Source organism: Eubalaena glacialis, unplaced genomic scaffold (assembly GCF_028564815.1).
Source record: "Eubalaena glacialis isolate mEubGla1 unplaced genomic scaffold, mEubGla1.1.hap2.+ XY H_2, whole genome shotgun sequence".
Classification (NCBI taxonomy): domain Eukaryota; kingdom Metazoa; phylum Chordata; class Mammalia; order Artiodactyla; family Balaenidae; genus Eubalaena; species Eubalaena glacialis.
Window position 1 is genome coordinate 975,475 of NW_026871156.1, and position 72,089 is coordinate 1,047,563.

The 72,089-nt window shown below is 38.8% G+C and overlaps 1 protein-coding gene and 1 pseudogene across 1 annotated transcript in view; both read right to left on the bottom strand.

The window, feature by feature from the left end:
• Nucleotides 1-8,041: 8,041 nt before the first annotated feature.
• On the bottom strand, nt 8,042-49,319 carry LOC133082964 (heat shock transcription factor, Y-linked-like; annotated as a pseudogene).
• A 12,266-nt stretch (nt 49,320-61,585) lies between these two features.
• The window catches only part of LOC133082983 (acyl-CoA wax alcohol acyltransferase 2-like), a 16,492-nt gene continuing 5,988 nt past the window's right edge, over nt 61,586-72,089 (bottom strand). The window contains 7 exon segments of the mRNA XM_061179646.1: nt 61,586-62,437; nt 62,656-62,719; nt 62,722-62,857; nt 64,132-64,306; nt 64,537-64,741; nt 64,987-65,057; nt 65,423-65,533. Coding sequence (XP_061035629.1) covers nt 62,283-62,437; nt 62,656-62,719; nt 62,722-62,857; nt 64,132-64,306; nt 64,537-64,741; nt 64,987-65,057; nt 65,423-65,533 — 917 coding nt within the window. The 3' untranslated portion in view covers nt 61,586-62,282.

Here is a 72,089-nt window from a genome sequence, read left to right on the forward strand (position 1 = left end):
TCAATGAGAGGATGATATGATTTTAGTCTTCAATTTTTTTTATATGCTGTATCACACTGATTGATTTGCCTGTATTGAAGAATCCATGCATCCCTGGAAAAAATCCCATTTGTTCATGGTGTATGCTCTTTTTAATGTATTGTTGGATTTGGATTTCTAGTATTTTTTGAGAAGTTTTGCTGGTATGTTCATTTGAGATATTGGTCTTAATTTTCTTTTTCTGTCATATCTTTGTCTGGTTTTGGTATCAGGGTGTTGGTGACCTCATAGAATGGGCTTAAGAGTGTTCCTACCTCTGCAATTATTTGGAAGAGTTTGAGAAGGATTGATGTTAACTTCTCTATAAATGTTTGTTACAATTCACCTGTGAAGGCATCTGGTCCTTGTCTTTAGTTTGTTGGAAGATTTTTAATCACAGTTTCAACTTCATTACTTCTGATTTGTCTCTTCATATTTTCAGTTTATTCCTTGCTCAGTTTGGAAGGTTGTACCTTTCTAAGAGTTTGTACATTTGTTCCAGGTTGTCCATTTTATTGGCATATAGATACTTGCAATAGTCTCTTATGATCATTTGTATTTCTGCAGTGTTCATTATAACTTCTCCTTTTTAATTTCCAACTTCATTGATTTGACTCCTCTCCTTTATTTTGTGGATAAATCTGATGAAAGGTTTATTAATTTTCTTTATCTTCTCAAAGAACCAGTTTTTAGTTTTATTGATCTTTGCTATTACTTTCTTCATTTCTATTTCATTTAATTGTGCTCTGTTTTTTATGTTTTATTTCTTTCTACTAACTTCAGGTTTTGTTTGTTCTTCTTTCTCTAGGTGCTTTAGGTGTAATGTTAAGTTGTTTACTTGAGATTTTTCCTGTTTCTTCAGGTAAGATTTTATGGAAATAAACTTTCCTCTTAAAACTGCTTTTTCTGTATAGGCTTTCGGTCTTTGTGGTTTTTTGATTTCCTCTTTGATTTCTTCAGTGATCCATTGGCTATATAGTAGCATATTGTTTAGCTTCCCACTTTTGTGTTTTTCACATTTTTTGTTTTCCTGTAATTGATTTCTAATCTCATAGAATTGTGGTCAGAAGATACTTAATACAATTTCAATTTTCTTAAATTTACCAAGGATTGGTTTATTACCAAACATGTGATCTATCTTGGAGAATGTACCATGTGCACTTGAAAGGAAAGAGTATTCAGCTGCATTCAAATGTAATGTTCTGTAAATATCAATTACGTCCATTGTGTCAAATGTTTCACTTAAGGTTTTGTGTTTCCTTATTAATATTCTGTCTGGATGATACGTCCATTGATGTAAGTGGGGTGTTAAAGTCTCCTACTATTATTGTGTAACTGTTGATTTGCCTTTTATGGCTGTTAGCATTTGCCTTATATATTGAGGTGCTCCTATGTTGGGTGCATAATATTTACAATTTTTATATATTCTTCTTGGATTGATACCTTGATTATTATGTAGTGTCCATCCTTGTCTCTTATGACTGTCTTTATTTTGAAATCTATATTTTTCTGATATGAGTACTGCTACTTCACTTTTCTTTTCATTTCTCTTCACGTGGAATAACTTTTTCCATCTCCTCACTTTCATTCTGTGTGTCTCTATGTATGACGTGGATCTGTTGTAGACAACATATATACAGATCTGTTTTTGTATCCATCAGCCACTCTGTGTCTTTTGGTTGGAGCATTTAATCCATTTACATTTTAGGGAATTATGGATATGTATGCTTCTTTTACCATTTTATTAATAGTTTTGGGTTTGTTTTTGTATGTAATTTTCTCTCACTTCCAGCCTAGAGAAATTGTTTTATCATTTGTTGTACAGCTGGTTTGCTGGGGCTGAATTCTATTACCTTTGCTTGTCTGTATAGTGTTCAATTCTCTGTCAAATCTGAAAGAAATTCTTACTGGGTAGAGTAATCTTTGTTGTAGGTTTTTTGCTTTCATCATTTTAAATATATCATGTCACTCCCTTCAGGCTTGCAGAGTCTCTGTTGAAAAATTATCTGATAGCCTTATGGATATCCCCTTGTATGTTATTTGTTGCTTTTAATATTTATTCTTTTTATTTAATAGTTGTTAGTTTGATTACTATGTGTCTTGTTATGTTTCTCTTTGGGTTTATTCTGTATGGGACTCTCTGTGCTTCCTGGACTTGGGTGACTATTTCCTTTCCCATATTAAGGAAATTTTCAACCAAAAATCTCTTCATATGTTTTCTTAGATCCTTATTCTTTCTCTTCTTCTTTGGGACCCCTATAAGTTGAATGTTGGTATATTTAATGTTGTTTCAGAAGTCTCTGAGACTGTCTTCATTTCTTTTCTTTTTCTTTATTCTGTTCCATAGCAGTTATTTCTACCATGTGTCTTCCAAATCACCTATCCGTTTTTCTTCCTCAGTTTTTCTTTTCTATTGATGACTTCTAATGTATTTTTTATTTCAATTTTTGTGTTTCATCACTTTCTTTTTTATTTTTTCTAGGTTTTTGTTAAACATTTCTTGTATCTTCTCAATCTGTGCCTCTATTCATTTTCTGAGTTCTCTGAACATGTTTACTATCATCGTTCTGAATTCTTTTTCAGGTAGATTGCCTATTACCTCTTCATTTATTTGGTCTTATGGGTTTGTACCTTGCTCTTTTGTCTGAAATATATATCGTTGTCATTTCATTTTGTTTAATTGCTGTGTTTGTACTCTCCTTTTCACAGGCTCCAGGATCATAGTTCTACTTGCTTTTGTTTTCTGCCCGTCTTGGGTGAAATTTGTCGAGGGTTTTGTGTAGACTTCTTGGTGGGAGTGACTGGTACCTTTGCTCTCTTGGCTAGAGCTGTGTCTTGCCCCTCTGTAGGGCAGGATTGCATTGAGTGGTTGTTTTGGGGTGTCTCTGAGCTTAGTACATCTTGAGACAGCCTGTCTACTGATGCATTTGTCTGCATGCCTGTCTTGCCGGTTTTCTGGCCTGAGTCATTCAGACTTGGAGTCTTCAGGCAATTGGGTGGAACCAGGTATTGATGTTGAGATGGAGACCTCCAGGAGAGCACACAATGGTTAATATTCCCTGGGTTGAGGAATTATCTGGCTGTTCAGCATCCTGAATTCAGTGCTCCCACACTGGGATCTCAGATCCAACACCTGTTTGGGGATCCAAGACCCCACAAGCCACAGCCACAGGCAAAAAAAAAAAGAAAAACAAACAAAAAGAAACAAGCAAACCCCAAGACAAGTAGCAAGAACAAAGGGAAACAACACGAATAAAAAAAAATTTTAAAAGAAGAAAAAATTATTAAAAAAACAAAAACAAACAAAAAAAAAACAAAAAAGAGAACAGTGAAACAACAAAAGTACCCTCAAAAGGAAACAAACAATAAAAACAAACCAACAAAATCAAAAAACAAAAGCAACAAGCAAAGTAAAAAATGCAAAGAAAACATAAAAGAAACTCAAAAAAGTTGATAAAAAAAAAAGATAAAACATACTAAACAATAAAAAAACACAAACAACAAAATAGTAAAATAAACACTGAAAAATAAAAACTATATTTTAGATGTTAGTAAAGTAAAATAAAAATAAATGAATAAAATTTTTAAAGAAATAAAAAAAAAACTACAGAACAAAATGAAACAATGATAATTTTTCTTGGAGCCTCTGCTGTCAGTGTCCTTTCCCCTATACTGAGCCACAGCCAAATTTTGCCTCCCCAGTAGTCCTTCCAATACCTCTAGGTAGATCTCTGGACCTGCTCTGGGTACTGTGGGCACAGATGAGACTCTGACCTGGCCCAACTGCCACATGTACCTCCCCACAAATTACACAGCTGCTAAAGCTAGACTGGTCTCCATTGCGGGAACATTTATGGTCCATTCAGATATCCCACAGATGTAGGGTTTACCAAGCCAGTGACCAGGATTTAATCCATAGCTGATTCAGGTGTATAGACAGACTTCTCTTCCTTTTCCTTAGTTGCACAGACCTTGTAGCTCAGCTTTGGTTTTGGCCCCACCCCTGCATGTGAGCCACTCTCAGTCATCTGTTCCCCACCCAGGTGAGAGGGGGCAAAACCAGTGGCTGACTGGGGCACACGTGCTTGATTGGGCTGAGGAGGGTTAAGGTGGCCACAACTCTGGTGCACATGCAGTCCAATGGGATCCCCCTTTATTGCCTGCTTTTTCATTGGGAGTACTTCCTCTGCCTTTTAAAGTCATTTAAAGATTTATGTGTCTGTAAATTTAAGAGATAGTTATCTACTGTGGTCCTTTTGTAAAATATAAATATAGTTGATGTACAATATTATATGTTACAGTTGTACAACATAGAGATTCACAATTTTTAAAGATTATACTCCATGTATAGTTATTAGAAAATATTGACTATATTCCCTGAGTTGTACAATATATTTTTATAACTTATTTATTTGAAACATAATAGTTTGTACCTCTTAATCCCCTACTCCTATCTTGCCCCTTCCCTCCTTCCTCTCTTCACTGGTAACCATTTATTTGTTTTCTTTCTCTGTGACTCTTTCTTTTTTCTCATATTCACTAGTTTGTTTATGTAGTTTGGTCTTAAAAGTGTGTTTTTAATATGAGGGAATTTCTGTGTAGATTGTGTGTGTTCAGGGTCTTTAGTGTAAGTGTTGGTTTTGATATGGATGTCACCATGTCTTTCTTTGGGACATATTGGCTGACATCATCATTCTAGGGAATATGGTTCATGCTGGATTATCTAAATACTGTGCAGAATGTGATGCAGGGCCTTTTCTATTTTCCGTGGATGTTTCCACCCTGTCAGGGTGCGGTCTGCTGTGCAGCTGTTGGAGTAGAATCCCTGAGAGTGGAGCTCAATCAAATTCTGTTCCCCCTGAGTGTGTGCCCTACCCCAAAGGAGAGGAATGCTGAAGTAAGGTGAGAGTCATGTGTTCCCAAGAGCTGTGATGTGCTGCCTGGGTAGGCATCTAAAGCTTGGCTAAGACACAGCTCATGGTTGCTCCTTTCCCTTTTTGTGGTCATCCCAGATCTAGCACAGAGCTGTGGCATGGAATGGCAGAGTTGGAACATTAACTAGGATGGATTTGGAAGTCAAGGCATTGTGGGTTCACGTATTGAGACAGCTGCACTGCCAACAGTGATTTGGGCTGTCTCTGTGGCAGTTTTCTCTCAGGACCTGTCTGCCCCAGAGCGATAACCAAGTCATGGTGTGGAGTGCAGTTGAGGGTGGATATGGTGTGGGGGGGCGAGCATTCACTGGGCTGGAACACAAGCTACAGCACTTCTGTGACACTGCCCAGGTAAGCACCATCATTGGCCACTGCTGTCTCACCTGGACTACACCTCAGACCCTTTGGCCATCTCTGCATCCCAAAATCAAGTCTTCTCCCAGGGCTCTCTGCCCCAGATACAACACCCACCTGTGGTATTGAGAGGGTGGGGCCACAGCATTATACTTTGGGGGGAGCAGGGAATTAAGCATTTCGGTTCTCCATGCCAGTTGAGTAAGTGCTGACAATGGACACTGCCACCCCACTTGGACAAAAACCCATTCCCCTAGGTTCTTTCTGTGTATCTAGACTGAATCTTTTACCATGGCCAAGCTGGACAAGATCCTACACCAAGCTCTGATGAAGAATGTGAAGGGCTGTGATATTTATCATTTGAATTGGGGAGTGTAGCTAGGTAGAAGCCACCAGGGCAAAGCTCTCTTTGCACTGATTCTTGGCAGGCCAGCATCCACATACCCTTCCTGAGTACAGTTTAGGATTTTCCAGCCATTCAAGCTGTCACAGAAGTTCTGCCAGAAGCCAAGGGAGCTTGTCTCCTCCATGGTGGACCCCAGGATTGGGACACCCAGTGTGTGTCTCTACCCATTCCACTCCCCAGGGCAAGGCTCCACCCATGTGGACCATCCCTTCCTTTCAGAATCCTCCCAAGAGTGGAGGTCTGGACCCTATGCATTTTTTTTCTGTCCTTCCTAGTTACATGGAAATCTTTTTGCAGCTTTGGTTATATAGGAGTTCCTCTGTGAGTTTCTAGTTAGTTTTCCATGATAATTTTTCCATACATAGTTGTTTTTTCACTTTGTTTGGTGGGTAGGTTAGCTCCACGTCTTCCTACCACACTGTCTATTCTGACCCCATCCATGACATCATTTTATACAAACCCAGAGTAAATACAAAATTATAAACATAGAGCAGAGACACAAAACATTAAAAAAGAGAAGATTGAGTAACACTTTTTCAAGATATAGTGTTACCATTTCAATCTTATTAGCTGACCCCAGACACAGGATTGTGATCAGAAGCCTAAGTCCCCCTGGCATGACCAGCAGTGTTTACAGCATTCCAGAGTATTTACACTCTTACAATGCTGCACATTTCAACATAACTCAGTGGAATATGGTCAAAGTATTCATGAATATTCCATATTTCTAATCTAATATATATTTTCTCATATTTCACATACCACATATTTAGTATTGTACATTGGACAAATTTTTAATTCTATCACCCTCACCTTCTTCAAGTCCCCACATTTAAGTAATTTGGTTACTAAATACAACTGTCCCAAGTGAGGGGTTACTTCCTGGTTATAGGTTGGAAGTGATATAAGTTATGTGGGATATATAAATCTATTTTCACAATTTAAGATTCACACTGACATTTCTGGACAAAGTTCTGAGTGTAAGTAGAAAGATACTTGGAAAATAATAAAGTTATAAGTTATAGGAGTAAGAATCATTGATTTCATATGGGGGGTAGGTGATGAAGAGACAGTTAACAAGTCCAGCATATGAGAAAAGAATACCTTAGACGTCTGGAAATATGGGTTAAGGGTAAATAATTAATACTTTGTTTCCTAGACCTAGCACCACTGTATGACTCAGGAGAAATTAGCCCATAAGCTATGAAAACAGATTCTGCCTGGTGAAGAGTAAAGACCAGAAAGTAATAGCTTAAAAACCATGGGAGTTTTTTTTTCTTTTGGCAAATAGATTTTGCTTAGTTAAGTCAACATTTATTTATTTTTCATTAAATACTGAAAATATGTCATTTAGCAGGCATTATGCTAAATCTCTGCTGATATCCAAGAAGGACAAGTAAAAGGGGGTAGAGTGAAAATATTTGGAAGAGGTAATATCTGTGCTGGGATTGGTAAAGCAGCTGTCTAAGTAAGCAAAGAGAGGACATTCTAATCCTAAGAAAGAGCTGAGTCAAAACTTGTGAGATGGAAGTTGACAGGGCTGAAAATAGCTTTTCTGAATGTCGCTCCAGATACAGTGAAACAGAAAAATATGGTAAGGCAAATATATGCCAGATCTTTAAGGGACTGGTTAAACTATGCTGAGGTTCTACACTTAGAATCTAAAAGGTATTAAATGCCTGCCTAAGAAATTAAGCTTGTCTTTGGCTGGAACAAAAAAGCAACATAAACAAAGCAAACATAAAAGTGTACATTAGAAAATATAAAGGGTAGACTCATGATGGGAGGCAATAAAGGCACATACCGAAATATTTTGAGGACAAAAGATCAAAAAGAACCCTTAATAAACCATTTGTAAACTTCTACTACATGCTTACATGTCATATATGTCTATACCATGTGAACTTTATTAATCCAGTGATGACATAATAGAGACCATTGTTATTGATCAGATCGTTGTATCTCCTGCTGCACCCTGTCCTAATTTAACACATTTGATTTTTCTTAGGCTGATTCAGAAATCACTAATTACCTTTCTCTATTTCCATTTTTCTCTTTTTCCAATTGCTTCTATTTCCACTTCTTCCTTGTAAACAATTATTTAAATTTACTCATGAATGTTTATATAAAATGTTCCTGTTAATCAAGTCTATTTTTAAAAAATGTAAAGTATACTCCCATTTTACTCTTAACTCTATTTTTGAAAAGAAAGACAATAAAGGTACACATCTATGTTTATTGTTCAAATAAGAGAACTGCAGGTATTTTGTTATTTGCCACTGTCAGTTTTACTTTGTTATCCTGAATAACCTCATAGTCCTTTGGTGGCTCAGTTGTAATTAGGATAACTAGGACAATGTTCATATAATGAAGATGGCTGATGAGTTGACCTAGGAAGAGAGGCAGCAGATGGATTAGCTATCATGGGCATTGGGAACCATAGGGTGCCTGCTGGTTGCACATTAGAAAAACGAAGCTCACTGGCTGATAAATCAGTGTATCTAGTTGGAAGAGTAGAAGGTTCCACCATCAGTCCAAAATTACTGCTCTGTAAGAGAGATCCAATGCGGTACTGAGAAGTAGAAGTTGTTGTTGTAACAAAATTCACAATGCAGCCATTTGCTTGCATGTAGCTGTTATGTGACTGTGTATGAAAAGTGGTGCACTGATTTAAAATAGCATGTGGATCCGTTAAAATTTGTTTGGTGGCCTAACTGACATTGATGATACAGAAGAAAAATCACTTCTAATTGGTATACTTGTATGAACAATTATCTGACTGGTAGAAAGCTTCCCTATTAAAGGCACATTTAAATTTGTGGAGGGTGAAAATACAATTTCTCCACTAGTTTAAGCAACAATACCAGAATTATGATTATCCACATTACCTCCTTCTTTCAAGTGCTTCTTGAAATATTGAACTAATGAAGATACTGGAGAAGCATTTTTAATCCTGGCTTTTCTTTTAATCCTTACTAAAAGTTGGGGACAGCCTCATTTAAAATTTGGATTATGGTAGAACTGTAACTAAAACCAAAGGACATGTTGGTTACAGGAACTGTAACTAAAACCAAACTAAATGTTATTTAGTAACATTTTAAACCAAGTTATGAGACTACAATAAGGTTAACCTGTAAAATCTCAGATTTCAATTTTGTACAAAGATAATGTCATAAATATATGTACATTGCTCACTACTTTTTAATTACTTATTGTAAAAGACATTTAAATATTATTGTCCTCAAGTTTAAAATTATACATACAGTAACAGTGAATATTAGTTCTAAAGTGGTTTCAGTGCCTTTATTTAGAGTTCTGATAAGATTCAAATTTGCTAGCAAAATTTCTCACAACCTTGAATGTTTAATATCCAAATTGTCCTCATTATTTTGAAAAAAATAAATAATTTTAGCCTTAGTAGTTGCATTTATTTTCAAAATCTAGTTTTACATATATTACTATATATTCCTGATATACAAAATAAAATTATATATATATACATATATAAATAAACATTCATAAGTAGTAATTTTTTTAATACCTTGCTTAATATGGAGAATTCCTTTTCTCCTGTAAGAAAGTCAGCGAAAGAAGCAGATCTTTGAAAATTCTTTTGCACTTTACTAAACCCATAAAGGCTAAGCTGTCAAAGTAAACTTTTCATACTTCCAGTATCGAATATTCTGAAAGGGGCCTTTCTATCCAAAACTTCTTTCTTGAAGTGTTCTTCATTAATCACTATAGAAGTTCCATGTTTATCCCACCAAATGGACTTAAATTGATCACTTCCAACTATTTTCCAAAGTTTTCTGGGGAAGGTTAGAGAAAGAAAATCATTATCTTCGTTGGGTTAAGAGACACAAAATATGTAATGTGGTCTTTTAATCAAGGATCCTTCAGACAGAGCCTGAAAATCATTTTCTTCAATCATAGATCTCAAGACCGAGTTCCCAGTGAATGTGTGATGACACAATGGATATCTAATGGAGGTTTCTGAACCAGTTGGTACATCTCTAGGAGACACATCTTGAATTTCTGAAGAAATATGTGCCACCTCAAATAAAATTTTCTTCAGCTACTTTTCTCACCTTCATGGTTTTCAACGCTGCAGGTTCAAATGATGTTTCAGCAGACCTACACAGAAAAACTGTCTAGACCATCACAATCGTTCTCAACCTGAGTAGCTGTGACACCACAAGACGACAGGTCTCCTAGCAATTAAAGTGTAACATTCAGCCAGGGTTTACTTCTCATTTATTCATTTACAATATAAAGACTGATTATTTTTTATGGTGAAATATGCACAAGATCATTCTACAAAATCTTTTAAATAAAATAATTTCTTGGGTCCAGGAAATGAAAATTATTTCCTCCCTTTTACACAGAGATTTATAACAAATTGGTGAACATAGAATAATACCTGGCAAGCAATGCACAAAATTTTTCAAAAACATGTCATTTTAAAATTTTGGAACTTGAAACTAAAATTTGTATAAAACCTGTACAAAAAAGGCTTAGGTTTGTCATTATTATTTATGAATAAAATAAAGCATAATTAGATCCTAAAATAAATATGTTTATCTGTGCATTTTATATAAGTAGCTCTGCATTCAGAATATTTTTACAGTCATATTTGAGTGGAATAATATTATTTTATTTAGTATTTTTTTAAATAAATGGTAAATAGTGATAAAGTAAAATTTGATGTTAGAAGAAAGCAGATCTACTTTAAGGAAATCCCAAAGAGTGGGAAATTTTAAAATAACATTTATATTATGTTTTTATAAATAAAATAATGTCTTAATGTCCTACTTTAAATTTACACAAATAGAATATCTTCATTATATATTTATAACTAGATTTTTTGGTCTTCCTTTCAATTATAGATATGTCATTCTGAAGGAGGAATAAATTTGTTAGTCATTTTTATAATCCAGATTCTTGAGGTGTTTGTTATGTGTTCCAAGGCTGCGTTGATAAATATTAAATTTTAGGAGGAAAACTCTCTTTCATTCCTAGAAATGAGTGACATTGTAAGTATAGTGTTTTTTTTTTAACTTTGTAGTTTGTGCATAAACAGCAAATAATAGACATGCTCTGTATTAGTAAACTGTAGGAAATAGAATTCTACCTAAAGCATCTTTTTTTTATTGAATGAAAGGTGCTTTAAATTTTATAGTGGTTTACAATTTTCAAAAGTTTTACATACATGATTTCATTCAATCACATAATAACCAGTTTTCCCACTATGTCTGCATACCCACCTCCCTCTTCCTCTCCTCAGTGGTAATCCCTGGTTTGTTCTCTATATCAGTGAGTCTGGTTTTTGTTTGATACATTCACTTGTTTTTTGTATTGTTTAGATTCTACATATAAGTGATGTCAATGTTTGTCTTTCTCTGTCTACCTTATATCATTTAGCATAACGTCTTCCAATTCTATCCATGTTGCTGCAAATGGCATTTCATTCTTTTTTATCCATGAGTAATATACAGTTTTATATATACATATATACCACATCTTTTATATCAATTAGTGTATTGATGAGCAATTAGTTTGCTTTCATACCTTGGCAATTATAACAAGTGCTGCTATAAACATTGGGGTGCATGTATCTTTTCAAATTAGTGGTTTTGTTTTTTTTTTTTAGATATATACCAAGGAGTACAATGGCTGGGTCATATGGTAGTTCTATTTTTAGCGTTTTATATACCTCCATACTCTTTTCCATAGTGGTTTCAAAATTTACATTCCCAGCAAGAGTGTACTAGGGTTCCCATTTCTCCACATCCTCTCTAATACTTATCTGTATACTTTTGATAATAGCCATTTTGATTGGTATGAAGTGAAATCTCATTTGTAGTTTTGATGTGCATTTCCCTAATTATTAGTGATGTTGATTATCTTTTCATGTGCCTGTTGGCCATCTGCATGTCATCTTTGGAAAAGTTTCTTCAGTTCTTCTGCCTATTTTTAATTTAGGTTATTTGTTTATGTTGAGTTTTATGAGCTATTTATAGACGTTGGATATTAACCATCTGCACATATGGTATCAAAACCACCATATACCGATCTGAAGCAGACCTTGGTCCCAGGGCCAGACTATAGAGCAAGGTCCTGAATTGACCAAGGTGCACACCTGCCCAAGGCACTGGTAACAGGTCTGCCAGCAAACCTCACTGCAGACCCAGCAGCAGCCAACCCTTTTAGACTGCAATCCCAGCAGTAAAACCATTAGCCCAGGGACCCACAGGAGGTCCTTACCTCCAAAGTCAGACAATAAAAACTGAAAGAGGTGTCTGTTCCTTCAACTCCACCAACACCAACACAAGGTTACATGGATCATGAGGAGTCAGGCAGCCATGACACCACCAAAGAAAACTAACAAAACTCCATTAAACAATCCCAAAGAAATGAAGATCTATGAACTAACTGACAATGTAATCAAAAGAAGCTTGATGAGGTGGAAAAGAACACAGACAAGTAAATGAAACCAGCAAAACAATGCATGAAGAAAAATGAAAATTTAATAAAGAAATGTAAACCATACAAAATCAAACTTAAATCATTAAGTCACAACGTCATGGAGGCATAACACATCCCTCCCTATTATCCTCCTCTTAACAACTAAATATCAACATCCATTCATAAACAAAAATACTGTTCTGGGAGTTCAAAGATCCAGCACCATACACCAGAGAACCTAGAAGAAGTTTCACCCACCTATGCATTTTCAAATAAGGATACAGACATCAGTAAGAGCTGGGAAACCATCAGGGTCTTGCCAATTAGATTCTGTCCCTCTTGGTCGTGATCTGAGAAAACTGACCTCGACAGACACCCAGGAATGAAAGAGCCTTTGTAGAAGTCCTGGTTTCAAAAACAACTCCACCGCTCCCATGCAGCAAGGAAAAAAAAAAAAAAAAGCTGACAATGAATTCAATAAAGTGGACTTCACTAGCATCACCCCTACACCCCAGGGTCCAGCTAAGAGGTTGATGCAGCCAACAAAATGTACCATGGGGGAAAGCGAGACTGGTGAGTGAGTGACCAGCTTCCCCAGCTTCATGGGTCTCTGCTAAAGAAAACCATTTCTCTCCTACAGCACCTAAAGTATTAAATCATTACCACCATGGTAGGAGAGGAATGAGATCAGAAAAGAGGCAGATAAGAACACCATAGGGCATTAAAAGGACTTGTTTCACAGCTGACTGCATTCTGGTCTCCCACTGGATGACAATCCACAAGGTGCTAGGAAAACCTTACACACAGAAATAATCCCAAGTGGACTATGGACACCCCCAATGTCCTGAATTCCAAATTTACACATTCCCAGATTCTTCTGCATGCTCGTGAGCACAGAGGTAAAAAAGACTGGGTACAAAGTCAACATGTGGAGAAAATAAGCCACTTCTGTGGGAAAGGGACAAAGAACAATCTTCACCTATATTGACACCTTTGGGAAAATATAAATTGGGTTTCAGGCAGGTGGCTTGGTGCATTGTAAGATGGAGAAAAGACATACGATTTTAAGAAATCTTCCACAAGAAGAGGCAAAAATCATGGGCACTTATATTTAAAAGGGACAAAAAAAGCATCAGCATATACAGCACAACAACAGAAATGTATCTCTCAACTGAAGGTCACTGGAAAAGATTGGAGGAGGTGACTTCTACTTCAAATGTGGAACTGCAATATAAAACTCCAAAGAGCATGAAGAACCAAGGATACATGACATCACCAGGGATCAAGATAATCCCTCAGGAACCAAATACAAAGATAGAGAAAACTGTGATTTTTCAGATAAAGACACAAAACTGATAGAGAAACACAAGGAGCTACAAGAAAACACAAGACAAATTCAACAAAACCAGGAATATAATAAATGATCAAACTGAGAAAATTTTAAACAGGTAAAAATCATTGAAATACACCAGAACTAAAAATTAAATGAATGAAATGAAGAATACAATAGATAGCATCAACAACAAAATAGAGCAGACAGAAGATAGAATCAGTGAATTTGAGGGCAAAACCTTTGACAAAAGCCAGTCCAAGGAAAAAACAAAAGAAAAAAAAAGAAGAAAAAAGAACCAATAACAAAAAGAAAAAGAGAGAAGGAGGCCTACTTAATCCATGGCATGCCATAAAAAGAAAAAATATCAGAACCATGAGAGTACAGAGTGGAAGATATGGCAGAAAAAATTGTTTTAAAAATAATTTCTAAAAAATTCCCAAACCTTGGAAGTGGTAAACAAAAACAGTCCTCTAAAAGACACAGTAGGAGTGACTGTCAAAAATCAATGGCAGGGGAGGGGCAAGATGGCGGAAGAGTAAGACGCGGAGATCACCTTCCTCCCCACAGATACATGAGAAATACATCTACACGTGGAACTGCTCCTACAGAACACCTACTGAACGCTGGCAGAAGACGTCAGACCTCCCAAAAGGCAAGAAAATCCCCACGTACTTGGGTAGGGCAAAAGAAAAAAGAAATAACAGAGACAAAAGAATAGGGACGGGACCTGCACCAGTGGGAGGGAGCTGTGAAGGAGGAAAGGTTTCCACACACTAGGAAGCCCCTTCGTGGGCAGAGACTGCGGGTAGCGGAGGGGGGAAGCTTCGGAGCCACGGAGGAGAGCGCAGCCACATTGGTGCGGAGGGCAAAGCGGAGATTCCCGCACAGAGGAGCGGTGCCGACCAGCACTCACCAGCCCGAGAGGCTTGTCTGCTCAGCCGCCAGGGCGGGCGGGGCCTGGGAGCTGGGGCTCGGGCTTCGGTGCTAGCAGGGAGGGAGTCCGGGAAAAAGACTGCAGCTGCCAAAGAGGCAAGAGAATTTTTCTTGCCTCTTTGTTTCGCGGCGCGCAAGGAGAGGGGATTCAGAGCGCCACCTAAACGAGCTCCAGAGACGGGCACGAGCCGCGGCTATCAGCGCGGATCCCACAGCAACAGGGACGCAGAGGGAAAAACGGAGAGATTCCCGCACAGAGGCTCGGCGCCGAGCAGCACTCACCAGCCCGAGAGGCTTGTCTGCTCACCCGCCGGGGCGGGCGGGGGCTGGGAGCTGAGGCGCGGGCTTCGGTCGGATCCCAGGGAGAGGACTGGGGTTGGCTGCGTGAACACAGCCTGAAGGGTCTAGCGCACCACAACTAGCCGGGAGGGTGCACGAGAGAGGGTCTGCAGCTGCCGAGGAGGCGGGAGACTTTTTCTTGCCTCTTTGTTTCGCAGCGTGCAGGGAGAGGGGATTCAGGGCGCCACTTGGACGAACTCCAGAGACGGGCGCGAGCCGCGGCTGTCGGCGCGGACCCCAGAGACGGGCGTGGGACGCTGGGGCTGCTGCTGCCGCCAACGGGCAGCCTGTGGGCGAGCGCAGGTCATTCTCCGCACCGCCCCTCCCGGGGGCCTGTGCGGCCCGCCATGGCCAGGCTCCCGTAATCCGGGGACAACTTCCCCGGGAGAGCGCACGGCGCGCCTCAGGCTGCTGCAACGTCACGCCAGCTTCTGCCGCCGCAGGCTCGCCCCGCCTCCTCCATACCGCTCCCTCCCCCCGGCCTGACTGAGCCAGAGCCCCCGAATCAGCTGCTCCTTTAACCCCGTTCTGTCTGGGCGGGGAACAGACGCCCTCAGGGGACCTACATGCAGAGGCGGGTCCAAATCCAAAGCTGAACCCCGGGAGCTGTACGAACAAAGAAGAGAAAGGGAAATCTCTCCCAGCAGCCTCAGAAGCAGCGGATTAAAGCTCCACAAACAACTTGATGTGCCTGCATCTGTTGAATACCTGAATAGACAATGAATCATCCCAAATTCAGGAGGTGGACTTTGGGAGCAGGATATATTAACTTTTCCCCTTTTCCTTTTTTTTGTGAGTGTAGATGTGTATGCTTCTGGGTGAGATTTTGTCTGTATAGCTTTGCTCTCACCGTTAGTCCTAGGGTTAGGTCCGTCGGTTTTTTCTTTTTTTTTTTTTTTTTTTTTTTTTTGGCAAAAAAATTTTTTTTTCCCTAATAAATGTTTTCTTAATAATTTTTTCCTTATTTTCTATTTTAAAAAAAATTTTAATAAGTTTTTTCATATTTTTTATTTTAAAAAATTAAAAATTTTTTTTTCTTAATAAATTTTTTCTAAATAATTTTTTTCTTATTTTTAGTATAAAAAATTAATAAATCTCTTTTTAAAAATTAAAAAAAAATTTTTTTCTTAATAAATTTACTCTTAATAATTTTTTTTCTTATTTTTTATTATAATTGCTTTATTTTATTTTATTTTATCCTCTTTTTTTCTTTCTTTCCATTTATTCTCCCTTTTATTCTGAGCCGTGTGGATGAAAGGCTCTTGGTGCTCCAGCCAGGCATCAGGGCTGTGCCTCTGAGGTGGGAGAGCCAACTTCAGGACACTGGTCCACAAGAGACCTGCCAGCTCCACGTAATACCAAACGGCGAAAATCTCTCACAGCTCTCCATCTCAACATCAAGACCCAGCTTCACTCAACGACCAGCAAGCTACAGTGCTGGACACCCTATGCCAAACAACTAGCAAGACAGGAACACAGCCCCATCCATTAACAGAGAGGCTGCCTAAAATCATAATAAGGCCACAGACACCCCAAAACACACCACCAGACGTGGACGAACCCACCAGAAAGACAACATCCAGCCTCATCCACCAGAACACAGGCACTAGTTCCCTCCACCAGGAAACCTACACAACCCACTGAACCAACCTTAGCCACTGGGGACAGATACCAAAAACAACGGGAACTACGAACCTGCAGCCTGTGAAAAGGAGACCCCAAACACAGTAAGATAAGCAAAATGAGAAGACAGAAAAACACACAGCAGATGAAGGAGCAGGGTCAAAACACACCAGACCTAACAAATGAAGAGGAAATAGGTAGTCTACCTGAAAAAGAATTCAGAATAATGATAGTAAGGATGATCCAAAGTCTTGGAAATAGAATAGACAAAATGCAAGAAACATTTAACAAGGATGTAGAAGAACTAAAGAGGAACCAAGAAACGATGACAAGCACAATAAATGAAATTAAAAATACTCTAGATGGGATCAATAGCAGAATAACTGAGGCAGAAGAACGGATAAGTGACCTGGAAGATAAAATGGTGGAAATAACTACTGCAGACCAGAATAAAGAAAAAAGAATGAAAAGAACTGAGGACAGTCTCAGAGACCTCTGGGACAACATTAAACGCACCAACATTCGAATTATAGGGGTCCCAGAAGAAGAAGAGAAAAAGAAAGGGACTGAGAAAATATTTGAAGAGATTATAGTTGAAAACTTCCCTAATATGGGAAAGGAAATAGTTAATCAAGTCCAGGAAGCACAGAGAGTCCCATACAGGATAAATCCAAGGAGAAACACACCAAGACACATATTAATCAAACTATCAAAAATTAAATATAAAGAAAACATATTAAAAGCAGCAAGGGAAAAACAACAGATAACACACAAGGGCATCCCCATAAGGTTAACAGCTGATCTTTCAGCAGAAACGCTGCAAGCCAGAAGGGAGTGTCAGGGTATACTTAAAGTGATGAAGGAGAAAAACCTACAACCAAGATTACTCTACCCAGCAAGGATCTCATTCAGATTTGATGGAGAAATTAAAACCTTTACAGACAAGCAAAAGCTGAGAGAGTTCAGCACCACCAAACCAGCTTTACAACAAATGCTAAAGGAACTTCTCCAAGCAAGAAACACAAGAGAAGGAAAACACCTACAATAACAAACCTAAAACATTTAAGAAAATGGGAATAGGAACATACATATCGATAATTACCTTAAATGTAAATGGATTAAATGCTCCCACCAAAAGACACAGACTGGCTGAATGGATACAAAAACAAGACCCATATATATGCTGTCTACAAGAGACCCACTTCAGACCTAGAGACACATACAGACTGAAAGTGAGAGGATGGAAAAAGATATTCCATGCAAATGGAAATCAAAAGAAAGCTGGAGTAGCAATTCTCATATCAGACAAAATAGACTTTAAAATAAAGACAATTACAAGAGACAAAGACGGACACTATATAATGATCAAGGGATCGATCCAAGAGGAAGGTATAACAATTGTAAATATTTATGCACCCAACATAGGAGCACCTCAATACATAAGGCAAATACTAACAGCCATAAAAGGGGAAATCGACAGTAACACAATCATAGTAGGGGACTTTAACACCCCACTTTCACCAATGGACAGATCATCCAAAATGAAAATAAATAAGGAAACACAAGCTTTAAATGATACATTAAACAAGATGGACTTAATTGATATTTATAGGACATTCCACCCAAAAACAACAGAATACACATTTTTCTCAAGTGCTCATGGACCATTCTCCAGGATAGATCATATCTTGGGTCACAAATGAAGCCTTGGTAAATTAAAAAAAATTGAAATCGTATCAAGTATCTTTTCCGACCACAACGCTATGAGACTAGATATCAATTACAGGAAAAGATCTGTAAAAAATACAAACACATGGAGGCTACACAATACACCACTTAATAACGAAGTGATCACTGAAGAAATCAAAGGGGAAATCAAAAAATACCTAGAAACAAATGACAATGGAGACACGACGATCCAAAACCTATGGGATGCAGCAAAAGCAGTTCTAAGAGGGAAGTTTATAGCAATACAAGCCTACATCAAGAAACAGGAAACATCTCGAATAAACAACCTAACCTTGCACCTAAAGCAATTAGAGAAAGAAGAACAAAAAAACCCCAAAGCTAGCAGAAGGAAAGAAATCATAAAGATCAAATCAGAAATAAATGAAAAAGAAATGAAGGAAACAATAGCAAAAATCAATGAAACTAAAAGCTGGTTCTTTGAGAAGATAAACAAAATTGATAAACCATTAGCCAGACTCATCAAGAGAAAAAAGGAGAAGACTCAAATTAATAGAATTAGAAATGAAAAAGGAGAAGTAACCACTGACACTGCAGAAATACAAATGATCATAAGAGATTACTACAAGCAACTCTATGCTAATAAAATGGACAACCTGGAAGAAATGGACAGATTCTTAGAAATGCGCAACCTGCCGAGACTGAACCAGGAAGAAATAGAAAATATGAACAGACCAATCACAAGCACTGAAATTGAAACTGTGATTAAAAATCTTCCAACACACAAAAGCCCAGGACCAGATGGCTTCACAGGCGAATTCTATCAAACATTTAGAGAAGAGCTAACACCTATCCTTCTCAAATTCTTCCAAAATATTGCAGAGGGAGGAACACTCCCCAACTCATTCTACGAGGCCACCATCACCCTGATACCAAAACCAGGCAAAGATGTCACAAAGAAAGAAAACTACAGGCCAATATCACTGATGAACATAGATGCAAAAATCCTCAACAAAATACTAGCAAACAGAATCCAACAGCACATTAAAAGGATCATACACCATGATCAAGTGGGGTTTATTCCAGGAATGCAAGGATTCTTCAATATACGCAAATCAATCAATGTGATACATCATATTAACAAATTGAAGGAGAAAAACCATATGATCATCTCAATAGATGCAGAGAAAGCTTTCGACAAAATTCAACACCCATTTATGATAAAAGTCCTGCAGAAAGTAGGCATAGAGGGAACTTTCCTCAACATAATAAAGGCCGTATATGACAAACCCACAGCCAACATTGTCCTCAATGGTGAAAAACTGAAACCATTTCCACTAAGATCAGGAAGAAGACAAGGTTGTCCACTCTCACCACTATTATTCAACATAGTTTTGGAAGTGTTAGCCACAGCAATCAGAGACGAAAAAGAAATAAAAGGAATCCAAATCGGAAAAGAAGAAGTAAAGCTGTCACTGTTTGCAGATGACATGATACTATACATAGAGAATCCAAAAGATGCTACCAGAAAACTACTAGAGCTAATCAATGAATTTGGTAAAGTAGCAGGATACAAAATTAATGCACAGAAATCTCTTGCATTCCTGTATACTAATGATGAAAAATCTGAAAGTGAAATTAAGAAAACACTCCCGTTTACCATTGCAACAAAAAGAATAAAATACCTAGGAATAAACTTACCTAAGGAGACAAAAGACCTGTATGCAGAAAATTATAGGACACTGATGAAAGAAATTAAAGATGATACAAATAGATGGAGAGATATACCATGTTCTTGGATTGGAAGAATCAACATTGTGAAAATGACTCTGCTACCCAAAGCAATCTACAGATTCAATGCAATCCCTATCAAACTACCACTGGCATTTTTCACAGAACTAGAACAAAAAATTTCACAATTTGTATGGAAACACAAAAGACCCCGAATAGCCAAAGCAATCTTGAGAACGAAAAATGGAGCTGGAGGAATCAGGCTCCCTGACTTCAGACTATATTACAAAGCTACAGTAATCAAGACAGTTTGGTACTGGCACAAAAACAGAAATATAGATCAATGGAACAGGATAGAAAGCCCAGAGATAAGCCCACGCACATATGGTCACCTTATCTTTGATAAAGGAGGCAAGCATATACAGTGGAGAAAAGACAGCCTCTTCAATAAGTGGTGCTGGGAAAATTGGACAGGTACATGTAAAAGTATGAAATTAGAACACTCCCTAACACCATACACAAAAATAAACTCAAAATGGATTAAAGACCTAAGTGTAAGGCCAGACACTATCAAACTCTTAGAGTAAAACATAGGCAGAACACTCTATGACATAAGTCACAGCAAGATCCTTTTTGACCCAGCTCCTAGAGAAATGGAAATAAAAACACAAATAAACAAATGGGACCTAATGAAACTTAAAAGCTTTTGCACAGCAAAGGAAACCATAAACAAGACCAAAAGACAACCCTCAGAATGGGAGAAAATATTTGCAAATGAAGCAACGGACAAAGGATTAATCTCCAAGATTTACAAGCATCTCATGCAGCTCAATAACAAAAAAACAAACAACCCAATCCAAAAATGGGCAGAAGACCTAAATAGACATTTCTCCAAAGAAGAGATACAGATTGCCAACAGACACATGAAAGAATGCTCAACATCATTAATCATTAGAGAAATGCAAATCAAAACTACAATGAGGTATCATCTCACACCGGTCAGAATGGCCATCATCAAAAAATCTAGAAACAATAAATGCTGGAAAGGGTGTGGAGAAAAGGGAACACTCTTGCACTGTTGGTGGGAATGTAAATTGATACAGCCACTATGGAGAACAGTATGGAGGTTCCTTAAAAAACTAAAAATAGAACTACCATATGACCCAGCAATCCCACTACTGGGCATATACCCTGAGAAAACCATAATTCAGAAAGAGTCATGTACCAAAATATTCATTGCAGCTCTGTTTACAATAGCCAGGACATGGAAGCAACCTAGGTGTCCATTATCGGATGAATGGATAAAGAAGATGTGGCACAGATATACAATGGAATATTACTCAGCCATAAAAAGAAATGAAATGGAGGTGTTTGTAATGAGGTGGATGGAGTTAGAGTCTGTCATACAGAGTGAAGTAAGTCAGAAAGAGAAAAACAAATACAGTATGCTAACACATATATATGGAATCTAAGGGAAAAAAAAAAAAAAAAAAGAGGTCATGAAGAACCTAGTGGCAAGATGGGAATAAAGACACAGACCTACTAGAGAATGGACTTGAGGATATGGGGAGGGGGAGGGGTGAGATGTGACAGGGTGAGAGAGTGTCATGGACATATATACACGACCAAATGTAAAATAGATAACTAGTGGGAAGCAGCCGCATAGCACAGGGAGATCAGCTCGGTGCTTTGTGACCACCTAGAGGGGTGGGATAGGGAGGGTGGGAGGGAGGGAGATGCAAGAGGGAAGAGATATGGCAACATATGTATATGTGTAACTGATTCACTTTGTTGTAAAGCAGAAGCTAGCACACCATTGTAAAGCAATTATACTTCAATAAAGATGTTTAAAAAAAAAAAAATCAATGGCAAAGATAGAATCCCAAAAGCATCAAGAGAAATAAAGATAGAAACTTACACTGGAAACCTCATTAGGCTCTTAGCAGATCTGTCAGGTGAAAACTTACAGGCAAGGGGAGTGTGGCATGATATATTCAAATTTCTGGAGAAACCTGAAACCTTCTGACCAAGTTGCCCTTCACAAAAATGAAGAGAAATTTCCCAAACAAATAAAAGTGAAGGATTTAATCACCATTGAGACTTGCATTCCAAGAAATCCTGAAAGAAGTTCTCGAAGCTGAATTTCAATTACTACCATGAAAACATAAAAAATATACAACACACTGGTAAAGGTAAATACACAGGCAGATTGAAAAAGTGCTAAGTTTGTAATATCTTGTTGTCTTAAAATCTTGAACATAGTACAATCATTAAAGGGAAAGAATGTGAAAACTAACTATAGATACTATAATTTGACAATGAATATACAATGAGTAGGTAACTTGTGACCAAAAAAAATAAAACAGAGTAGGAGGGCAGAGTTTCAGCATGCAATCCAGCTTAAGTTACTATCAATGTAAAATGCACTATTACTTCTATAACATGCTATCTGTAAGTCTCACAGGGACCACAAAGCAAAATCCTATACTAGAATTACAAAAGAAAAAGATAAGAGCATCAGAGTATATCAACATGGAAAAGCACAAAGCCAAGAAAACAGACAAGAAGAGAGGAAGGTAACAATGGAACTACAGAAGAGTCAGAAGCAAAAATTATATAAACAATAAATGCTGGAGAGGATGTGGAGAAAAGGGAACCCTCTTGCCCTGTTGGTGGGAATTTAAATTGATACAGCCATTATGGAGAACAGTATGGAAGTTTGTTAAAAAACTAAAAATAGAATTACCATATGACCCAGCAATCCCACCACTGGGCATATACCCTGAGAAAACCATAATACAAAAGGGGTCATGTACCACAATGTTCATCGCAGCTCTATTTACAATAGCCAGGACATGGAAACAACCTAAGTGTCCATGGACTGATGAGTGGATAAGAAGATGTGGCACATATATACAATGGAATATTAGCCATAAATGAAAGGAAATTGAGTTATATGTAGTGATGTGGATGGACCTAGAGACTGTCATAGAGAATGAAATCAGTCAGAAAGGAAAAATAAATACTGTATGCTAACACACATATATGGAATCTAAAAAAAAGATTATGAAGAACCTAGGCATGGGACAGGAATAAAGACACAGACGTAGAGAATGTACTTGAGGACAAAGGGAGGGGGAAGTGTAAGCTGGCACAAAGTGAGAGAGTGGCATGGACATATATCCACTACCAAATGTAAAACAGATAGCTAGTGGGAAGCTGCCACATAGCACAAGGAGATCAACTCGGTGCTTTGTGACCACCTAAAGGGGAGGGATAGGGACGATGGGAGGGAGACACAAGATGAAGGGTATATGGTGATATATGTATACTTATAGCTAATTCACTTTGTTATAAAGCAGAAACTAACACACCATTGTAATGCAATTATACTCCAATAAAGATGTTAAAAAAATTAAAAAGAAATCAATTACAGGAAAAAAACTGTAAAAATCACAAACACATAGAGGCTAAATAATATGCTACTAAGTGCTCAATGGATCACTGAAGGAATAAAGAGGAAATCAAAAAACACCTAGAAACAAATGGCAATGAAAACGAGACGACCCAAATCCTATGGCAAACAACAAAAGCAGTTCTAATAGGGAAATTTATAGCAATATTCTTCTTAAAGAAACCAGAAATAACTCAAAAAACAACCTAACCTTATATATAAAGCAACTAGAGAATGAAGAACTAACAAAACCCAAATTTAGTGGAAGGAAAGAAATCATGAAGATCAGAACAGAAATAAATGAAATAGAAACAAAAAAAACAATAGCACGGATCAATAAAACTAAAAGCTGTTTCTCGAGAAGACAGAAAAAATAATTGATAAACCTTTAGCCAGACTCATCAGAAAGAAAGGGAGAGGAGTCATCTCAATAAAATTAGAAATGGAAAAGGAGAAGTTACAAAAAACACTGCAGAAATACAATGAATCATAAGAGACTACTAAAGTAGCTCTGTGCCAAAAAAAAAAAACAAAAAAAAAAAAAACAAAGGACAACGTGGAAGAAATGGACAAACTCTTAGGAAGGTAAAACTTTCCAAGAATGAACCAGGAAGAAATAGAAAATAAGAACAGACTAATCACAAGTACTGAAAATGAAAATGTGATTAAAACTCTCCCCAAAACAAAAGTCCAGACCAGATGGCTTCACAGGTGAATTCCATAAAACATTTAAAGAAGAGTTTACATCTACCCTTCAGAAATTCTTCCAAAAAATTGGGAGGAAGAATACTCCCAAGCTCATTCTAGGAGGAGCTCATCACCCTGACAAAGACAGGACACCATAAAAAAAGAAAAAAAGAAAAAGAAAATTACAGGTCAATATCAATGATGAACATAGAAGGAAAAATCCTGGACAAAATACTAGCAAAGAGAATCCAACAACACACTGAAATTATCATACATCATGATCAAGTGTGATTTATTCCAAGGATGAACGGATTCTTCAATATCTGCAAATCAATCAGTGCGATACACCATATCAATAAATTGAAAAATCAATACCATATGATCATCTCAACAGATGCAGAAAAAGTTTTTGACATAATTTGAAATGGATTTATGATAAAAACTCTCCAGAAAGTAAGCACAGAGAGAACCTACCTCAAGATAATGAAGGCCATGTATGACCCACAGTGGACATCATTCTCAATGGTGAAAAAAATGAAAACATTTTCTCTGAGATCAGGAAGAAGACAAGGATGTCCACACTCACCACTATTATTCAACATAGAATTGGAAGTCCTAGCCAAGGCAATCAGAGAAGAAATAAAAGGAATACAAATTGGAAAAGAAGAAACAAACACTGTAACTGTTTGCAGATGACGTGATACTATGCACAGAAAATCCTAAAGATGCCATGAGAAAATTAGAACTAATCAGTGAATTTGGTAAAGTTGCAGGATACAAAATTTATACACAGAAATCTCTTGCATTCCTATACACTAACAATGGAAGATCAGAAAGACATTAAGGAAAGAATCCCATTTACCATTGCAACAAAAAGAATAAAATACCTAGGAATAAACCTACCAAATTGGGCAAAAGTCTGTACTCAGAAAACTGTAAGATACTGATGAAAGAAATCAAAGATGACAAAAACAGATGGAGAGATATACCATGTTCTTGGAATGAAAGAATCAATGCTGTGAAAATGACTATATTACCCAAAACAATCTATAGATTCAATACAATCCCTATCAAATAAACAATGGCAGTTTTCAGAAAATTAGAACGAAAAATTTTTCAATTTTTGTGGAAACACAAAAGACCACCAGTACCCAAAGCAATCTTGAGAAAGAGAAACGGAGCTGGAGGAATCATGACCTCTGACTTCAGACTATACTACAAAGCTACAGTAAACAAGACAGTATGGTACTTGCACAAAACCAAAATATAGATCAGTGGACAGGATAGAAAATGCAGAGACAAATCCATGCACCTAAAGCGACTTAATCTATGACAAATGAGGCAATAATATATTGATACAATGCAGAAAAGACAGTCTGTTTAAAAAATGGTTTTGGTAAAACTGGACAGCTACATGTAAAAGAATGAAATTAGAACACACCTGAACACGATACCCCAAAATAAACTCAAAATAAATGACCTAAATGTCAGGTCACACACTATAAAACTCTTAGAGGAAAACACAGGCAGAACACACTTTGACATAAATTCCAGCAAGATCATTTTTGACCCACATCCTAGAGTAATGAAAATAGAAACAAAAATAAACAAATGAGACCTAATGAAACTTAAAAGCTTTTTCACAGCCAAGGAAACCATAAACAAAACTAAAAGACAACCCACAAAATGGAAGAAAATATTTGCAAATGAAGCATTTGACAAAGGATTAATCTCCAAAACATACAAACAGCTCAGGTAGCTCAATATAAACAAAACAAAAACAAAACAAAAACCTAATCAAAAAATGAGTGTAAGACCTATATAGACATTTCTACATTTCTATAAAGACATACAGATGGCCAACAAACACATGAAAAGATGCTCAACATCACTAATTATTAGAGAAATGCAAATCAAACCTACAATGAGGTATCACCTCACACTGATCATAAGGGCCATAATCAAAAAATCTACAAACAGTGCTGAATAGGGTGTGGAGAAATGTGAAGACCCTTACATTATTGGTAGGAATGTAAATTGATACAGCCACTATGGAGAATAGTATGGAGTTTCCTTTAAAAAATAAAAATGCAACTACCATATGACCCAGCAATTCCACTCCTGGGCATGTATCCAGAGAAAATTGTAATTCAAAAATACATTTACCCCAAAGTTAATTGTAGCAGTATTTACAATAGCCAGGACATAGGAGCAACCTATACACAATGAATATTACCTAGCCATAAGAAGGAATGAAATTGGATCATTTGCAGAGATGTAGATGGAACCACAGACTGTTACAGAGTGAATTAAGTCAGATAGAGAAAAATATTGTATATTAATGAATATATGTGGAATCTAGAAAAATGGTACAGATGAACTTATTTTCAAAGCAGAAATAAAGATACAGAGGTAAAGAACAAATATATGGATACTAAGGGGGATGGGGGGTGGGATGAATTGGGAGATTGGGATTGACATATATACACTGCTATGTATAAAATAGGTAACTAGTGAGGACCTACTGTATAGCACAGGGAACTCCACTCAATGCTCTGTGGTGACCTAAATGGGAAGGAAATACAAAAGAGAGTGTATATATTTATATGAATAACTGATTCACTTTTCTGTACACCAGAAACTAACACAATATTGTAAACCAACTATACCCTAATAAAAATTAACTAAACAATTAAAAAATAAACTTTTGTTGTGTTAAAAATACTGTATGTAGATAGATTGACTTCCACTATCAAAAGTCAGAGACCTGAAGAATGGATTGAAAAAGCAGATTAAAGAAAACAAGACCAACTGTAAGAAATTTAATTTAACTAATGGACATGGGTGGAAAGTGAAGGAAAGATGAGATAATCTATGTACTAGAAACATAAAGAAAGAGGAGGTAACTATATTTGTATCAGACAAATAAACTAAGCAAAAAATGGTAACAAAATTCAAAGGTCATTGTAATATAATGACTAGTCAGCCTATCAAGAAGATATGACAATGGTAAATATATAAGCACACAAGAATTTATCAGATTACCCATGTTTACTAATAGATCAAAGAAAGAAATGGATAACAATGCCATGATAGTAGGGACTTCAATACCACCTCTAGAAATAGAAAAATACATGCAGACAGAAAATTAACAAGGAAATGTTGAACTTGAACCACAGTCAGATTAAATGGACCTAACACACACACACATACACCAGTATATGTGTGCATATATATGTCACATTATGTAAAATATATATGTTAAATGACATGTTATGTATTTTATGGAAATAAACACATATACATATTAAAACAGATTACATATATTACATATATTTAATCCATAGCATGATATTACACAGTTCTTTCAAATACATGTAGACTGTATTTTTCAAGATGATATGATAGGCCACAAAACGAGCCTTAGCAAATTTAATATGACTGAAATCACAAGAATCTTTCTGACCACAATGACATAGAACAAGATATCAATAACAGGAGATAAGCTAAAAAATTTAAGAATGTGTGGAAATTAACTAAACTCTACTGAAAAACAAATGGGTCAAAGAGGAAATCAAAGGGGAAATTTTAAATATTCCCAAACAAATTAATATGACAACACAATTCGCTAAAATTTATGGAGTGCTGTAAGAGTAGTTCCTAGAGTGATGATATTAGTGATACATGTGTATATTTAGAAAAAGAGAAAGATACCAAATACCAACTGACTATATAGCTAAAGGAACTTTAAAAAAGAATAACATACTAGAATAACCAAAAATTAGCAGAAGGAAGGAGACAAATATCAGAGCAGAAATAAATGAAATACAGACTAAATAAAAAATCGATTAAACTAAGAGCTGGTTTTTGAAAATATTAAAAAATATTGACAAGCCGTTAGCTAAACTAAGAAAAAAAGAATAACATGTAAAACCAGAAATAAAAGTCATGACTTTCCAAAGATACCCGAGAAACAAAGGATCATAAGAGATCATTATATACCAAGAAGTTGGATAACCTTGAAGAAATAGATACATTTCTAGAAACATACAACTGATAAATTAAATCATGGACAAATAAAATATGAACAGAAAATAACTAACAAGATTGAATCAGTAATTAAACCTCAAAAAAAAAAAAGAAAAGAAAAGAAAAGCCCAGGAACAGATGGCTTTCCTGGCAAATTCTACCGAATATTTAAAGAATTAACACCAGACCTTCTCACACTTTTCCAAAAAACTGAAGATGAAAGAACATGCCCAAACTCATTCTTGAGTCTATATTACCCTGATACTATCATCTGATAAAGATACTACAAAAAATGAAAGAAAGAAAGAAATTGAGGGTCATATTCTTGATGAATATATGTGCAAAAATTCAAATACCAGCAAAGCAAATTGAGTAGCATTCTAAAAGAGATCATTTACTATGATCAAGTGGGATTGAGCCCTGGGATCAAAGATGTTGCTCAATGCACAAATCAGTAAATATGGTGTTTTACATTAATGGAATGAGATGGAAAAAAATCATATGATCATCTCAGTAAGATGCAGGAAAAGACATTTGACAAAATTAAATATCCACTCATGATAAAAACTCTCAACAAATTACTGAAGAACACACTGTAACATTACAGTGCCATATATGACAAGCAAACAACTTTCACAATGATAAAAGTTTGAAAGCTTTTCCCCCAAGATAAATAAAAAACAAGGGTGCCAATCTCACCACCCTTATTCAACACAGGACTGGAAATCCTAGCTAGAACAATCAAATAAAATAAAAGCTATCCAAGTTATAAGGAAAGAAGTAAAATCGTCTTTATTTGCAGATGACATTATCTAGTATATAGAAAATCCTAAAGACCCAACAAAAAACTGCTAGAACTAATCAACAAATTAAGTAAAATTGAAGGATATGAAGTCAGTACAGACATACTTCATTTTATTGTGCTTTACTTTATTTCACTTCAGAGACGTGGTGATTTTTTTTTTTTTTTTACAAATGGAAGTTTTGTACATGAAGTAAGTCTACTGGAACCAATTTTTTCCAGTAGCCCTTGCTCACTTTCTGTCTCTGTGTCATATTTTGGTAATTCTCACAATATTTCAAACTTTTTTCATCTTATTATACTTGTTATAGTGATCTGTGATTAGTGATCTTTGATGTTACTATTGCAAAAAGATTATGACTCACTGAAGGTTCAGATGATGGTTAGCATTTTTTAACTATAAAGTATTTTTTAAATTAAGGTACATACCTTGGTTTATTTACACATAATTTTATTGTGTACTACACTAGAGTGTAAATATAAATTTTATATGTACTAGGAAACCAAAAAAAATAATTGTGGCTTGCTTTATTTCAATATTCACTTTACTATGGTGGTCTGCAATTAAAACTGCAGTATCTCTGAGACATGCCTTTATATAGAGAAGAGTTGTATCATTCTACACTAACAATGAAATACCTAAAAATGAATTAAAAGAAACAGTCTCATTTAATATTTGCACCAAAGACAATGAAAATCTTATGAATAAATTTAATCAATTAAGTGAAAGATATAAAAAAACCTATAAGATTTTAGTGAAATAAACTGAAAAAGACGCAAATGGAAAGACGATGTTCATGAATCAGAAATATTATATTGTTAAAACGCTTATATCATCCAAGCCATCTACACATTTAATGCAAGCCCTACCAAAATTCTAAAGGCATATTTGAGAGAATTAGGAAGAACAATCCCCAAATTCATATAGAGTACCCAGAGACCCCAAATAACAAAAACAATTCAGAGAATAAAGAAGAAACGTACAGGCCTCAGACATCCTGATCTCAGAGAATACTATAAAGCTATTGTAATGAAAGCATTATGGTACTGAACTAAAAAGACAAAAAGGGGGCAGAATTAAGATTCCAGATAAACATCCACATGTCCAGTCAACCAATATTTGATAAGGGATCCAAGAACACTCAATAGGAAAGAATGGTTTCTCATAAGTATTTTAGGGAAAATGGGATAACCACGTAAGATGAATGAAATTAGAACCATTACCTTACAACACTCAGAAAAATGAACTTAAAATGGATGAAAGAATTAAATGTAAGACCTAAATCTGTAAAACTCCTAGATGAAAACATAGGGAAAACACTCTTTTACATTGGACTTGGCAACATTTTTTTATATGAAATCCAAAGAACATGTAACAGCAGGTATGGCCAAGATGGCACAGTAGAAGACCCTGAGCTCACCTCCTGCCACAGGAACACCAAAATTGTTATTTAAAAATCAACTATCTCTGAAAATGACCTGATGATTAGCAGAAAAGATCTTTTTCACATAAAGTTGTAAAGAAGAAACCTCAGTGAGATGGGTAGGTGGGGAGGGGACACAGTATAGTCAAGACCCATACTCCCTGGTAGATGACCCACAAACAGGAGAATAATAAAAATTTCAGAGATTCTCCCCAATAAGAAAGGTATCTGAGCCATTGATAGGGCTCCCCTATCCAGGGATCTGGAACCAGGTAAATGGCTTCCCCACCCAGACTGGCTGGTTTTGAAAGCCACCTCTTGCATTTGGAGAGGAGGAAGGCTGAGGAAAATAAAAAGACTCAGCTCTTAAAGGGCAGTACAAATTCACATATGCTCCAAGTCCCAGAACAAAGACAGTAATTTGAAAGAACTCTGGATCAGACACACTTGCTGATCCTGGAGAAACTCTTGGTGAGGCAAGAGGCAAAAGAAACACCACTTAAGGACAAAGACAATGACAGCAGCCATTTTTAGAAGCACATTTATGAGGACAGTGGTGTTGACAAACACCATTTTGGAGTCCTCCATGTAGTCTATTAGCACTGGGGTTTACCTACCCTGCAGTGAGACAGTACCAGCCTCAGGATACCCCAGGCAAAGGACTTGTTCACTTGCTTGGGAACCAGATTTTTACACTTGCTTCCCAAGGTATACCACTTGATTACTTGGCTCTGCTGGCTACTGAGGCTGACACTGGTGGTCTTAGAGAACTATTTTGCATTCATTACAAGCTCTTGTCTAGGAGTCTGACTTCCAATCTGCCTGAACCTAGGTGCTGACTGAGATGCTCCCCTGTGAGAAACTGAGAGGTCTGGGCACTCTCTCAATTACTGGAAGCTATTAAAAATTAAAATAAGTTGCTGGGACAACTGCAAAGTGTGAGAGAAACCCAAGAGGTTGGGCAGGACTGAATGATAAGGTTCATAACCTAAAAGAGTATCTAAATGTATACAGGAATATTAACAGACATAAAATAAGAAATAGAGAGCAATACAATAATAGTGGGGAACTCTAATACTCCACTTTCATCAATGAAATCTCCACAAAAATCAATAAGGTAATGTAAGCCTTCTATGATATGATAATCCAGATGGCCTTAACAAATATATACAGAACATTCTATCCAGAAGCAACAGAATACACATCCTTATTAAATGCACATGTAATAGTCTGCAAGATACATCATATGTTAGGCTACAAAACAAAGTCTTAATACATTTAAAACTCTGAAAATAATCAAGCATCTTTGCTGAGTAAAATGGTATAAAACTAGAAATCAACTGCAAGTAGAAAACTGGAAAATTCGTAAATATATAGATATTTTAAATCATGATATTGAACAACCAGTAGGTCAATGAAGAAACCAAAACAACAAAAAAAGTACATTGTGTCATATAAAGATAGAAATACAACATACCAAAACTTATGGGATGAAGTAAAAGAAGTCAGACAAACACAATTATAGAAATAAATGCCTACATCAAAAAATACAAAATTTCTCAAATAAACAATATAACAACACCAAAGGAACTACAAATAGTAGAACAAAAGAAGCCCAAAATTTATAGACAAAAATAGCAAAAATCAGAACTGAATTAAATGAAACAGACAATAATAAGACAACACAAAGAGACAATGAAAATGAGAGCTGGTTCTTTGAAAAAAAAATCTTACAAACGTTTACAAACTTTTTAATAAACTCAACAAAAAAAAAGAGAGAAAGGACTAAGAAAAAACATCAGATGAAGTAGGAAGCTTTCACTATATCTTATAAGACAAAAGTTTCACAAGAGACTACTACTAACAATAAAACACCAACAAATTTGACAACATAGAAGAAGTCGATAACTCCTTAGAAACAAAAAAATAAAATAAAATAAAATATAAACAGACCAATAACTAGTAAGAACACTGAAGAAGTAATCAAAAACTTCCCAAGAAATAAAAGTCCAGGACAAGAAGGCTTCAAAAGGGAATTATAGCAAATACTTACAGAAATAATACCAATCCTTCTCAAATATAACCAAAAAACAGAAGAGAAAGGAGCATTCCCGTATCATTTTATGAGGCCAGTATTAGCCATATACCAAAATCAGGTGACATTACAAAAAATAAAAAGGTTAGGCCAACATCCCTGATGAATACAGACACAAAATCCTGAAAAATACTAGCAAACTGAATTCAACAGTACATTAAAAAATCACAAAAAATGGTCAAGTGAGATTTATTCCCATTAGGCAAGAGTGAGGCAACAACTAGTTGTCATCACTGTGGTACACAGGTTAACAAAAATGAAGGATACAAACCATATGATCATCTCACAGATGCAGAAAAAAACTGGACAAATTTCAAAATCCACAGAGGAAATGTACCTCAACATAATAAAGGCAATATATATGAGTAACCCACATCTAACGTTATAACTGTGAAAAGTTCAAAGCTTTTCTTCTAAAATCAGGAACAAGACAAGGGATACCCACCTGCAGTACTTTATTCAGCATGATATTGGAAGGCCTAGCCAGAACAATTAGACAAGTAACAGAAATAAATGGTATTCAAATTAAAAATGAAGAATTAAAACTGTCAGTCTTAGCAGCTAACAAAATATCTTAGAGGTAAAACCCTATTTTACACCTGGTAATGTATATATGAGAGAGTGGCAGGGACATATATACACTACAAAATCATTAAGTTTTGTGTGAATAAGAAAATCTTTCACTTGTTCTAAAATAAGAACTAGAAAAAGAAATGAGACTATCTATAAAGGTATGTGTCTTGTGTACAGATTAAAGAAATTGTTAGTTTTTTTAAAAAAAAAACATATTTATTGGAGTATAATTGCTTTACAATGCTGTGTTAGTTTCTGCTTTATAACAAAGTGAATCAGTTATACATATACATATGTTCCCATATCTCTTCCCTTTTGCATCTCCCTCCCTCCCACCCTCCCTATCCCAGCCCTCTAGGTGGTCACAAAGCACCCAGCTGATCTCCCTGTGCTATGCGGCTGCTTCCCACTAGCTATCTATTTTACATTTGATAGTGTATATATGTCTATGCCACTCTCTCACCCTGTCACATCTTACCCCTCCCCCTTCCCATATCCTCAAGTCCATTTTCTAGTGGGTCTGTGTCTTTATTCCCGTCTTGCCACTAGGTTCTTCATGACCTTTTTTTCCCCTTAGATTCCATATATATGTGTTAGCATACTGTATTTGTTTTTCTCTTTCTGACTTACTTCACTCTGTATGACAGACTCTAACTCCATCCACCTCACTACAAATACCTCCATTTCATTTCTTTTTATGGCTGAGTAATATTCCATTGTATATATGTGCCACATCTTCTTTATTCATTCATCTGATGATGGACACTTAGGTTGCTTCCATGTCCTGGTTATTATAAATAGAGCTGCAATGAATATTTTGGTACATGACTCTTTTTGAATTATGGATTTCTCAGGGTATATGCCCAGTAGTGGGATTGCTGGGTCGTATGGTAGTTCTATTTTCAGTTTTTTAAGGAATCTCCATACCGTTCTCCATAGTGTCTGTATCAATTGACATGCCCACCAACAGTGCAAGAGTGTTCCCTTTTCTCCACACCCTCTCCAGCATTTATTGTTTCTAGATTTTTTGATGATGGCCATTCTGACCAGTGTGAGACGATATCTCATTGTAGTTTTGATTTGCATTTCTCTAATGATTAAAAATGTTGAACATTCTTTCATGTGTCTGTTGGCAATCTGTATATCTTCTTTGGAGAAATGTCTATTTAGGTCTTCTGCCCATTTTTGGATTGAGTTGGTTGTTGTTTTGTTATTCAGCTGCATGAGCTGCTTGTAAATCTTGGAGATTAATCCTTTGTCAGTTGCTTCATTTGCAAATATTTTCTCCCATTCTGAGGGTTGTCTTTTGGTCTTGTTTATGGTTTCCTTTGCTGTGCAAAAGCTTTTAAGTTTCATTAGGTCCCATTTGTTTATTTGTGTTTTTATTTCCATTTCTCTAGGAGCTGGGTCAAAAAGGATCTTGCTCTGATTTATGTCATAGAGTGTTCTGCCTATGTTTTACTCTAAGAGTTTGATAGTGTCTGGCTTTACACTTAGGTCTTTAATCCATTTTGAGTTTATTTTTGTGCATGGTGTTAGGGAGTGTTCTAATTTCATATTTTTACATGTGCGTGTCTAATTTTCCCAGCACCACTTATTGAAGACACTGTCTTTTCTCCACTGTATATGCTTGCCTCCTTTATCAAAGATAAGGTGACCATATGTGCGTGGATTTATCTCTGGGCTTTCTATCCTGTTCCATTGATCTATTTTTCTGCTTTTGTGCCAGTACCAAACTGTCTGGATTACTGTAGCTTTATAATATAGTCTGAAGTCAGGGAGCCTGATTCCTCCAGCTCCATTTATCATTCTCAAGATTGCTTTGGCTATTTGGGGTCTTTTGTGTTTCCATACAAATTGTGAAATTTTTTGTTCTAGTTCTGTGAAAAATGCCAGTGGTAGTTTGATAGGGATTGCATTGAATCTATAGATTGCTTTGGGTAGTAGAGTCATTTTCACTATGTTGATTCTTCCAATCCAAGAACATGGTATATCTCTCCATCTATTTGTATCATCTTTAATTTCTTTCATCAGTGTCTTATAATTTTCTGCATAAAGGTCTTTTGTCTCCTAAGGTAGGTTTATTCCTAGATGTTTTATTCTTTTTGTTACAATGGTAAATGGGAGTGTTTTCTTAATTTCACTTTCAGATTTTTCATCATTAGTATATAGGAATGCAAGAGATTTCTGTGCTTTAATTTTGTATCCTGCTACTTTACCAAATTCATTGATTAGCTCTGGTAGTTTTCTGGTAGCATCTTTAGGATTCTATATGTGTAGTATCATGTCATCTGCAAACAGTGACAGCTTTACTTCTTCTTTTCCGATTTGGATTCCTTTTATTTCTTTTTCTTCTCTGATTGCTGTGGCTAACACTTCCAAAACTATGTTGAATAATAGTGGTGAGAGTGGGCAGCCTTGTCTTGTTCCTGATCTTAGTGGAAATGGTTTCAGTTTTTCACCATTGAGGACAATGTTGGCTGTGGGTTTGTCATATATGGCCTTTATTATGTTGAGGAAAGTTCCCTCTATGCCTACTTTCTGCAGGACTTTTATCATAAATGGGTATTGAATTTTGTCGAAAGCTTTCTCTGCATCTATTGAGATGATCATATGGTTTTTCTCCTTCAATTTGTTAACATGATGTATCACGTTGATTGATTTGTGTATATTGAAGAATCCTTGCATTCCTGGGATAAACCCCACTTGATCATAGTGTATGATCCTTTTAATGTGCTGTTGGATTCTGTTTGCTAGTATTTTGTTGAGGATTTTTGCATCTATGTTCATCAGTGATATTGGCCTGTAGTTTTCTTTCTTTGTGACATCTTTGTCTGGTTTTGGTGTCAGGGTGATGGTGGCCTCGTAGAATGAGTTTGGGAGTGTTCCTCCCTCTGCAATATTTAGAAAGAGTTTGAGAAGGATAGGTGTTAGCTCTTCTCTAAATGTTTGATAGAATTCGTCTGTGAAGCCATCTGGTCCCGGGCTTTTGTTGGAAGATTTTAAATCACAGTTTCAATTTCAGTGCTTGTGATTGGTCTGTTCATATTTTCTATTTCTTCCTGGTTCAGTCCACGCAGGTTGTGCGTTTCTAAGAATCTGTCCATTTCTTCCAGGTTGTCCATTTTATTGGCATAGAGTTGCTTGTAGTAATCTCTCAGGATCGTTTGTATTTCTGCAGTGTCAGTGGTTACTTCTCCTTTTACATTTCTAATTCTATTGATTTGAGTCTTCTCTCTTTTTCTCTTGATGAGTCTGGCTAATGGTTTATCAATTTTGTGTATCTTCTCAAAGAACCAGCTTTTAGTTTTATTGATCTTTGCTATTGTCTCCTTCATTTCTTTTTCATTTATTTCTGATCTGATCTTTATGATTTCTTTCCTTCTGCTAGCTTTGGGGTTTTTTGTTCTTCTTTCTCTAATTGCTTTAGGTGCAAGGTGAGGTTGTTTATTTGAGATGTTTCCTGTTTCTTGTGGTAGGCTTGTATTGCTATAAACTTCCCTCTTAGCACTGCTTTTGCTGCATCCCATAGGTTGTGGGTCGTTGTGTCCATTGTCATTTGTTTCTAGGTATTTTTTGATTTCCCTTTTGATTTCTTCAGTGATCACTTCGTTATTAAGTAGTGTGTTGTGTAGCCTCCATGTGTTTGTATTTTTTACACATCTTTTCCTGTAATTGATATCTAGTCTCATAGCATTGTGGTCAGAAAAGATACTTGATACGATTTCAATTTTCTTAAATTTACCAAGGCTTGATTTGTGACCCAAGATATGATCTATCCTGGAGAATGTTCCATGAGCACTTGAGAAAAATGTGTATTCCGTTGTTTTGGGGTGGAATGTCCTATAAATATCAATTAAGTCCATCTTGTTTAATGTAGCATTTAAAGCTTGTGTTTCCTTATTTATTTTCATTTTGGTTGATCTGTCCATTGGTGAAAGTGGGGTGTTAAAGTACCCTACTATGATTGTGTTACTGTCGATTTCCCCTTTTATGGCTGTTAGTATTTGCCTTATGTATTGAGGTGCTCCTATGTTGGGTGCATAAATATTTACAATTGTTATACCTTCCTCTTGGATCGATCACTTGATCATTATATAGTGTCCGTCTTTGTCTCTTGTAATAGTCTTTATTTTAAAGTCTATTTTGTCGGATATGAGAATTGCTACTCCAGCTTTCTTTTGATTTCCATTTGCATGGAATATCTTTTTCCATCCCCTCACTTTCAGTCTGTATGTGTCTCTAGGTCTGAAGTGGGTCTCTTGTAGACAGCATATATATGGGTCTTCTTTTTGTATCCATTCAACCAGTCTGTGTCTTTTGGTGGGAGCATTTAATCCACTTACATTTAAGGTAATTATCGATATGTATGTTCCTATTCCCATTTTCTTAAATGTTTTGGGTTTGTTATTGTAGGTGTTTTCCTTCTCTTGTGTTTCTTGCCTAGAGAAGTTCCTTTAGCATTTGTTGTAAAGCTGGTTTGGTGGTGCTGAACTCTCTCAGCTTTTGCTCGTCTGTAAAGGTTTTAATCTCTCCATCAAATCTGAATGAGATCCTTGCTGGGTAGATTAATCTTGGTTGTAGGTTTTTCTCCTTCATCACTTTAAGTATATCCTGCCACTCCCTTCTGGCTTGCAGAGTTTCTGTTGAAAGATCAGCTGTTAACCTTATGGGGATTCCCTTGTGTGTTATTTGTTGTTTTTCCCTTGCTGCTTTTAATATGTTTTCTTTATATTTAATTTTTGATAGTTTGATTAATATGTGTCTTGGTGTGTTTCTCCTTGGATTTATCCTGTATGGGACTCTCTGTGCTTCCTGGACTTGATTAGCTATTTCCTTTCCCATGTTAGAGAAGTTTTCAACTATAATCTCTTCAAATATTTTCTCAGTCCCTTTGTTTTTCTCTTCTTCTTCTGGCCCCTATAGTTCGAATGTTGGTGCATCTAATGTTCTCCCAGAGGTCTCTGAGACTGTCCTCAGTTCTTTTCATTCTTGTTTCTTTATTCTGCTCTGCAGTAGTTATTCCCACCATTTTATCTTCCAGGTCACTTATCCGTTATTCTACCTCAGTTATTCTGCTATTGATCCTGTCTAGAGTATTTTTAATTTCATTTATTGTGTTTTTCATCATTGCTTGGTTCCTCTTTAGTTCTTCTACATCCTTGTTAAATGTTTCTTGAATTTTGTCTATTCTATTTCCAAGATTTTGGATCATCCTTACTATCATTATTCTGAATTCTTTTTCAGGTAGACTACCTATTTCCTCTTCATTTGTTAGGCCTGGTGTGTTTTGACCCTGCTCCTTCATCTGCTCTGTGTTTTTCTGTCTTCTCATTTTGCTTATCTTACTGTGATTAGGGTCTCCTTTTCACAGGCTGCAGGTTTGTAGTTCCCATTGTTTTTGGTATCTGTCCCCAGTGGCTAAGTTTGGTTCAGTGGGTTATGTAGGCTTCCTGGTGGAAGGGACTAGTGCCTGTGTTCTGGTGGATGAGGCTGGATCTTGTCTTTCTGGTAGGCAGGTCCACGTCTGGTTGTGTGTTTTGGGGTGGCTATGGCCTTATTATGATTTTAGGCAGCCTCTCTGCTAATGGATGGGGCTGTGTTCCTGTCTTGCTAGTTGTTTGGCATAGGGTGTCCAGCACTGTAGCTTGCTGTTCGTTGAGTGAAGCTGGGTCTTGATATTGAGATGGAGGTCTCTGAGAGATTGTCGCCATTTAGTATTATGTGGAGCTGGGAAATCTCTTGTGGACCAGTGTCCTGAAGTTGGCTCTCCCACCTCAGAGGCACAGCCCTGATGCCTGGCTGGAGCACCAAGAGCCTTTCATCCACACGGCTCAGAATAAAAGGGAGAAAAAATAGAAAGAAAGAAAGAAAGAGGAGAAAATAAAATAAAACGAAATAAAGCTATTATAAAGCAAAGCTATACAGACAAAATCTCACCCAGAAGCATACACATATACACTCACAAAAAAAGGAAAGGGGGAAAAATAATATATCCTGCTCCCAAAGTCCACCTCCTGAATTTGGGATGATTCATTGTCTATTCAGGTATTCAACAGATGCAGGCACATCAAGTTGTTTTTGGAGTTTTAATCTGCTGCTTCTGAGGCTGCTGGGAGAGATTTCCCTTTCTCTTCTTTGTTCGCACAGCTCCCGGGGTTCAACTTTGGATTTGGACTCGTCTCTACGTGTAGGTCGCCTGAGGGTGTCTGTTCCCCGCCCAGACAGAACGGGGTTAAAGGAGCAGCTGCTTCGGGGGCTCTGGCTCACTCAGGCGTGGGGGAGGGAAGGATACGATGTGGGGAGAGCCCGCGGTGGCAGAGGCCAGTGTGACATTGCACCAGCCCGAGGCATGCCGTGCGTCTTCCCGGGGAAGTTGTCCCCGCATCATGGGAGCCTTGCCTTGGTGGGCTGCACCGGCTCCCGGGAGGGGCAGTGTGGATAGTGACCTGTGCTCGCACACAGGCTTCTTGGTGGCAGCAGCAGCAGCCTTAGCGTCTCATGCCCGTCTCTGGGGTCAGCGCTGATAGCCGCGGCTCACGCCTGTCTCTGGAGTTCTTTTAGGCGGCGCTCTGAATCCCCTCTCTTTGCACGCCGCAAAACAAAGAGGCAAGAAAAAGTCTCTTGCCTCTTCGGCAGCTGCAGACCTTTTCCCAGACTCCCTCCCTGCTAGTTGTGGTGCGCTAACCCCTTCAGGCTGTGTTCACGCCCCTAACCCCAGTCCTCTCCCTGCAATCCGACCGAAGTCCCAGCCTCAGCTCCCAGCCCCCGCCTGCCCTAGAGGGTGAGCAGACAAGCCTCTGGGGTTGGTGAGTGCTGGTCGGCACCGATCCTCTGTGCAGGAATCTCTCCACTTTTCCCTCTGCGCCCCTGTTGCTGTGGGGTCTGCGCTGATAGCCGCGGCTCATGCCTGTCTCTGGAGCTCGTTTAGGCGGTGCTCTGAATCCCCTCTCCTTGCGCACCATGAAACAAAGAGGCAAGAAAAAGTCTCTTGCCTCTTCGGCAGCTGCAGACTTTTTCCCGGACTCCCTCCCGGCTAACTGTGGTGCGCTAACCCCTTCAGGCTGTGTTCATGCCGCCAACCCCAGTCCTCTCCCTGCGATCTGACCAAAGTCCGAGCCTCAGCTCCCAGCACCTGCCCACCCCGGCGGAGGAGCAGACAAGCCTCTCGGGCTGGTGAGTGCTGCTCGGCACCAATCCTCCATGCGGGAATCTCTCCACTTTGCCCTCCACACCCCTGTGGCTACACTCTTCTCCGTGGCTCCGAAGCTTCCCCCCTCTGCCACCTGCAGTCTCCGCCCATGAAGCAGCTTCCTAGTGTGTGGAAACCTTTCCTCCTTCATGGCTCCCTCCCACTGGTGCAGGTCCCGTCCCTATTCTTTTGTCTCTGTTATTTCTTTTTTCTTTAACTTAAATGCACGGAAGATTCCAAAGTCCTGTGTTACCACTAGTTAAACAACAGGATAATGTCTTGTGAAAAAACACCCTGAGATAAATATTTCCTTACAATCACTGATAATCAAGCTTCCAATATTATGAGAAATTAGGAGGTTGAATCTCATTCTTGTCACATAACTTAAAATGAATCAGAAAAAAAATTTTAAATACTTGTCTTGCACAAAACTGGAAACTATACCAATAAGTCCAGCTGGCTTATTAGGTCTTTTGTTAATAAATGTTTCAAAAGCTTCTTTCATAGCAACAATAAACAATAAACTTCCCATTATTCAGAAAAGAGTTTTCAATAATAAAGTCAATCTTATCTTTAAATCCAGAAGTTTTTGCACCATTGTCTTATCCTTCACTGAATTAATAACTATGTTGCTACCAAATTTCTGAAAAATAAAATTTCCTGAGCTTATTATTATCATACAATAAGTAAAATCACCATAAGTTTAATGGAGAATTTAACTTCAATTATAAGAAAATGACAGAATATCAATTATACACTAAGCCTCAAAACAAAAATGTATCATCAAATAAAAATGAAGTACACTGGAATTGAAGCCAATGGAAATAAATGTAAACCAATTGAGTATCTGGGTGGAGAATGATTTAGAAACCAGCAACCAAGGTCATCATGATATCCAGTGGAAATATTAGGGATAAATAAGCAAAGAAACCTGTAAGTAGAAAAATGAGTTAATTACTAACATGAGCAAAAAATTCAAAGGAAAAAAGAATTATGTTTTTACATGGTACTGCAATGACTCTGAATTACATACACATAACAAAATAATACTATTACATTCAAGAATTAAGATGAGAGCAGAAACAAGAAAAACTACAATCCTGAAGTCTGTGGAACAAAAACCACATTTACAGAAAGATAAACAAGATGAAAAGGCAGAGGGCTATATACCAGATGAAGGAACAAGAATAAAACCCAGAAAAACAACTAAATGAAGTGGGGATAGCAACCTTCCAGAAAAATAATTCAGAATAATGATAGTGAAGATGATCCAGGACCTCGGAATAAGAATGGAGGCAAAGATTGAGAAGATGCAAGAAATGATTAACAAAGACCTAGAAGAATTAAAGAACAAACAAACAGAGATGACCAATACAATAACTGAAATGAAAACTACACTAGAAGGAATCAATAGCAAAATAACTGAGGCAGAAGAACGGATAAGTGACCTGGAAGACAGAATGGTGGAATTCACTGCTGCAGACAGACAAAAGAAAAAAGAATGAAAAGAAATGAAGACAACCTAAGAGACCTCTGGGACAACATTAAATGCAACAACATTCCTATTATATGGGTCCCAGAAGGAGAAGCAAGAGAGAAAGGACCAGAGAAAATATTTGAAGAGATTATCATTGAAAACTTCCCTAACATGGGAAAGGAAAGAACCACCCAAGTCCAGGAAGCACAGAGAGTCCTATACAGGATAAACCCAAGGAGAAACACACTGAGACACATAGTAATCAAATTGGCAAAAATTAGAGACAAAGAAAAATTATTGAAAGCAGAAAGGGAAAAATTACAAATAACATACAAGGGAACTCCCATAAGGTTAACAGCTGATTTCTCAGCAGAAACTCTATAAGCCAGAAGGGAGTGGCATGATATACTTAAAGTGATGAAAGGGAAGAAACTACAACCAAGATTACTCTACCCGGCAAGGATCTCATTTAGATTTCATGGAGAAATAAAAAGCTTTACAGACAAGCAAAAGTTAAGAGAATTCAGCACCACCAAACCAGCTCTACAACAAATGCTAAAGGAAGTTCTCTAAGTGGGAAACAGAAGAGAAGAAAAGGACCTACAAAAACAAACCCAAAACAATTAAGAAAATGGGCATAGGAACATACATATTGATAATTACCTTAAACGTGAATGGATTAAATGCTCCAACCAAAAGACACAGGCTCGCTGAATGGATCCAAAATCAAGACCCATATATATGCTGTCTACAAGAGACCCACTTTAGACTTAGGGACACATACAGACTGAAAGTGAGGGAATGGAAAAAGATATTCTATACAAATGGAAATCAAAAGAAAGCTGGAGTAGCTATACTCATAGCAGATAAAAGAGACTTTAAAATAAAGAATATTACAACAGACAAGGAAGGACACTACATAATGATCAAGGGATCAATCCAAGAAGAAGATTTAACAATTATAAACATATATGCACCCAACATAGGAGCACATCAATACATAAGGCAACTGCTAACAGCTATAAAAGAAGAAATCGATAGTAACACAATAATATTTGGGGACTTTAACACTTCACTTACACCAATGGACAGATCATCCAAAATGAAAATAAATAAGGAAACAGAAGCTTTAAATGACACAATAGACCAGATAGATTTAATTGATATTTATAGGACATTCCATCCAAAAACAGCAGATTACACGTTCTTCTCAAGTGCACACGGAACATTCTCGAGGATAGATCACATCTTGGGTCACAAATCAAGCCTCAGTAAATTTAAGAAAATTGAAATCATATCAAGCATCTTTCCTGACCACAATGCTATGAGATTAGAAATGAATTACAGGGAGAAAAACGTAGAAAACACAAACACATGGAGGCTAAACAATATGTTATTAAATAACCAAGAGATCACTGAAGAAATCGAAGAGGAAATCAAACAATACCTAGAGACAAATGACAATGAAAACATGACGACCCAAAACCTATGGGATGCAGCAAAAGCAGTTCTAAGAGGGAAGTTTATAGCTATACAAGCCTACCTAAAGAAACAAGAAAAGTCTCAAGTAAACAATCTAACCTTACACCTAAAGAAACTAGAGAAAGAAGAACAAACAAAACTCAAAGTTAGCAGAAAGAAAGAAATCATAAAGATCAGAGTGGAAATAAATGAAATAGAAACAAAGAAAACAATAGCAAAGATCAATAAAACTAAAACCTGGTTCTTTGAGAAGATAAACAAAATTTATAAGCCATTAGCCAGACTCATCAAGAAAAAGAGGGAGAGGACTCAAATCAATAAAATCAGAAATGAAAAAGGTGAAGTTACAACAGACACCGCAGAAATACAAAGCATACTAAGAGACTACTACAAGCAACTCTATGCCAATAAAATGGACAACTTGGAAGAAATGGACAAATTCTTAGAAAGGTATAGCCTTCCAGGACTGAACCAGGAAGAAGCAGAAAATATGAACAGACCAATCACAAGTAATGAAATTGAAACTGGGATCAAAAATCTTCCAAAAAACCAAAGTCCATGACCAGATGGCTTCACAGGTGAATTCTATCAAACATTTAGACAAGAGCTAACACCCATCCCTCTCAAACTCTTCCAAAAAATTGCAGAGGAAGGAACACTCCCAAACTCATTCTATGAGGCCACCATCACCCTGATACCAAAACCAGACAAAGATACTACAAAAAAAGAAAATTACAGACCAATATCACTGATGAATATAATGCAAAAATCCTCAATAAAATACTAGCAAACAGAATCCAACAACACATTAAAAGGATCATACACCACAATCAAGTTGGATTTATCACAGGGATGCAAGGATTCTTCAATATACGCAAATCAATCAATGTGATACACCATATGAACAAATTGAAGAATAAAAACCATATGATCATCTCCATAGATGCAGAAAAAGCTTTTGACAAAATTCAACACCGATTTATGATAAAAACTCTCCAGCAAGTGGACATAGAGGGAACATACCTCAACATAATAAAGGCCATATATGACAAACCCACAGCAAACATCATTCTCAATGGTGAAAAACTGAAAGCATTACCTCCAAGATCAGGAATGAGACAAGGATGTCCACTCTCACCACTATTATTCAACATAGTTTTGGAAGTCCTAGCCATGGCAATCAGAAAAGAAAAAGAAATAAACGGAATACAAATTGGAAAGGAAGAAGTAAAACTGTCACTGTTTGCAGATGACATGATACTATACATAGAGAATCCTAAAACTGCCACCAGAAAACTACCAGAGCTAATTAATGAATTTGGTAAAGTAGCAGGATACAAAAGTAATGCACAGAAATCTCTGGCATTCCTATACACTAATGATGAATAATCTGAAAGGGAAATTATGGAAACACTCCCATTTACCATTGCAACAAAAAGAATAAAATACTTAGGAATAAACCTACCTAGGGAGACAAAACACCTGTATGCAGAAAACTATAAGACACTGATAAAAGAAATTAAAGATGATACTAACATATGGAGAGATATACCATGTTCTTGGATTGGAAGAATCAATATTGTGAAAATGACTATACTACCTAAAGCAATCTACAGTTTCAATGCAATCCCTAACAAATTACCAATGGCGTTTTTTATGGAACTAGAACAAATCGTCTTAAAATTTGTATAGAGACCCAGAAGACCCGGAATAGCCAAAGCAGTCTTGAGGGAAAAAAACAGAGCAGGAGGAATCAGACTCCCTGACTTCAGACTGTACTACAAAGCTACAGTAATCAAGACAATATGGTACTGGCACAAAAAGAGAAACATAGATCAATGGAACAAGATAGAAAGCCCAGAGATAAACCCACACACCTATGGTCAACTAATCTATGACAAAGGAGGCAAAGATATACAATGGAGAAAAGACAGTCTTTTCAATAAGTGGTGCTGGGCAAACTGGACAGCTACATGTAAAAGAATGAAATTAGAATACTCCCTAACACCATACACAAAAATAAAGTTAAAATGGATTAGAGACCCAAATGTAAGACTGGACACTATAAAACTCTTAGAGGAAAACATAGGAAGAACACTGTTTGATATAAATCAAAGCAAGATCTTTTTTGATCCACCTCCTAGAGTAATGGAAATAAAAACAAAAATAAACAAATGGGACCTAATGAAACTTCAAAGCTTTTGCACAGCAAAGGAAACCATAAACAAGATGAAAAGACAACTCTCAGAATGGGAGAAAATATTTGCAAATGAATCAACAGACAAAAGATTAATCTCCAAAATATATAAACAGCCCATTCAGCTCAATATTAAAGAAACAAACAACCCAATCCAAAAATGGGCAGAAGACCTAAATAGACATTTCTCCAAAGAAGACATACAGATGGCCATGAAGCACATGAAAAGATGCTCAACATCACTAATTATTAGAGAAATGCAAATCAAAACTACAATGAGGTATCACCTCACACCAGTTAGAATGGGCATCATCAGAAAATCTACAAACAACAAATGCTGGAGAGGGTGTGGAGAAAAGGGAACCCTCTTGCACTGTTGGTGGGAATGTAAATTGATACAGCCACTATGGAGAACAATATGGAGGTTCCTTAAAAAACTAAAAATAGAATTACCATATGACCCAGTAATCCCACTACTGGGCATATACCCAGAGAAAACTGTAATTCAAAAAGACACATGCACCCCAATGTTCATTGCAGCACTATTCACAATAGCCAGGTCATGGAAGCAACCTAAATGCCCATCGACAGACGAATGGATAAAGAAGTTGTGGTACATATATACAATGGAATATTACTCAGCCATAAAAAGGAACGAAATTGAGTCATTTGTTGAGACGTGGATGGATCTAGAGACTCACATACAGAGTGAAGTAAGTCAGAAAGAGAAAAACAAATATTGTATATTAACGCATACATGTGGAACCTAGAAAAATGGTACAGATGAATGAGGTTGCAGGGCAGAAGTTGAGACACAGATGTAGAGAACAAACGTATGGACACCAAGGGGGGAAATCTGTGGTGGGGTGGGGATGGCGGTGTGCTGAATTGGGCGATTGGGATTGACATGCATACAGTGATGTGTATAAAATTGATGACTGATTAAAAAAAAAAAAAGAAAAGAAAAAAAGAGAAAAAATACCAAAAAAAACCCAAAAGAATTTAGATAAGAAAAGTACAACAAAAGAAAAACTAGAGAATCAGAAATGGAAGTCTATGATGCCTAAAGAATAAATCAAAAAAGGAGCATAAGCATATTACATTCATAGAGATTAATACTAGAAGAAGGTATCTGAAAAAATACGAAACTTGAAAGGCTTAGCAAAAGTGCAAGAAGGGAACCCTATACTCCATTTCCTTGCATTAAAGCAATGAGTAAGCTATCAGTATAAATTTTTTGAATTCTATAATCCAATCAGAAACTTAAAAACACCAGGTTAACGGTGACTGAAACTGAAATTAAAATATGAGAACATCCTGATATTTCTTAATTACCATCTATCTCTCAACAGCTCAAATAGTATTAAAAGCAGTAAGGGAGAAGGAATTCACATACAATGGATCCTCACTAATGTTAAAAGCCATCAGAAACTATGGAAGTCAAAATTTTTTTTTAGAAAAAACTGTATCTAAAATTCTATATCCAGCAAAACCATTCTTCAAAAGGAAGGAAAATTAAGAAATAACCAGATAAACAAACTGTGAAAGTGTTGTTTGCTAGTAGGTCTGCCCTACAAGAAATACTCCAGGGGTCTTTGGGGTTTAAATAAAAGGAAAAAGACAATATGTAATTTGAAGCCATATGGAAAAAAAAAAACCACTAGTAAATATATTTACATAGGTAAATATAAAGTTGAATATACTTTGCAGTTTATAGCTCCTTTTATCATATATGTTTTAAGAAATGATGCATTAAACAATAAATATAAATATAAATCAATATTAATGGACACATATGTATAAAGATGTTAATGTGTGACAAAAACATAAAAGAAGAAAAATGTTTTAAACAGAAGCAGAACTTTTATATAAGTTGTACCTAACTTGTTATGAATTCATACTGTACTTTTATAAACTGAACACATCAATTGCAATCTAGAAGTTAACCACTAATAAAATAATTTTAAAATATACAGAAAACAACATGAGGCAGGAACCCAAGGAGTACACTATAAAACAAAGAAAATGAACCACAAAAGACGACAGGAATGAAAAAGAAACAGAGGAACAATAAACATATAAGACATATAAAAAATGAACAGTAAAATGGCAGAAGTCTTTTCAGTAATTACTTTAAGTCTACATGGAATAAACTATCCAACTGAAAGGCAGAGATTGGCAGAATAAATTTAAAAAAACATGATCCACCTCTTTGGACTCACTTTTGATCCAGTGACACAAATAATTATAACCAAAAGAGTATTACAGTGGCTAACCCATCAGACAAAGTAACCTTTGTTACAAGAGAAAAATAAAGCACTAAATATTTAAAAGAGACCATTCACCAAGAAGATATAACAATTATAAACATGGACACCTAAAAATAGAACCTTTAAAAATACGAAGCAAAAAGTAACAAAAATGAATGTAGAATGAGACCGTTCTGTACTAACAGTTGGATATTTCAATAGCCAACTTTAAATTATCAATAGAACAAGTAGACAGAGATAAACAGAAAACATGAACAGCATTATAAACTATAATATATATAAACTCTCCACTCAACAATATCAGAATACCTATTTTCCTTAAATGTCCTTGAAACGTTGCCAGGATGGACTATATTTTAGGTCACAATACTAAGCTCAATAATCTTCAAAAGTCTGAAATCATTTAAAGTATATTATCTGAGCAAAATGGAAAGAAATGAGAAGTATTTTCAGAAAAAAATAAGCTAGAAAATCACAAATATGTAAAAATCAACACACTCAAACAGGCAATGGGTCAAAGAAAAAAATCACATGGGGAATTTTAAACTGCTTAGATACAAATGAAAATGAAAACAATACACAAAAAGATAAAATGACACGAGTAGGGTCAAAGGGGTATTTACAGTTGTACAAAAGATGATCTCAAATCAAAAATCTAACTTCACAACACAAGACATAGATAAGAATAAACCAAAGAAAATCTAGCACATAAAGGAAATAGAAAAGATCAGACAGGAAACACAGAAAATACAGAAAACAGAAAAATCCAAAGAATCAATGAAACCAAATGTGTCATAGACCAAGAAAACTGACAAATAAGAGTGACATAAGCAAGACTGAAATATGTGGTCCAACGCTCTAGTACCCATACTCAAAAATATGGATTAGCAACCATCCACAGATAAGACTGCCTTTGTGAAATCCCCAAAACCCCTGATATGGGGCTGAAGATCCCCTTGGGGCACAAAAACTGAAAAATGACCCATTAGAATGATAAAACCAGCAATCTCACACTGATTGCATCACCTGTTCCCCAGACCCACAAGGCACAAACTGAGAGGGTTACCTGGGACTACAGCTTCTCCTGTGGGAAAAAAAGAGAGACTAAAGACAGACATCTAGCTTTCCCAGTGTTCCAAGGTATCCCCAGGAAGACACTTCTTTCTGCCTCCTCACTGTTGTAATGTCAGTGGCACTGCATCCCTGCCAGCAATGTTGCCCAGTCAGAAACCCAGCCAGCACTTCCACCCAAGCACAGAAAGTAGCTGATGGCTCCACAGGAGCAGAAACAAGGATCGGCAGTTCTGCACAGCTCAGGTCACAAACCAGTGGTCCAACCCTGGTGGGGAAGCCCAGCCTGTAGCTCACCTCGGCAAAATTTTGCCAGTAGCCCCACACAAACAGGAAGCCTGACCACACAGCACAGCCTCTGCCCTTAGGCAATCACAAAACCCAGCTGGTAACCCCAGCCTGACCACCTGGTTTGGAAGTCAGGCTAGCAACTTTGCCCAAGCATAGACAGCAGCCCCAGCCCAGACTATCCAAGTGCAGGGCAGAACCTGCAGTGGTACCACCAAACCAGGCATCATAGCTTGAGGTCCCATCCAACCAAAAGCAGTTGTAAGTCCCATCTGACTATAGATCACAACCAGTGGTCTTCCTATTCATGGAGCCCAGTATGCAGTACCATCCAACCACACAATCTAGCAGGTAGCACTACCTAACAAAGGACCCACACTATGTTCTGCCCAGGAAGCCTACCCAGCAGGCCAGCTGGAACACACAGTCAGTGGTCCTGCCCTGCTTCACATCCATGCTGCAGCCTCACTTCACTTCAGATTGTGGGAAGTGATCTTATTCAATCAGAGACCCAAGCAGCAAGCCCTGCCCACCCATGGACACTACCAGCCAGCCTGTCCAGAAGCACAGCCTGGACTGACTGGTGATGTTCTTTCTCTGCAAACTTGTAAACTCTGGAAGACATAACCACATATTCAAATATGCAGGCATCATGCAAGGATAAAAGGATCAGAAGAAATCAAGGACACACAACAGCACAAAATAAAATTAATAAAGCTACAATAGCCACTGTAAAGAAAGGGAGAACTATGAACTGACTGTAGAAGAATTCAGAATAATCTTCCTAGAGTGTTCAGTGAACAAGAATAAAACATAGTAAACAAATATAGGAAAAATTACATGAGCAACATAAGATGTTCAACACAAATACAGAAACATTAAAAATAAAACAAAGAAACAGAATTCCTGAAACTGAAGAATATAATATCTGATATGAAAAGTTCATTAGAGAGCTTCACTACAGAATCAATCAAGCATAAGAAAGAATCACTGAACTCAAGACCAGTCATTTGAAATCAATTCAAAAGAGTAAAAAATAAGTTTCAGAATACAAATTCAACATACAAAAATCAGTTGCATTCTATATACAAACAATGAATTATCTGAAAAGGAAATAAGGAAAACAACCCATTTACAATAGCATCAAAACAAATACTTAGGAATAAATGTAACTTAGGAGGTAAAAATCTACACACTGGAAATAATGACATTAGTGAAAGAAATCGAAGACACAAATATGGATGTATTGCTCTGAATACATTCATCACTCCCCCCTGAAAACACGGTACCCATTGAGTACTCATTCCCTTTATTTTCCCCCTGGAGCCCTTGGCAACTACTAATCTACTTTGTACAATGTACAAATGTACACAAATAACTGGAAAACTACCTTGTGTTCATAGATTGGAAGAATTAATATTATTAACATGTTCATACTACACAGCCATACATAGATTTAATTGGCTCCTTATTGAAATTCAAATGGCATTTTTCACAGAAACAGAGAGAACAATATTAATGTTCATATGGAATTACAAAAGATCCTGAGAGCCCACACAATCCTGAGAAAGAACAAAAGTGAAGGTATTACACTCTCTGATTTCAAACCATATTACAAAGATACAGTAATCAAAACAGTATACTAATGGCATAAAAAAACACACGTATGTCAATGGAGGAGAAATAAGATCCCATAAATAAAACCACCCATACACAATCAACTAATAGAAGACATGAAACCATAAAAATCCTAGCTGGGTTTGGGGGTAATGGGAAGATGCTAGTCAAAACAATGAGCAATTTTACACTATCACTGAGATAATCCAAATAATAAGGACTCATTTCAAAAAGCACGACATCTACCAAATTAAAAAAAAAAAGAGAGATGAAAATACCTGTAACAAGTAAAAAGACTGAATCAGTTATGAAAAACCTCCAAGCAAAGAAAAGCACAGAACCAGATGGCTTTACCAACAAAATCCATTGAAGATTTAAAGAAAACTTAACACCAATGTTTCTTAAACTCTTTCAACAAATAGAAGAAAAGGGAACATAGTGCTGGTAACAATACAATATGGTGCAGCTCTTTGGAAAAGTTTGATGAATGCACAACTACACGATGAAGCAGCAATTCCCCTACTTAGAGTATGATCCCATTCAATTTCTGAGTGTTACTAAAAAGAACTAAAAACAGGAATTCAAAAAAAAAAAAAGCCTTACATGTAATTTTCATACCAGAACTCTTAACAATACCCAAAAGAAAAGGTGAAAACCAAAGGTGAGAACAAACCAAGCATGCATCTTTTGAAAATGGGTAAACAAAATGTGGCAGAGACACAGAATGGAGTATTGTTCAACCACTAAAAAGAATGAAAGATCAGGCTAAGTGAAAGAATTAAGGAACAAAAGACCATGTAGTTTAGGACTCTATTTATAGTAAATTTCCACAAGAGACAAACCGATATACAAAGAAAGTAGATTAGTAGTTGCCAAGGGCTCCAGGGAGAAAATAAAGAGAATGAGTAATTAATGGGTACCACGTTTTCTGTGGGGAGTGATGAATGTATTCAGAGCAAAATAGTGATGATGGTTGTGCAACTCAGTACCCATTAAGTCATTCATTTTGTCTTCTCTTCTCAGCCCCTAGCATCCACTAATCTATTGTCTATCTCTCTGCCTGTTGGTTTGTTTGTATGTATGTATATAATGATTGTCACTGAATTGCACACTTCAAAATAGTTAAAATGATAAATTTTATGCTCTTTGTATTTACCACTTAGAAATGAATTAATTGGTTTATTATTGATTAAAAAACATTGAGTGGAAAGCTTGTGGGTACCTCCTCTCCTCTTCCTCAGGATATGAAATTCTCCACTCCTCTCTGCTTCTTTGAGACAATTTGGCTTTGACCATGTCTATCAATGACAAATTGTCACTGTTAATTAAATAATAAAAACGTGAGGGGGGAAATGAAATGTGACGTGGGAAAAAAATAAAATGTTACACAAATAAATAATGTTCTCATACTCCCTACCCAAAAAAGCAAGTATTACTTGGATTCAAAAGCTGCTAGAGGGCTTCCCTGGTGGCGCAGTGGTTGAGAATCTGCCTGCCAATGCAGGGGACACGGGTTCGAGCCCTGGTCTGGGAAGATCCCACATGCCACGGAGCAACTGGACCCGTGAGCCACAATTGCTGAGCCTGCAAGTCTGGAGCTTGTGCTCCACAACAAGAGAGGCCGCGATAGTGAGAGGCCCTCGCACCGCGATGAAGAGTAGCCCCCACTTGCCACAACTAGAGAAAGCCCTCGCACAGAAACAAAGACCCAACACAGCCATAAAGTAAAAAAAAAAAAAAAAAAAAAAAGCTGCTAGACACAGAGAAGACAAATGAGTTGAATAAAGGTTTGGAATATAGATACCTCATGAATGTCAAGTTAATAAACCGTTCTTAAAGGAAAAAACAGAAACTTTTAAATAGAAAATGTGCTATATATTATTAAAGAAGAAAAATAAAGCATACGTAATCTAAATTGATTTTAATGACATCTTGTCTATATTAATACCTTTATATAATTAATCCAGCATTGGAGAAGAACTTGCACTCTACATTCTACCCTACTAAACAGTTGGTAGAGCAGAGACAAATCCTCAATATGATTTTCATCAAGAAGAGTGCTTGATCGTGAATACTAGTAACATGAATGGAAAATTAGCAATACAAATATCTAATTCAAGATATATGTTAAATAATTCACTAAACTGAAATTATTACATTAAGAAATTTCTTCTGGATTAAAAGTAGTAAAAGCCTGACACTTACAACTGGTAGTTATAACAATGTATTTTTTTAAACATCTTTATTGGAGTATAATTGCTTTACAATGGTGTGCTACTTTCTGCTTTATAACTAAGTGAATCAGTTATACATATACATATATCCCAATATATCTTCCCTCTTGCTTCTTCCTCCTCCCCACCATCCTATCCCACCCCTCTAGGTGGTCACAAAGCACCGAGATGATCTCCCTGGGCTATGCAGCTGCTTCCCACTAGCTATCTATTTTACATTTGGTAGTGTATATGTCTATGCCACTCTCTCACCCTGTCACATCTTACCCCTCCCCCTCCCCATATCCTCAAGTCCATTTTCTAGTAGGTCTGTGTCTTTATTCCCGTCTTGCCACTAGGTTCTTCATGACCTTTTTTTCCCCTTAGATTCCATATATATGTGTTAGCATATGGTATTTGTTTTTCTCTTTCTGACTTACTTCACTCTGTATGACAGACTCTAGGTTCATCCATCTCACTACAAATAACTCAATTTTGTTTCACTTTATGGCAGAATAATATTCCATTGTATATATGTGACACATCTTCTTTATCCATTCATCTGTTTATGGACACATAGGTTGCTTCCATGTCCTGGCTATTGTAAATAGAGCTGCCATGAACTTTTTGGTACATGACTCTTTTTGAATTATGGTTTTCTCAGGATATATGCCCAGTAGTGGGATTGCTGGGTCATATGGTAGTTCTATTTTTAGTTTTTTAAGGAATCTCCATACTGTTCTCCATAGTGGCTGTATCAATTTACATTCTCACCAACAGTGCAAGAGGGTTCCCTTTTCTCCACACCCTGTCCAGCATTTATTGTTTGTAGATTGCTTGATGATGGCCATTCTGACCGGTGTGAGATGATATATCATTGTAGTTTTGATTTGCATTTCTCTAATGATTAATGATGTTGAGCATTGTTTCATATGTTTGTTGGCAATCTCTATTTCTTCTTTACAGAAATGTCTATTTAGGTCTTCTGCCCATTTTTGGATTGGTTTTTTTGTTTTTTTGATATTGAGCTGCATTAGCTGCTTGTAAAGTTTGGAGATTAATCCTTTGTCCATTGAATCGTTTGCAAATATTTTCTCCCATACTGAGGGTTTTCTTTTTGTCCTCTTTATGGTTTTGTTTGCTGGGCCAAAGATTTTAAGTTTCATTTTGTCCTATTTGTTTGTTTTATTTTCATATCCATTTCTCTAGGAGGTTGGTCAAAGGGAACTTGCTGTGATTTATGTCATAGAGTGTTCTGCCTAGTGTTTCCTCTAAGAGTTTTAGATTGTCTAGCCCTCCATTTATGTCTTTAATCCATTTTTGTGTATGGTTTTAGGAAGTCTATTTTTGTGTACGGTTTTAGGAAGTGTTCTAATTTCCCTCTTTCACATGTAACCGTCCAGTTTTCCCAACACCACTATTGAAGATGCTGTCTTTTCTTCATTGTATATTTTTGCCTCCTTTATCCAAGATAAGTTCACCATAAGTGCTTGGGCCCATCTCCCGGCTTTCTCTCCTGTTCCCTGAAGTATATTTCTGTGTTTGAGTAAGTACCATACTGTCTTGGTTACTGTAACATTGGAGTATAGTCTGGAACCAAGGAGCCTGATTCCTCCAGCTCCGTATTTCTTTCTCATTTTGCTCTTAATCTTCGGGCTCTTTTACATTTACATACAAACTGTGAATTTTTTGTTTGTGCTTCTTTGAAAAATGCCATTGGTATTTTGGTAGGGTTTGCAATGAATGTATAGATTGCTTTGTTTTGTATACTCCTTTTTACAATGTTGATTCTTACAATCCAAGAACATTGTGTATCTCTCCTTCTGATTGTATGGTCCTTAATTTCTCTCATCAGTGTCTTATAGTTTTCTACATAAGAGGTTTTTGTCTTCATATGTAGGTTTCTACTTAGGTGTTTTATTCTTTATGTTGCAATGGTAATAGGGAATGTTTCCTTAGATTCTCTGTCAGAGTTTTCATTGTTAGTGTATAGGAATACAAGAGGTTATTATGCATTGACTTTGCATCGTGCTACTTAACAAAATTCATTGATTAGCTCTTGTAGAATTTGGGTAGCCTCTTTTGCATTCCATACGTATATTATCATGTCATCTGCAAACCGTGAGAATTTCAATTCTTTCTTTCCAATTTGGATTCTTTTCATTTATTTTTCTTCTCTGATTGCTGTAGCTAAAACTTCCAAAACGATGTTGAATAAGAGTGGTGAGAGTGAGCAACCTTGTCTTGTTGTGATCTTTTGGGAAATAGTTTCAGTTTTTCACCCTTGAAAACGATGATGACTGTGGGTTTGTCATACATGACCTTTATTATGTTGAGTAGGTTCCCTCTCCGCCAACTTTCTGGTGTTTTTTTTTTTTGGTAATAAAATGGTTTTGAATTGTGTTGAATAATTTTTCTGCATCTATTGATATTATCATATGGTTATCATCCTTCAATTTGTTAATAGGGTGTATCACATGGATTGATGTGTGTTCATTGAAGAATCCTTTCATCCTTGTGAAAAATCTCACTTAATCTTGGTGTATGATCCTTTTAAGCTTTGTTGGATTCTCTCTGCTATTTTAGGTTGAGGATTATTGAATCTGTGTTCGTCAGTGATACTGTTCTGTAATTTTCTTTTTTGTGATATATTTGTCTGGTTTTGTTTTCAGGGTGATGGTTGCCTGTTAGAACGAATTTGGAAGTGTTCCTCTGTCTGAAATTTTTGGGAAGGGTTTAAGAATAATGGGTGTACCCTGTTTCCTGAATGTTGGATTGAATTCTCCTGTGAAGCCATCCACCTGGACTTTTGTTTTTTGGAAGATACTAAGTCACATTTTCCATTTCATCGTTTGTGATTTGTTGGAGTATGTTTTCTATTTCCCTCTGGTTCAGTCTTCGAAGTTTGTATCATCCTAAGAATTTGTCCATCTCTTCCATGTTGTCAATTGTATTGGCATCTAGCTGTTTTAGGAAGTCTCTATGATCCTTTGCAATTCTGCTTCGTCAGTTGTAATATCTCGGTTTTTTTTATTATTAATTTCATTGCATTGAATCCCCTTCCTTTTCTTCTTGATGAGGCTGGCCAAGATTTATCAACTTTATTAATTTTCTGAAAGAACCATCTTTTAGTTTCATCGATCTTGCTATATTTCTAGTTTCTATTTCAATCTTTTCTGGTATGATTTTTTAGTAACATCTTTATAGAAGTATATTTGCTTCACAATGCTGTGTAAATTTCTGCTTGATAACAAAGGGAATCAGCTATATATATACCTATATCCCCAAATCCCCTCACCTTTTACTCTCCCTCCCACACTCCTTATCCCATCCCTCTGGGTTGTCAAGAGGCACTGAGCTGATGCCCCTGTGCTATGCCACTGCTTCCCATCAGCTATCTATTTTACGTTTGGTAGTGTACATATGTCAGTGTTACTCTTGCCCTTCGTGTCTTCAAGTCCATCTTTACATCAGCCTCTCTATTGATGTTCTGACCTTAGGTTCATCAAAACCATATTTCTGGTTGTTGTTGTTTTAGATTCCATGTATGTGTTAGCATACGGTTTTTGGTTTTCTCCCTCTGACTTTTTCACTGTGTACCACAGATTCTAGGTCCATTCACATCACTACAAATAACTCAATTTCTTTTCCTAATTTGGCTGAGTAATTTTCCAGTTTATATATGTGCCGTATACTCTTTATCTAGCCATCCACCAACGGATATTTAGGTTTCTTTCATGTTTTGGCTATTGTAAACTGTGCTGGGGGAGTTAAAGGGGTGAATGAGGCGTGGTTCTGGCTCTCGCAGAGTCTCCCACCCATGTGCTGTTGAAAGAAAGGTTTGCTTAACCCCCTGAGCCCAATGGAGGGGAGGCAGGACAGCGAATAAGCCCGTTGTCCCTCCTGTCCTGTTGGGTGACTAGCGTGCCTTCAAGAGGTGCAGTGGCAGCTTGCTTGAGCAGGTCACGTCTGCTGGTCACCAGGGAGAACCTACCCTCTCCTTCTGCTCACCCCCAATCCCTTCTCGTTGCCTCTCCTCCAGGTATACTACATTAACTTCACTGACTTTGCCAGCTATGAGGTGGTGGTGGACGAGAAACCTTTCCTGAAGTGCATCCACTGCATCGAGACAGGCAAAACCAACTACACCACTTGTTACACAGCAGGCATCTGCCTTCTCAAAGCGTGGCAGAAGATTGCCATGAAGATGGTGCACGCTGACATCTCCATCAACATGAGCAAGCACACCACCTTCTTCAGGGCCATCAGGCTGGGCGAGGCCCCTGCATCCTAGATTCCCCCCACCCCTGTCCCAATCCCATTTTGTCCCTGCCTATACTCCTACCCCAGGTTAGGGAGCCAGGACTTCCAGAACCTCTAAGTGCTGCTGTGGAGTGAGGTGTGTGGGTGTTGCAGCTGCATAGAAAAATGTCCCAGTGCTATTTATTCCCTGGTGACTCCTGGATGACAAGGCCTGCTTGACTTTCCATAATGACCTTGAGTGAACAGGACAGTTGATGGCGCCCCAGGGTTGACATGAAGCAGAACCTCCTCGCTTGGCTCCGTGTTGACTGCTTCTGGCATGACTCTTCAACCTCGAGGTCCTGTGTGTCATTTTGTTGCACTAAAGTGAGGGGCTTAGGCAGCAGGCGAGAATTAGCAAAGGTGCAGCTCAGACTGTGGGGCGAGCCTCTGACCCCGAAGGGTGGGGCGGGGGCGGGGCGGGAGGGGAGCATTGCAACCTAAGGACAGGGGCAGGGAGGGAAAGGTAGGTGCTTGTGGCAGAGACCAGGGGAGAAACCTGCCAGATGACCTTCCCACTCTCGCTGAGCCGCGTCCTGGCAGCTGAAAGGGCTTTGAGGACAGGAGGTTTTCTTTTCCTTGGAGCAATTGCAGGGTATGGCCAGAAACCTGCCTGCATAAGAACCAGAGGCCATGCTTGGGGCCACATGTCTTTCACTTTGTTTACAACTGCGCTCCAAGCTCAGAAGACTCCTTGGGTCACCCCCCCCCCAATTGTCCCCTTCCCACCCTGGCAAGAACTCCCATTTTCTTCCTCCCCAGAGCCTACCTCTGTCTGAGACAGGTGCCTATCCTGGGACCTGTGTTTATATGAGTCTGGGATACTCTTTAGATTACCTGGGCACAAAGAAAATTTTCCATTTATTAAGCAACACAAATATTCATCTAGTCGAGTCATGTCTGGGGGCAAAGGGGTTGGACTGGATGACCTCCAGAATTTCCTTCAAATTCTAATATTTTGGCAGCTGCCATGCTAGCCTACTAACATTCCCAAACCCTAGACTGACCCTGGGCCTCGGCAAGACAGAGCTTTTCTACCTGACCTAGAAAGGGTAAGAGCTGAGGATAGGACAGGGTTTTCTTCAAGTATGTTGCAACCCAAGTAGTCATTAGCCCAGGCCTTGTCTGAAAGGACAGCGGCTGATGCCCTACTAACCACATCGCCCTTTCTTCTCTCTGGCTCTGTAAAACCACGGCACAGCAGAGTCACCATAGATTCCAGGGCTGCTCCCCTGAATCCAGGCTCAGGAGGAGGTAGCGTCTAGGCACAGGACAGGGCTCTGCCATCTAGTCAGGCCCAAAGACACCTTCCCCCGCAACCCCAAGCTTCCCATCAAATCACATGACAAGATCATTCAAGGGCCTTATTTCCAACTGCCTGGGCCCAGTCTAGGTGCTGGGTCTAACCCAAAGCTGGGAGGGCCAATCTTGTAGAATCTGCTACTCTTACTCCTGAAACAAGTTTCCTTTTGAGGAGAGAGGGAATAAGCTCCTCCAGGCAACTGAAATCCATCAAGAACAACAGGTACTCATTTCTCTGCTGTGCCTTCCCTTTCTAAGCAAATACACTGCTTGACCCTTCAAGGGTCAAGGCAAGAGGGGTGAGCTACACCACCATTGTCTGGTTGCTAGTGACAGCCTTGCCACCCCAGCTGAGGCAAACTTGAGGCATGTGTTTGGCTCCAGCTCCTATAAAGTGCCTTAGACAGTCCTCAGTTATAGCAGGAGCTGATGAGAACCTCTCCTTAAAGTTTGTAAAGTGCTTTCTCTCTTATCTCCTTTGATAATATTATCAATCCCATTGTTTACCAGCTTAAGTCACAAATCTGGGGCTTTTAACCAGGTCTGATTACAAAGCTATTCTGTTCTGCCCCAGCATTGTGTTGAATTTGGAATCTAGAGAGAACCAATAAAAATGGTAATATGGAGCTCAAATCCTTGAAGGACCTAGGGAGAAACCCAAAGAGGCTAGTTTTCATTCCTTGATGGTAACGCCTCTTCTCTTGGCTGCCAGGGGTTCTGGGGAAAAAGAGTAGGCAGTTTCTTTGGAAAACACCCATCAGCCTTAGAACTCTTTTGTTCAGAATAATCGTCTTGGTACCATGTCCAAGCAACAGGCCTCCAGTACCCACAGAATGGATGCCCCTCATGTTCTTTCATCCACTCAATAAACCAACCAAGCATTGTGTATGGAGCCCCAACTGTGGACAAGGACCTCCTCTGGTTACCCTTGGGACAAGTTATAGGAACTAACCACTTCCTGCCACTACTAAGTGACTCCTTATCTCTTTCTGCCATACCACAAAGACCTCTGTACTACCAAGATCTCTCAGGGATGCAGGGAAGACCCGAGAGAAGTCTGGTTCTAAAACCAAAAAGGTGTGAGATGAAGGAAGGAAAAGGTTTCTTAATTGTTCCCCTAAAGGACATTCTGACATCCAGCTTATTCTCCAGATATGGAGGGGATTAGAGGGGAAATAGGATTCTCACAGGACTCCTTTATTCATTGAGACCCCTCAAAAGGAACCCTGGAGGGAGAGGGGTGATGAGGGAAGCAAGAAGTAGCCCTGTTGCTGCAAAGTTATTGAAGCAGTTTACTCTTAAGAGAATGTGGAACTAGATTCACACCTTGGAATTATGCCGATGTGGCTTTTCCAGAAGGCCAAGGCTAGCATAGAGAATGGGATAAGGACATTTGTGAACAAGTGGATGACAGAGGTTTGAAGGAGAATTGCATGGTGGGGACTTTAACAGCTTCTTCGGCTTCAACAGCCAAAGCTGACACAAAAGGCAGCTATTGAGGGCTGCTCAGTTACTGGTTCCTTGGAAAATGTTGTCTTTGCCTTATTTCCCCCTTCATCCACCCTGAACCAAATTTCTTTTGATGAGCAGTAAAGGGCTAGGAACCCTGGAGGTGAACAAAGACTTTGAGCCATGTGTGAGTATGTGTGTTTTATGTAACTTGTGGTGGATGCAAATAGATTAAGAGAAACTGAGAGTTTGAGAGGCCCTTAGAGGGAATCTAGCTCAACCTACGTTTCTACCCCATGTTACTCATGTGGAAACTGAGGCCCAGAGATGCAAGGTGACCTGCTCGAGGTGAAGGAGCCCCAACCTCCAGACTCAGCAGGGTGAGGGGGGAACAGTCCATGTCCCACACAGCCCCCTTGTTTCTACCACCCACAGACTTGAGGCTGGAAGTTCTTGGCCCCCATCAGGAGCCTGGCCAGGCAGGGAAAGCATAGTCACAGCTTTGGTCAGAGTGCTTTCTTCCCCAGGACACTCTCCCAGCTTCTGCCTCTGGATTGAAGGCTCCAGATGGGCCCAACATCACGGAGTCCTGAGGCCACCCTGCTGCTGCCTCAGGCCCCGTCCTTGCCTGGAGGCTTCCCTAGGCCATGTGAGCACAAAGAAGGAACTGGGTTTTGTTTTTTGTTTTTTTTTTGTAATCTTTTCAGGGTTCTCTCCAAATGGAGTTGGGGTATGTCATTTCTTTAGTCTAAAAGCTTCTAGCTGGGGTGGGGGGTGGGCTTTGTGGTGAGGATGGCCTGAAACAGGCCCAGTGCTTCTTTGGGAGTCAGCATTCAGTGTGAGATACTGTGTATATAAACTATATATAATGTATATAAACTGGGATGTAAGTTTGTGTAAATTAATGGTTTGTTCTTTGCAAATAAAGCTTTTCCCCCTTGTTCTTAAGATCATCTTAAGCACTTCCTACATGCTAGGTGCTTCTTCTTTTTTTTTTTTTTTTTTTTGCTGCTGTTGTTCTGGTGGTGGCTCTGGCGGTTGGCCATGCCTTATGGCTTGGGGAATCTTAGTTCCCCGACCAGGATTGAACCTGTGCCCTCAGCAAGAGAAGCCCAGAATCCTAACCACTGGACCGTGAGGGAATTCCCACTAGGTGTTTCTTTGACACCACACATGAACTTGGGGAAGGACCAAGGCACCCATTTCAGAAGGGGCAGCAGGAGGAAGGTGGTCTGAATTTCCTGTCAGAACATCCCACATCCTCTCTGTGCCCCAGCTCACATGCACCCATCCCTATCACCTAGGTCTTTTCCTGTAACTGCATGTCTGATAGGCTAGAGTTCCTGCAAAAAGGAACATTGTTCTGAGGCAATGACACAGCAGGGAGTCACCCTCAGCTTGAGACCATAGCATCTATAACATTCTTCAGGCCTCAGCCCAAAACAGCTTTGGTAGATCCAGCCTCCAGTTCCCCATGATGTATCATCCCATTTTGCAGATGAGGAGACCAACATTAAAGAGTTTAAGTAGCTCCCCCAAGGTCACCCAACTAGAAAGGTTACTTAAACTTTCAAACAACTGTTGACAAGATCCTACACTGTAAACTTTCTTTTTTAAAAAATAGATTAGGGATTTCCTTGGCAGTTCAGTGGTTAATTCTCCATGCTTCCAATGCAGAGGGTGCGGGTTCAATCCCTGGTTGGGGAACTAAGATCCCATGTGCTGTGCGGCCAAAAAATAAAATAAAAAGACAAACTTTAAAAAATAAAAATTGATTAGAATGTTTTTTTAATTGGATAAACTTTCTTTTAAACATTGAGATGCCATGAAATTTAGGGCATTGCTTGCTCAGGGACAGGAAGTGGGCAAAATGGTTGGAGGAGAATAATTTTGTGTATCTCTCCAGTTTACAAAGTTCAATCACATTCGATATCATTATCCCACCAGCCTTTGAGGTAAGCAGGGGAGGGACTATTTGTCTCATTTTACAGATGAGGAAACAGGCTCAGAGAAGGCTGATGCAAGTCACAGGGCATGAAGGTGGAGGGGACTAAACTCAGAGCCTACTGGATCTCAAGGCTGCCAGTCCTGGAGGAACCTTGATGCCAGAAGATGGGGCTGCTTAAGAGCTGGAGAAGAAGAGACAAGTGCAGGGATATTAGGCCCTCAGAACAGGCTAGGTGGGACACAGACAGTATCAGAAGGTGAGCTTTTTGTTCTTTACCTTGTTTTCCTCAGTGTTGATGCTGAGTGGGCATGTGTGAGGGAGCTTTCAGGACCCCTCTCCCTTAGGGCCTTCCCTGACTTTGGGGCCATCTCCTTGTAACCCCGAGGAAAAGGCAGAGAAGAGCTAGAAGGAGAGAAATGAAGGAGGAAGGGGGATCCAGAAAACAGCCAAACAGGCACCCACACACACACACTTGTCATGGTGAGGACTGGCCAAATCAGGAGCAGGAGTCTCATGGCTGACTTTTGTCCTCCTGTTCACCTGTTTCACTCCTTCCAACCAGGCTGAGAGACCTCGGGGGGATGTCTGTCAAGTTAGCACCAGCTCCTGGGTCTCTGAGAAGCCAAACTTGGTCTTGTGCTTGTCAAACAGTTTGTGCAGGGCATAGATATAGACCACGTGGTATTTTGTCACAATCTCCTTGATCAGGTTCTCAATCTTGGGCAGTGGTAGAGACTTCCTGACTGCCAGGGAAGACGGAGAAGGGAAAGGGAAAGCATCAGAATGACTCACTCCTCAGAATAGGCCTCAGCCCTCAAGCCCGGGTTCTCCCCACACTTCCCCCACCACTGCGCTCATCCTGACCAGCCTCTCCGCCTCTGGACACGGCCAGAGCCAAGGTCCAGCCTTGGAACTGGATCCTGTGTCCCAGATGAGGCTGCCAGCAGAAGAGCCAACTCACCAATGGTGGTTACAGGCCGAGCGTAGGGCAGAAGGTCCCAGGAGTTCCCCAGAAGTTCTCTCTTGTGTAGAAAGCACAAGGGTAGATGTGTACCATACTCTGGAATCACTTTTGGAAGTGATTAATGAAGCCCCCGGGAGTGAAAATCTGCTGATTGTAGAGTTCTGTCTCCCCAAAGGCATAGGCAAGGATTAGAGCCACCCTGCAGAGGAAAAGCATGTTCTCTGATGGCCAGAAAGGTAGGGACCCTGCTGAAAGCCAGACACGCTGACCACCAGTGGTCCCTGGTTCTCCCTGTAAGCTCCTCAGCCCCTAACCCAGCTGGGCCCAGGTCCAGGCTAAGTGGGAGGGCCTCGTGGTTTACCCCAAGCTGCCTCTGGGGGCAAAGTAGCAGCAAGCTAAGGGAAGCGAGTCCCAGACCCTCCTGTAAACCCACAAGGTCTGAAACACTGGAAGCTAAGACCCAAGGGCCTTTGTTTTTCTCTTTCTGACTTACTTCACTCTGTATGACAGACTCTACGTCCATCCACCTCACTACAAATAACTCAACTTCATTTCCTTTTATGGCTGAGTAATATTCCATTGTATATATGTGTCACATCTTCTTTATCCATTCATCTGTTGATGGACACTTAGGTTGCTTCCATGTCCTGGTTATTGTAAATAGAGCTGCAATGAACATTTTGGTACATGACTCTTTTTGAATTATGGTTTTCTCAGGGTATATGTCCAGTAGTGGGATTGCTGGGTCGTATACATATATATGGAATCTAAGAAAGAAAAAAAAAAAAAAGGTCATGAAAAACCTAGGGGCAAGATGGGAATAAAGACACAGACCTACTAGAGAATGGACTTGAGGATATGGGGAAGGGGAAGGGTAAACTGTGACAAAGTGAGAGAGTGTCATGGACATATGTACACTACCAAACGTAAAATAGATAGCTAGTGGGAAGCAGCCGCATAGCACAGGGAGATCAGCTGGGTGGTTTGTGACCACTTAGAGGGGTGGGATAGGGAGGATGGGAGGGAGGGAAGAGGGAAGAGATATGGGAATATATGTATATGTATAACTGATTCACTTTGTTATAAAGCAGAAACTAACACACCATTGTAATGCAATTATACTCCATTAAAGATGTTAAAAAAAAAAAGACCCAAGGGCCATTTCTTTTCGGTTTCTTCCCTTTAGCTCACACAGTAATTTTGGTTTTCTCTGAGATAGGGTTGCAGCCAGTCACTTTTCACGAAGGGACTGCTCCAGATGAGATGCTAGTCTGAGGCAGATCAGGTTCCGGGTTGGCCTGCTGGCCTTTCTTCAGAAGCAGAAATGCCTCTAGAACCTGACCCAGGCTCTACTCCACCATAGAAGTGGCTTTCCCCCTCCCTCTTTATATATCATTTCCTCAAAACCTCTTCCTCCTTCCCCACTGGGCTTTTGGAATCCCTCTCTCCAGTCTGGACCAGAAGTGTCCTTACCCATGCTGAAGAGCTGTGCGTACAAAGCAATTGCGGTTCTTCAAGACCAAGGTGGTAGATCCTGGCAGGCTGTATCTGCACTCAGCCAGGCCACTGACCACCACAATCAGCATGTTGCTTGTGCCTCTATGGGTAAGCAGGAAGTCCATGGAGGACTGGCTCACAGAGCAGGGCCCTGGAGGGCAGGAAAAAAACAAAAGATAATTGGTGATCTCCCAAACCTCCTAACTTTCTTACCTACCTCTTCAAAGGAGGGGAGAGCCTCACATAAGGCAGTTGAACCTATGGTAGCTTTTCAGACCAGAGGGGATCACAGAATTGGCCTTGTTCTCACCCATTCACCCAACACCTCTTTCTCAGGGAGCCATTTACTTCTTTGGCTTTACATCCTAGGAGCCAACTCACCTGTAGACATGACATATTCTCTGAGGAAAGGCCCCCAGAAAAAGGTCCCCAGTGTGAGGCTATAAGGAGTGATGCCAGGAAAGATCTTGGAGAAGCCTGACTTCTTTGTGGCAAAGTGGCCAAAGCGTGAGTGGGACATGAGCCCATGAGGATGGCAGGGGAGGATGTAGTTGAAGCTGGGGGTGAGATCGTAAGTCTTCAAAAGCTTTGGAGAAACATGGAGTCAGGAGGGGTATAACCAGGTGTATAGCCTCTTCTGGCCAGAGACCTAGAAAGGAAACGGCTGTCATGTCTGGCTGGCCGTGCAGGTAGGGTAACACACAGCTCCAGGGAGCGTCATCCACATGGACCTCAATGTGAATGATGCCCATGATCCCCACCCTGGCCCAGCCGCTGCCACTGGAGTTGGGGCTGGGCCTGGGGCCAAAGTGGAGATCTGCAGCTCTTCACCTTGAGTGAGAAGTAATCGCAGTACTGTTTCCACACGCACCAGTGTCTTACTCAGGTAAACCGGCAGACTCCTGAAAACAGAGCCAGTGTAGCTGAGCTTGGGCCACCTCCCTTGTCTTCTTCAGAGCCCTTTAAGACCTGCCTCAGGGTTCCCTCACCCCTTGCTGTTTCCTGCCCTCTTAAGTAACACCTAGGCTGGGAATGAACATCTGAGCCAATTTAGGACAGGCCTAGCTCTCTGCTGTAGTAGCCACCCCTCCCCTAGCCTACTCCAGTTCCTATCTGGGTCTTGCTGGCACCTTGAAAAGACCCCGTCCCTTACCTTCTCCAGCCCAAACAAGGTCAGGCTGAAGGGCTGCCCGGAATTGACCACAGCATAAGAAGAAAAAGAAAGAGCGTGTGGTGGGTGGCAATACAGCCCTCGCAGGGCCCTCACCTCGCTCAGGGGTTTTCCAGTCAAAAGCCAGCCAGGTGAGCATGAGCACAGTGACAGGCCAGTATGGCGTGAACACTACCAGGTAGAGGTTGACAAGGATCACACTGCTTACTGGAGGAAGCCCAGACCACAGTCAATGAACTGTGAGCAGTCCCTCACACTTGCCCACCTTCTGGGGCTCTGTCCACCCCAAGGTCACACACACCATCAGCCCAGCTCACACAACACTCTTACCTCCTCACCCAGCACATGACCTGTGTGCCTGTGGCACCAGCATCCCCGCTCTGGTCTTGGGAACCTGTTTTAGGTCTAGAAGGCAAGGTGTTTTCTTCCCCCACTTTGCTCCATGCAGTTAGCCCTCTCCCACCAGGACCTGCTCCAGCACCACTCTGGGCTGCATTCAATGACAGGGAGCCAGTGGTGGGTCACATTGATTTGGCCACCAGAGGTTGGGAGTCCTGGAAAGACAGAGCCAGGAATAACCTTCCTCCAACTCACATTTCCTTCTCCACATCTCTGCGAGGCATCAGTGGAGGGAATACCAGAGAAAAAGGATACCCAACTTCAGCCAGGTTTGGAGCACACGAGTTGGCAAACAAGAAACAAAGGAGAACCCACGCTGGGCTAGAATAAAGTATGGACTATGTTAAGCTCCAACAAGACAGGAACAATGTAGGTTAGAGTAGTTAGGACAGACTTCATGGAGATGAGTCACAGGGAGCCATGCTCAGGATTCTTACTGGACTCAGTTTTTAAAACAGATGTGAGTAAGACTGTGTGAGAGAAAGTGGGTCAAAGAAAGTTTAGAAAAGACAGAAAATACTCCTAATTGAATGTGGCAGAATAAACACACATTTTTATCGTGACTCCTTGCTGCAGCCTCATGAAAATTACCTCAAGGATGTATTAAAAGATAGAGATTCTGCAAGGAAAAAGGGAATCAGAGAGACGCCAACAGTGGGTGAGAGCTATCAACAAAATGTTTGCGTGCTGGACAGTGGATGGAAGAGGGATTAACTGAGAACCAGAACGTTGAAATGTAGTTACCTGCAACGGGTATGCCCACAAGAGCAAGCCTGTTTCTGCTGGAGAATCTAGGAAAGACTCAGAATTTGGAACCACCAGGTGTCACAAAAAGCAGATGTGGCGCACAGGGCTTGACTGAAAGTCTATCAAAGAAGTAGTTAAGGCCACACACTCACAGGCAAATTTTCCAGGCGGCGCGCGACGTCCAGCGGCTCCGTCAAGGCCTCAGGCTCCTCCTCAGAGTCTGCCATCCCGCAGGGCCAGTTCTGCACAGCTTTAGCGGCCGTTTTACACCGACATGATGCATCTACCACCTAGACTCTCTTGAACCTCGCAGAGGAGGCTGGGAGTCAGGTCCCGGGGCCCCACAGCCTCATGGGAGTCGTAGTTTTTATCTCCCCTATCAGAAGTTTGACTGTGAGGGCGTCTCCTCCCTCGACTCTCAGCGTTCCTTGACTTTTTGGTCTGGCTCGCTTTTTGTTTTGAGCCAGGTGCACAACAGATAATACAAAACCTTGTAAGATTCCACATATAAGAGAAATCATATGTTATCTGTATTTCTCCATCTGACATATTTCAGTTGAGCATAATAATAACCTCTAGATTCATCCATATTTGTTGCAAATGGCAAGATCTCATTCTTTTTTATGGGAGTTTGTACTGTAGATCACACAAGCCTTGATTCTGCCATTGAGAGCTCTGCATGGCACCTGCCTCACCCAAAAGACTTAATGTCCTTCCCCAGTGGGTCTGGGCAAGATGGTGGAAGAGTAAGACGCGGAGATCACCTTCCTTCCCACAGATACATTAGAAATACACCTACACGTGGAACTGCTCTTACAGAACACCCACTGAACGCTGGCAGAAGACGTCAGACCTCCCAAAAGGCAAGAAACTGCCCACGTACTTGGGTAGGGCAAAAGAAAAATGAAATAACAGAGACAAAAGAATAAGGATGGGACCTGCACTAGTGGGAGGGAGCTGTGAAGAAGGAAAGGTTTCCACACACTAGGAAGCCCCTTCGTGGGCAGAGACTGCAGGTGGCAGAGGGGAGAAGCTTTGGAGCCACGAAGGAGAGCGCAGCCACAGGAGTGCAGAGGGCAAAGCGGAGAGATTCCCGCACAGAGGCTCGGCACCGAGCAGCACTCACCAGCCTGAGAGGCTTGTCTGCTCACCCGCCGGGGCTGGCGGGGGCTGGGAACTGAGGCTGGGGCTTCGGTCGGATCGTAGGCAGAGGACTGGGGTTGGTGGCGTGAACACACCCTGAAGGGGTTAGCGCACCACAGCTAGCCTGGAGGGAGTCTGGGAAAAAGTCTGCAGCTGCTGAAGAGGCAAGAGACTTTTTCTTGCCTCTTTGTTTCATGGTGCGCAAGGAGAGGGGAATCAGAACGCCGCCTAAACGAGCTCCAGAGACGGGCGCGAAACACGGCTATCAGCGCGGACCCCAGAGACGGGCATGAGATGCTATGGCTGCTGCTGCCACCACCAAGAAACCTGTGTGCGAGCACAGGTCACTATCCACACCGCCCCTCCCGGAAGCCTGTGCAGCCCGCCACGGCCAGGGTCCCGTGATCCAGGGAAAGCTTCTCCGGGAGAACACACGGCACGCCTCAGGCTGGTGCAACGTCATGCCGGCCTCTGCCGCTGCAGGCTTGCCCCGCATCCGTAACCCTCTCTCCACCCCCCGCCTGAGTGAGCCAGAGCCCCTGAAGCAGCTGCTCCTTTAACCCCGTCCTGTGTGAGCGAAGAACAGATGCCCTCAGGTGACCTACATGCAGAGGCGGGTTCAAATCCAAAGCTGAACCCAGGGAGCTGTACGAACAAAGAAGAGAAAGGGAAATGTCTCCCAGCAGTCTCAGAAGCAGTGGATTAAAGCTCCACAACTTGATGTACCTGCATCTGTTGAATACACGAATAGACAACGAATCATCCCAAATTCAGGAGGTGGACTTTAGAAGCAGGATATATTAATTTTTCCCCTTTTCCTTTATTTGTGAGTGTATATGTATATGCTTCTGGGTGAGATGTTGTCTATATAGCTTTGCTTTCACCATTTGTCCTAGGGATTATTCCGTCCCTTTTTTTGTATTTTTTACTTTATTTTATTTTTATTTTTTTTACTTAAATATATTTTATCTTAATAAATGTTTTCTTAATAATTTTTCCTTATTTTCTATTTTTAAATATTAAATTTTTTCTTAATAAGTTTTTTCATATTTTTTATTTTAAAAAATTAAAAAAAATTTTTTCTTAATAAAATTTTTCTTCATAATTTTTTCTTATTTTTTATTATAAAAAATTATTAAATTTATTTTAAAAAATTAAAAAAAATTTTTTCTTAATAAATATTTTCTTAATAATATTTTTCTTATTTTTTATTATATTAGTTTTATTTTACTTTATTTTATTTTATTTTATTTTCTCCTCTTTCTTTCTTTCTTTCTATTTTTTCTCCCTTTTATTCTGAGCTGTGTGGATGAAAGGCTCTTGGTGCTCCAGCCAGGCATCAGGGCTGTGTCTCTGAGGTGGGAGAGCCAACTTCAGGACACTGGTCCACAAGAGACCTCCCAGCTCCACGTAATACCAAATGGCATAAATCTCTCAGATATCTCCATCTCAACATCAAGGCCCAGATTCACTCAACGAACAGCAAGCTACAGTGCTGGACACCCTATGCCAAACAACTAGCAAGACAGGAACACAGACCCATCCATTAGCAGAGAGGCTGCCTAAAATCATAATAAGGCCACAGACACCCCAAAACACACCACCAGACGTGGACGTGGCCAGCAGAAAGACAAGATCCAGCCTCATCCACCAGAACACAGGCACTACTCCCCTCCAGCAAGAAGCCTACACAACTCACTGAATCAACCTTAGCCACTGGGGACAGATACCAAAAACAATAGGAACTATGAACCTGCAGCCTGTGAAAAGGAGACCCCAAACACAGCAAGATAAGCAAAATGAGAAGACAGAAAAACACACAGCAGATGAAGGAGCAGGGTCAAAACACACCAGACCTAACAAATGAAGAGGAAATAGGCAGTCTACCTGAAAAAGAATTCAGAATAATGATAGTAAAGATGATTCAAAATTTTGGAAATACAATAGATGAAACGCAAGAAACATTTAACAAGGACGTAGAAGAACTAAACAGGAACCAAGCAACAATGAAAAACACAATAAATGAAAGTAAAAATACTCTAGACGGGATCAATAGCAGAATAACTGAGACAGAACAACGGATAAGTGACCTGGAAGATAAAATAGTGGAACTAACTACTGCAGAGCAGAATAAAGAAACAAGAATGAAAAGAACTGAGGACAGTCTCAGAGACCACTGGGACAACATTAAATGCACCAACGTTCGAATTATAGGGGTCCCAAAAGAAGAGAAAAAGAAAGGGACTGAGAAAATATTTGAACAGATTATCCTTGAAAACTTCCCTAATATGGGAAAGGAAATAGCTAATCAAGTCCAGGAAGCACAGAGAGTCCCATACAGGATAAATCCAAGGAGAAACACACCAAGACACATATTAATCAAACTATCAAAAATTAAATATAAAGAAAACATATTAAAAGCAGCAAGGGAAAAACAACAAATAACACACAAGGGAATCCCCATAAGGTTAACAGCTGATCTTTCAGCAGAAACTCTGCAAGCCAGAAGGGAGTGGCAGGATATACTTAAAGTGATGAAGGAGAAAAACCTACAACCAAGATTACTCTAACCAGCAAGGACCTCATTCAGATTTGATGGAGAAATTAAAACCTTTACACACAAACAAAAGCTGAGAGAGTTCAGCACCACCAAACCAGCTTTACAACAAATGCTAAAGGAACTTCTCTAGGCAAGAAACACAAGAGAAGTAAAACACCTACAATAACAAACCCAAAACAATTAAGAAAATGGGAATCGGAACATACATATCGATAATTACCTTAAATGTAAATGGATTAAATGCTCCCACCAAAAGACAGAGACTGGCTGAATGGATACAAAAACAAGACCCATATATATGCTGTCTACAAGAGACCCACTTCAGACCTAGAGACACATACAGACTGAAAGTGAGGGGATGGAAAAAGATATTCCATGCAAATGGAAATCAAAAGAAAGCTGGAGTAGCAATTCTCATATCAGACAAAATAGACTTTAAAATAAAGACTATTACAAGAGACAAAGAAGGACACTATACGATGAGCAAGGGATCAATCCAAGAGGAAGGTATAACAATTGTAAATATTTATGCACCCAACATAGGAGCACCTCAATACATAAGGCAAATACCAACAGCCATAAAAGGGGAAATCGACAGTAACACAATCATAGTACGGGATTTTAACACCCCACTTTCACCAATGGACAGATCATCCAAAATGAAAATAAATAAGGAAACACAAGCTCTAAATGATACATTAAACAAGATGGACTTAATTGATATTTTTAGGACAGTCCACCCAAAAACAACAGAATACACATTTTCCTCAAGTACTCATGTAACATTCTCCAAGATAGATCATATCTTGGGTCACAAATCAAGCCTTGGTAAATTTAAGAAAATTGAAATCATATCAAGTATCTTTTCTGACCACAACGCTATGAGACTAGATATCAATTACAGGAAAAGATCTGTAAAAAATACAAACACATGGAGACTACACAATACACTATTAATAACGAAGTGATCACTGAAGAAATCAAAGGGGAAATCAAAAAATACCTAGAAACAAATGAAAATGAGACACGATGACCCAAAACCTATGGATGCAGCAAAAGCAGTTCTAAGAGGGAAGTTTATACCAATAAAAGCCTACATCAAGAAACAGGAAACATCTCGAATAAACAACCCAACCTTGCACCTAAAGCAATTAGAGAAAGAAGAACAAAAAAAAAAAAACCCCAAAGCTAGCAGAAGGAAAGAAATCATAAAGATCAGATCAGAAATAAATGAAAAAGAAATGAAGGAGACAATAGCAAAGATCAGTAAGACTAAAAGTTTTTTCTTTGAGAAAATAAACAAAATTGATAAGCCATTAGCCAGACTCATCAAGAGAAAAAGAGAGAAGACTCAAATCAATAGAATTAGAAATGAAAAAGGAGAAGTAATTATTGACACTGCCGAAATACAAATGATCATGAGAGATTACTACAAGCAACTCTATGGCAATAAAATGGACAACCTGGAAGAAATGGACAGATTCTTAGAAATGCACAACCTGCTGAGACTGAACCAGGAAGAAATAGAAAATATGAACAGACCAATCACAAGCACTGAAATTGAAACTGTGATTAAAAATCTTCCAACAAACAAAAGCCCAGGACCAGATGGCTTCACAGGCGAATTCTATCAAATATTTAGAGAAGAGCTAACACCTATCCTTCTCAAACTCTTCCAAAATATTGCAGAGGGAGAAACACTCTCCAACTCATTCTACAAGGCATCCATCCTCCTGATACCAAAACCAGACAAAGATGTCACAAAGAAAGAAAACTACAGGCCAATATCACTGATGAACATAGATGCAAAAATCCTCAACAAAATACTAGCAAACAGAATCCAACAGCACATTAAAAGGATCATACACCATGATCAAGTGGGGTTTTTTCCAGGAATGCAAAGATTCTTTAATA